This window comes from Sorghum bicolor, chromosome 8 (assembly GCF_000003195.3).
Source record: "Sorghum bicolor cultivar BTx623 chromosome 8, Sorghum_bicolor_NCBIv3, whole genome shotgun sequence".
Classification (NCBI taxonomy): Eukaryota; Viridiplantae; Streptophyta; class Magnoliopsida; order Poales; family Poaceae; genus Sorghum; species Sorghum bicolor.
Window position 1 is genome coordinate 11858684 of NC_012877.2, and position 67312 is coordinate 11925995.

Here is a 67312-nt window from a genome sequence, read left to right on the forward strand (position 1 = left end):
TTGCCATTTTATGATTTTCAACATTTTAATGTTTGAGTTTATAAAGTCTAATTCATCTGAAAAAAGAAAAGTTAAAACTGAATCAAAATTATAAACTTCAAAATGTCCTCATCATTACTCTTTTGTATAGATCTACTCACAAGAATTCTAAAAAGTATTTATTTTCTATTTTTTTAATTTCTACAATTTACTATGAATTTACATAAAAATTTAGCTAAAACTCTCTCTCTTGCCCTATGAACCCTAACCCTAAGCAAGAATGTTTCATGAACTCTAGATCTAGAGCACCTCTAATACAAGAATTGAACCATAGAATCACTAAAAAAATAGCATCAAGGGCTCCAACTAACCTTTTGGAAGTTTCTCACCAAAGAAATGAGGATCAAAACCTCCCCCCTTGGAAACTGGAATCGTCTGGTCCGCCTGGTCCGTGAGCTCACGGGAGTAACTGTTCTTGTCTGGAGGTGGACGAAGGGTATTTATAGCAGACTTAGCACAGGCGGCTCATAAAGAGGGCCGCCTGTGTAAATACATTAGCACAGGCGGTCCTCTATACAAACCGCCTGTGTAAACAGACACATTTACACAGGCGGTTGTCTTAAATCGGCCGCCTGTATTAATGGTATTTACACAGGCGGTTCGTATTGTAAGCCGCCTGTGTAAATGTGAAGTTTACACAGGCGGTGTAGTTAAGAAGACCGCCTGTGTAAACGTCTTTACACAGGCGGTTTTCTTGTTGGGGCCTCTGAAATTTTTCTACTAGCGCCATGATATTGTGAACCGCCAGTGAAAAAAAAACAACGTGCCAGCAAAAACGATTTTTGTACTAGTGATCCCAAGCCATTGATGGAGCAATTACACGTAGCCGAGTCAAGAAGCTACAACAAGAGGTGAACGCGCTACATTGTGAGAGTTCTATTAATGTTAATGAGAATATTATACTACCTAAGTGTTCTACTTTGGTTGTGATTAGGTATACACATGAGGAGGGAGGTGACCTGGACCGCAAGGATTGGAACAACACGGTGCAGAACGGACCAGTTGAAAGAAGGGCAGATCGGACCAGTACGGTGCAGAACAGACCAGTTGAAAGAAAAGATCATAACTTTCACTTCCGAGATGCTATGAAGGCCCATGAGCACTTGTTGGAAAGCTCCTCGAGTCTACTTTCTAACACCACCGGTGCCGACCAGTTTGGCAATACCAGTAAAGCTGCCGACCTGTTTTAGTCAACACTGGTCATCGAGTCATCAGTCTGCATGTAGTTCATGTTGCCGTGCAAAACTGTACCAATCTACCAGGTTTCGGGGTACATGCTGCACATTGAGTGAAAGCTTATCAAGTTAACTTTCCGTTGCAACAAACCGCACGTTATTTGGAGTTACCAAGAAGGAGTTATGGCTAAAACATTGAAGACTGCACAGAAGACAAAACGCCCACGCAGAAACTCTCTAGGAAGGCATCTCGAGGAGGCCCGTTCACACAGTTCGTATTAACTATTTTGTTTCGACTTTCCACCTATCTAGCAGGCATGTTGCTAGTATAAATACCCCCTAGACTCATTGTTATCTAAGACTTATGATATTGAGAATACAAACCACTTTGTTCAGCTGTGTGCTAACAAATTCAGAGAGAGATCTCTACCACATTGCTCTTGTGTTTTCCTTCGCGGAGATTACAGAAGCGGACGCGTCATCGGCACCCAATCCGTGCTCCTGATCCTCGAGTTCAGGTTGCGTAGGTTGGTTCTTCAAGAGTGTGGTTGGGCGAATCCTTGTTTCAGGCTGCCGTATAGAGACGGTGGTTGGCTCCTTGTGCGTGTCGTCAGGTTGCACTAGTTATCCTCGCTGCTTGCAGCAAGTTATCGGCTGATCTTCAGGTAGTTATCCTACGTCGTGAAGATCGGGACAACAACCTCATCAGAACGTGAGTGTACTAATTAAGATTCAAGATCGTCCAAGGATAACTATATAATTATTTTTGGTGGGAAGAGAGGAAGTTTCCTGAGAGTTCTCTAGTTGATCTAAGAATCAAGAATTACTTCAAAGATTATTTATTTCGGGACATCAGAACACTAACCACAGAAAGAGTTGAGAAGGGGGCTAGGAAGGTCTGACTACTGTCCTACAAACACCGATCCGAACGAGGTGGAATACGTCGACCGTTAGGGCTGTCACTACCCTAGGGCTACCACAACAATCCGCAGGATTGAGTGCAATTCCAGGTAATTGCAAGACTAAACACCATGTCTAATCTATTAATTACTACTCTAGCGTTATAAAGACTAGAGCACTTGATGCAAGCGGGAATCCAATAAATAACTTGAATGTAAATAAAAGTAATTAAAGAACTCAGGAATTATGAATTGAAGAACTTGGAGAACGATGAAGAACGAACCAGTTGCTGTAAAAGTATAATGTTGAGGAAGATCCGACAGATCCAGCTCCTCCTCCTCCGCTCTCCTCTTCTCTCTCCCTATTTTCTAGATTACAACTAGAACTAACTAGAACTAGAACTAGAGGAACTTGAACTAGCTGAACTAGAACTAGATGAACTAGAACTAGAACTAGATGAACTAGAGGGATCCTCTCTACTTGGATGAAGAATTGAAACCCTAACTTTAATTCTGTAGAAGAGGTATGCTCTCTAGAGGCCAGGGGGCATTGCTTATATAGTCTTTTCAGATGAATCTAGGCCGTCGGATCAAACCGACATTAACTGCACGGTTTTCCTTGATCCTTTAGGTCGGTGGAGCGTAATCCGCGAAACGGGTCCTGTTTGGACTCTGTAGCTGGGCGGGCGCCCTGCCCCCGGGCCCGATCGGCCTCCCGTTCGTTCCCGTGGCTTCTGGAGTCTTTTAGATGATAGAAAATTGCGCGGCACGTAAGTGTCTCTATGTAAACCCGACGTGTGGGCCTTTCCTCTGTATTTCTTGATAACCCCCTGCAGAAATAGACAAACACCAAAACTCGTGAAATTCTGTCAGATAAAACCCTAAGTCTGGGTGTTAGTTGCATTTGGATCATTTTCCATGATTAGTTGATGGTTAAATGTGAGCATTAAGGACCGTCAACAAGCTCCCCCAAGCTTAACCTTTGCTTGTCCCTGAGCAAAGATGAACTCAAAAGTTTCTGCAGTGGTTTCATGCCTTAAAGATATACATGCGTTCAAACAAGATCTCATCTTTGGGTTAGGGTAAACTGTTAAGATTTAAACTTACTTATTTTTCCTTCCACCATGTGGCTTGCAACCGTCACTTGTGTCTTGAGCAGTTAAAAGATAGAACAGTCTAGTCAAGCGCCATGTCTCTTGTTCTTCGATTAACTATAGCTCTAGAGTTTTTACAGATTTTCAAATAAAACTCAGAGATTCCTTGTATGACTCTCTCTAGTCTCTCTTTTGTGGTATTTATAGATCTTTACCAAGGCAGTAATGGTGTATGCCTTCTCTCAAAGTATGTGGTATTTTTTGTATGAGGCATAGTGGCATTGCCTTCTCTCTCACCCTACTCTAATAAGGTTTTGATATCTGGAGCTCATAGGTGGGAGATAGCTAATACATACTTACAAGACATTTATTGCATAGTCAAACCATGGATCCAGAAGAACAAGTCAATAAGTCAAATCAAGATGTGCATGTGTGGCGAATGAATGGTGTATGGTGATGATGGTGATAACAATGGTGAAAGTCTAATTCTACTTTTGCTCCTTTGAGGGGATACATACCTTTCTTGCTCCTTTGAAACTTTTTGAGGAGAATGAGATACTCTATCTTTTCTTTTTCTTTTCTCTCAGGTGGGTATCTTGTACCCCTAATTCTACTGTCGGACACTTGTCCATTTTTACCTCTCGTCTCACTTTTTCTTTCGAGGTTCCGGGCACTTGCCCCTTTTTATTTCCTCGTATATTCTCTTTTTTTAGAGTACTCACCTCTTTAAATAATGTAGCAAGTGGTAGTAATTGAAATATCTTGAGCATTTATTTCACAGGGGAAAACATAAATAGGAGAATGTTTTTGGCTATTCTCTCTCGGATTAGGAGTAGAATAATTTTGGGTGAATTTGGAGATGGAAATGAGTGGATGTATGTGGATGCGTACTTCCGGAGTAGAAGCAGCATGTATGAGTGAACGTGCAAGTGAATCTTGATTTAACCACATGACAAGCTCCTAAGGGTCTACACAGCTTGACCACACTCAATGCTCATAAGCAGTAAAAAAGTAAATGTGTGGTTCATAGTCTAATAAGCATGTATATATGGTTGTGGTAGGAATTTAAACTCTCATCATACAGGAACTCATCATGTGATATTTTAAAGATTTTGAAAGATAAAATTCTTCAGAATTCTAGCATCTCTAGGAACAGATAAACAGCAGCTCAACCTTCCCATATCATATCCGTTAACAACTTAGACTTTAGATCAAGTACTCTTCCCACAAGTTCAGGTTTAGAGCAAATCTTAATTAATAACATTCATGCCTAAACTTGAGAGAGATTTCAATTTTGAGAACTAGTCATGGCAGAGCAACTATTTATCATTTCCATATGAGAGCTTATCACGAGGGTTCATAGCAAACTTTACATATTTATTTATTTGGCAAACTAAGCAAAGATATATATATATAAGCACAAATTCTTTATTTGGATTTTTATGATTATGCATCTTTTTATTATTTGAGTAAAGTATAAACATGAGTAGAACACTCAGCTGGATTTTGACGTAATTTCTTCTAATGTAGCTAGCAGGTGGCAGAGGTGTATTTGAATGTCGGCAGCGATTAGGATGTCCTCCGTCTGCTAGTCTTCTCTGATCCTTGAATTCTATGGAGCTCAAATAGACAACAAAGCTTTGCGGAACTAGTTAAGTGTTAGCATAAATATCTAGCCTTTATCATGTTGAGCCTTCTCAACAAATGTTACACTCTTTGGTAGGATCATAAATTTATTTTTATATTTTCATTTTTATAGCACATAAATATATTTATTTTATTTTTATGTGACCACAGTGAATGTACTTATGGGTTTTATGCCATGAGCATACTCACACGGGGCTTACTATTTTAAATATTTTTATTTTCTTTTCAAGATGATATGAACCTGATTAACTAAGCAAACTATTTTAAATAATTGAAAGGAAAAAGATAACTACCAAGTTTACCTCTTGGCAAGGCGTTCGGTGTTTCTAAGTCCTCCGAACGGGACTCTCCGCTTCCTCAGTCGTCCTGGGATTCGCTGGATGGCGTAGTCGGTGGTTCCGGTGGCGCCTGCTCTTCATGTATAACTATCTTCTCTCTACACACCTGACTCGGTGCTACGGTCTCCTTAGGACAGTTTTGTTTAAGCCGTATGTCTTCAGACCTTACTACTTCTCCTTCGTAGTCTGCCCATCCGTCCTTGATGATTTGCCTCCTCTGGTTGCAGTTGTGTCGTCTTCTTCTTGTCCTCACCTGCTTAGAGTCTTCAACTATATAGTTAGGGTTAGTAAAATAGTGGTGTACCTTCTCAGAGGGGAAGTGTATGTGGACTTCTCCGGTTCCAATGTAGATGATTGCTTTAATGGTGCTGAGGAACAGTCTCCCAAGGATGATGAGTGGATCATACTCATCTTCAACCTTTCGAAATATCTGATCTGCCATCTGGAGCTGAATGTATGTCAATTTTAGGGGCATAGTTCCAAATAGGAGCTGATAGGTGACTGCAGCCATTATGTTGACGCCTGACTCGGTGTCGCAAAGCGTCTTCTTGAAGTTGTATCCATTAATGGAGCACTGGATGCTTGGGATACCTGAGTCGTCCTTTTTGGTCAGGAACAGTGATTTAAGTCGACGATCTTGACCTCCTTGAACTGCAGTGACCATCTTAGCTGACTCGGTCCACATTTCCCTATTCCTGTTCCTCTTGTTGGTCCTCTTCCTTGGTTCATCTCGGGATTGCTCTGAGATTTGTGTAATCTTGTTCTCAAAGGAAAACATCTCCTACTTCCCCTTGATGTAGAAACTGATCGTGGCAGCACTAGCGTAGATGACAGCTCCTGAGGTGTTCAGGAATGGCCTCCATAGGATGATGGGTGCCGTCTCATCAGTACCAGTCTCTATCACCACAAAGTCTGCTGGGGCATACAAGGTACCAACTCGGACGTAGAGGTTCTTCAATATTCCCTTTGGGAAACTTAGTGTCTGATTCTGGGCATAATGTTGACGCTGGAGCCAAAGTCGCAGAGTGCTTCTGGGAAGTCCACCATGCCGATGGAGATCGGGATGACGGGGCGTCCTGGATCACCTCTCTTGATTTTGTTGAGGACGGTTGTAGTTGTTGTTGTTGGTGTTGGTGTTGGTGTAGTTTACATCCTCAAGCATCTCAGGGCAGTGATTGCCTGAGTGTCCAGTATCTTCAGTGTGTTTATGCTCGTAGATCTAGGTTTTTCACTTGGTGGAGTCTAGGAGTTATAAAAGTCCTTCATATTTTGCTCGAAGTGTACCTGCTCATTGAGACAAGGCAGAGATCAAGTGCATGGGCCCTGTTGGTGGAAAACACCAACAGAACCAAAAGTGTATTTGTTTTTCTCTAACCTTAAGCATAGTGAGCAAGACAAAGTTGATGGATAATAAGATCATGAGTGTAGCATTTAAAACATTTGTCAGATCAGATCGCTCAACCTAATGGAAAGATAATCTATCTATACTTATGTTGTTTTTAATATATCTTCTAAAGATTACGTGTGTAGCATTTTAGCTTATATGATTAGAAGTGTGGGATCACAACGGTGGAAGGACTAAACATATTGAATCGATTAGGTTGGTTAATCTAGAGTTGTAAATCATACATGTTTGTCTCTTTTATCCATGTGAATGCTAGAACCAAGGAGAAGCTTATAAAAGTGATAGTCAAGTACCTTAGGATGTTACCTTACTTGAAGAGTGATGGTACAGTATCACCTTGTGGAAGCTTTCCTTTCTTAGCGGTTGTGCATCGTGTTTGTAGCACTATCCATGGATCATCTCTTGTGAGCTATGCCTTCTTTGTTTAAATTGTTAACCTTCATGCATCTCTATCTTTGTCTCCAATGTGAGTTTACCTCAGGAATTCCCAGGTCGATATTGAAAGTTTTCCTGCAGGGGTTGGTCCAACAAAATATCTAATATCTACTATCTCATACTATCGGCTCAAAGATCAACCTAGACACCATGTCTAATTTGATTTAGGAGGGCATTTTAACCTAAGCATCATGCTTAATTTAAACTCTCTTGGAAGTAAGATCAACATTCCTAACTAAGCACCATGCTTAATTAAGAGATAAATGAAACTACTCCAAACCTACACATAAACTAAAGCAAATAAAGGTAGCATGAGAGCATTTATAGAGATCTACTCAAGTGGAGATGAAATAGTGTGATTAGTATTTAACAAATTGAGCATGTCTCAAAGGTGGGGACAACCAACATAGCAACATGGCAAAGGATGTTTTTATGTAAAGTACTCCCCCAAGCTCGAATTTTGCAAAATTCAAGTTTGGATGATTTTAACGCAATGTTGTGTGATGATTGGTTGGACATACCTTGTGCTTGTCATTCATCCGATCTTCTTGCTCCAATCTTGGAAAGGTTAGTGACAAGAATACCCGAAGGAATTTTTTTACAATTATCCTTATATGCTCAATACACAAGGTAATGTTGCAAATAATTAAAAGCTAATGTTATGATCTGATCAGTGCTTATTTTAGGACACTAAGCTTGTCCTTGGGAAACCATCAATTTATGTCTGCGAAGTGGTTTCCCCTCCAACGCTGACCTATATCGAGATCAACTCAACGAGATCTGCGATATTTATTATAAACATATGCATCGACAATCGCCCTTTTAAAGTTTTTATAAATAGAAAGGAAGAGGGGGTTGGAGATCTCGAATGTGGTGATGTTGGAGAGACCAATGGATTGTGAAGATATTACATATGAGCATGGAGTAAATGAAGTGGCTATGAAATAAATTCTATGCTCTTTAATGTTTGGAGTGAAATCCATGTGGTATGGTGAAAATGGTAAGGTGAGTGTGGTAAAAAAGGAAAAGAAAAAGGATACACGGACGACTTGGTTCGAAACTAGCACAGCTACCGTTCCCCGACAACGGCGCCAGAAAGCTTGTTGGGTATTTTAAACGCAAACAGAAAAATCCGCAAGCGCACGGATACCGATGTAGCTTTCACCCGGGAGTATTCCAGAGTATCGATTTTCCACAGGGAACGTGAGTGTACTAATTAAGATTCAAGATCGCCCAAGGATAACTATATAATTATTTTTGGTGAGAAGAGAGGAAGTTTCCTAAAAGTTCTCAAGTTGATCTAAGAATCAAGAATTACTTCAAAGATTATTTATTTCGGGACATCAGAACACTAACCACAGAAAGAGATGAGAAGGGGGCTTGGAAGGTCTGACTACGGTCCTACAAACACCGATCCGAACGAGGTGGAATACATCGACCGTTAGGGCTGTCACTACCCTAGGGCTACCACAACTAATTGCAAGACTAAACACCACGTCTAATCTATTAATTACTACTCTAGCGTTATAAAGACTAGAGCACTTGATGCAAGCGGGAATCCAATAAATAACTTGAATGTAAATAAAAGTAATTAAAGAACTCGGGAATTATGAATTGAAGAACTTGGAGAACGATGAAGAACGAACCAGTTGCTACAAAAGTACAATGTTGAGGAAGATCCGACAGATCCAGCTCCTCCTCCTCCGCTCTCCTCTTCTCTCTCCCTGTTTTCTAGATTACAACTACAACTAACTAGAACTAGAACTAGAGGAATGTTGACGGTGGATATACCATAGAAATCCACATACAAAACACCGTCAACATGCCTCGGTTGCAAGGGGAAACGACATGACATGAACATATTTTATCCATAACTAGTTCCACTTGTACTCTTAGCTTGTTTATGCAGGAACAACAAATTAAAGACATTATTTGACAAAGCCAACATCAGAATCATCAAGAGGAGATCGAGGGGACAACAGGTGACACCCTGGGCCCACAGGGAGGGGGTCGCCCGACCCCTCTTTGGTGGGACCCAGGTGTGCCACCTAGTCCACCGACATAAGGGACCCCTGTGGACACTGCTGGTGGGCCCAGAGGCCCAGAAGTGGGGTCGCCCGACCCCACATCAAAGGCGGTTCCAGGGTCGGTGGCCTCCCACCGACCTTCCCCACATGTCCCACATGTTGATTTGCCCCTGCCGTTGATCAAATGGCGGTTGTGAGGTCGGTTTGATCCAAGGGTGGAGAGAAGATGTCACGTGGATCGATGACGTGGCGATGGAGTAACCCCTACTCCATCTCCCTCTATAAAAGGCAGCCTCCATCCTTCATTTCAAGTGTGCAATTCCAAGGCCAAGTGCATTACAAATTCCAAGCATACAAGTAGAGTAGTAGTTAGTCTAGAGTGGGAGTTAGAGTCGAGTCGAGCGAAGCTCGGGGTCTCCGGAGTCGTCTTCTGGAGAGTCTGGTATAGCTCTTGTACCTTTCTACTTTTGTAAGACTTTCCTTTTATTAATATATTATTCTTACTTTACTTTACTGAGTTCTTACTTAGTGCAAGTCTTTTAGTCTTGTTGTGCATTTACTTTAGAAATATAGTTGTCTTAGTGAAGTTAGTGACCTGTAACCACTCCTGTGTGTGCATCATCGTCCTATCTTGTATAGGAGCTCTAGCTAGCTGCAACTAGTTAGAGTTGTAGGATTAAGTGTGAGCGTGGTGCTCATACTTAAGATTACCTTTGATTACCGCTGGCTTGAACGGAAAGTAGGAGCGCACTCCCTAGTAGGTGACAGATCGTGGGCGGCATTAGGTTCTCCTCACGTACAAGCTAGTTCTTAAAAGGTAAGGCGTCCATAAGCCCAATAGTCGCTTTCGGTAAGGGGTTAGGTGAAAAACCTTCTAAGCGTCTTACCAGCTCGGCTATCCCTCGCACACAGTTAGTAAGGCTCTAGCGTAGTTAAGGCAATTATCTATTAAAGTAAGTCACAGAAGTCAAGTTAGATACATAGGAGTCCTTTACTCACTCGTTGTCCTCCCACCTAGCTAACTCTACCATTTACCTTTAGCATAGGACCTTGGATTCACCACTACCCTTCCTATTCGTTATTTACCACCCTTATTCACTAGCTGATACTAGACAACTCAAGGAATCTCATTCCCCTTTTTGTTAAACACACTTAGCCGCTTTCCCTTGGGAAAATATAAATTACGATACCTTGGAATACTCCTTGGTGAAGTGCTACAGCGGTACATTCTGTGCGCTTGCGGAATTATCCAATAGTAAATAGAGTTACCCTATCAGGGCACTTCTGGCGCCGTCGCCGATATCCGGTGGTTGCGTTAAGAAGTGTCAACAAGCATTTCTGGCGCCGTTGCCGGGGAGAGCGTCTGTCTAAGAGTTTTAACAAAAAGAATCCAGAGTTTGCTAGTTATCAAGTAGTGATAGGGATAACCCATCACTTGTCTTGTCTTCCTTTATTGTGAAGCCTGACAGTGTATGAGCGGTTTCCAATTGCCGTCAAACTTCGTTGAAGATCCTGAGCAACTGTTGAGGAGAACTAGACGTCGTCAAGTTCCACCTCAAAGGTTCATCTCGAACCTGAATCCGTTAGAGGAAGGAGTATCTGCACCGGTTATCAAAGAAGCTATGGCGCAGAAGACCATCTCTGAGTACTCTGCGCCGTCGGCTGACAATGTCGCCACGGGTCCGCAGCTTAACTTGGGGGATGCGACTTTTGAGTTGAAGCCTGCGCTTATCAATATCGTGCAAGACAATCCCTTCTGTGGAAAGCCACACGAGGATGCCAATGCCCATCTCCAACACTTCTTGGAGGTGTGCGGCACCTTCACCATCAAGAATGTCGCCGCAGACGCCATCCGTCTTCGCCTCTTCCCATTCTCGTTATTGGGGAAGGCGAAGCAATGGTTCTACGCCAACAAGGGTGAAGTGACCACGTGGGAGAGGTGCGCCAATGCATTTCTCAAGAAGTTCTTTCCGATGGGCAAGACCAGCGCCCTTCGTGGAAAGATTTCCAGCTTCCAACAGCAAGCGGATGAGACGATTCCCGAAGCATGGGAACGTCTGCAGGAGTACATTCGCGCCTGTCCTCATCATGGGATAGAGGAGTGGCTCCTAATCCAAGGTTTCTACCATGGCCTGACCGGTTTGGCCCGTAGTCACCTTGATGCTGCCGCTGGAGGAGCATTCTTGCAACACAATGTCAAGGATGCCAAGGACCTCATTGAAAAGATGGTTATAAACCAAGGATGGAATGAGGAACGCCTCCAACCCAAGAGAAGAGGTGTCCATGCCTTGAATGAGGTGGACATGCTCTCTGCTAAGATGGACCTCTTAATGAAGAAGATGGAAGAAAGTTCCAAGCAAGAGACCATTCAACCTTACGCCACTGCACGGGCCATTGAATCTGATTCATGGTGCGAAGTGTGCGGAGGAGATGATCATTCGGGAAACAATTGTCCCGAAACAAAGGAGGAAGTGAGCTTCATCAACAACAACAACAATGGGTACCGGCCCCAACAACAGCAATGGAACTCGCGCCCCTTCTACCAAGGTAATCAAGGTAATGGTTACAATCAAAATTTCAATAATTCTTTTGGTAACCAACCTTCTCTTAGAGATCTTGTCTTAGGCCAATCTAAAATCAATGATAGCATTAACAAGAAAATGATGGCTAATGATAAGATCCTTGAAAACTTAAGTGAAAAGTTGGATAGCTTTAACTCTGCTATGAAAAATCAGTTGAGCTTTAACAAAATGCTAGAAACATAATTAGCTCAATTAGCAGCAGCTGTCCCATCCTTCGAGCAAGGTAAGATCCCAGGGAAACCTGAGGACCCAATTGAAGGAGTTAAACTAGTTACTACGAGGTTCGGTAAGCCTCCGGTACAATCCAACTGGAGCTATCTTCTGGATTCGCCCTTCATCACCAAGAAAGACGACCCAGGCCTGCCGACCATCACCTGTGAGATCAGACCGCAAATCTTCCACAACGCCTTCTGCGACCTTGGATCGGGTGTCAACATCATGGCCAAGGTAACTTATGATAATTTGCTAGGGGGGCCTTTGCACCCCACATTTGTTCGTTTGCAGATGGCAGATCAGACGATCAGGTTCCCTGAGGGGTTGGCAAGGGACATACTGGTAAAGGTCCAAGACGACTACGTCCCTGCCGACTTCATCATTTTGGATATGGGATCCAATAATGATGTCTCGATCATCTTGGGAAGGCCATTCCTCAACACGGTCAATGCAGTCATCTATGTGGGGTCCGGCCAGATTCACCTCCAATTCCCAGGATGGAAGGTAAAATGTCCATTCAATGGTTATAAAGCTAACATGCAGGTGAAGGACAAAGAACCTCCGACTAAGCCTCGCCACATCCGACGCCGAAGGGACAAGAGAGGTAAGTCGGCCAAAAGGGCCGAAAAGAAAGAAGAGGAACCCGCTGAACCAAAAATCAATACCAAGCAAGTATGGCGGGAGAAAGAGGTGCAATCAAGGTCCACGTCTCCGGGACCATCTGATGCACCCGAAGAATGAACAAGATGGAGAGGTCCTGCTCTACGGACCTAAAACATGGAGCCCTTGCTGATAAGGTAAATCAGTAGTTATCCCATATTTATTTTCTGCATTTCAATTTCTACTATTCACTTTTCAATTGCATTCTTACTTTGAATTTTGCATATCTTATTTCGACAAAATGTTTAGCCATAATAAATAAAATCTTGAGAATAACTTGTCATAAAAATTTGAGCTGCTGGAGCTCCCAAAGGGGGGTCGCCCGACCCCACCTTGGGGCCCACTTCACCACATTTCAACCTTGCTAGTCATAGAGGTTCCAACCCAGCACTTGGATGCTCTGGGAGCTCCAATGTGGGGGTCGGCCGACCCCCATATTGGCCCCACTTGCCTCCTACTGGCCACCATTTGAATCACAATGGAGTCCTATGCTTGTAACACTAGCTAAAGTTTGAAAAAGAGTGGTCCCTTGATCCTTTACTTTAGTCATAAGATGCTCCTTTCATCTTTGATTCTTTTGGGACCACTCCACTAGCTTAAATTCTGCAAAGTGGTCACCTAGGCATGCTTGAGTGCTCCCATAGTCCATAGGAATCACTTTAGACATGTCTCCACTTTTGCCATTCATCTTTTACCTTTCACAAAGCACTAAAACAGGGAATCTCAGAAACAATTTGAAAATTTTTGGTCCACACCTAGCCTTTACTTTTCCGGACAATCAATGACACAATGTTTAAAGTGGAGGAGGGGCTAGGATGGGGGTCGGCCGACCCCCATTTTGGACCATCTCTGCAAAATCTTGAAAGCATGCAGAATGGTTCCCTGTATAAAGCTAAGTTCAAATTCAAAGTGCTTCTAGGGGGGGTCGGCCGACCCCTATATTGTGGGTCCACTACTTGCCCTTCTCCCCCTATAAATACCACAGCATTGTGAGCTCAACTCCACACCCAAAACCACCAGAACCATTTCGAGCTCACAATCCTTTCTCTTCTCTCTTTGTTACAAGCCATTTCTCAAGTTTAGTTTAGAAATAGTCATCAAAACAAAAACCCAAAAAGATTCCCCTTGCATAGTAGTAGTAGTAGGAGCTTGGTTTGCCTCACTTGTGTAGGAGGATGAAGAAGCATATCTTCGGCAAGTTCAAGAAAGCAAAGGGTGAGAGCTCTTCTCAAGGCTCTCACCATGCTCATGGAAGGGAGGAAGAAGAAGGTTACCATGGGATGGTACCCTACGAGCCTCCATCAAGGATGAGAGAGCCCGAGAGCGGCCTCATGTTAAGCCAAGAAGAGTTGCAAAAGTACTACATCATCCGAGAGGGTCTCTTCCTACACACTAGCATCATCGATCCGGACCTTTTGGCCCGCACAGGTATGGATGTTGAATTCGATAAGGTGTTTAGAGCAATTGGTGGAGTAGTTTTTGGCAAGTGCCTGAATTTGGAAAAGAATTGCTTGCTAAGGAATTTCTATGCACCCTAAAACTCACAAATAATGGAATATCTTTTCGCATGTGTGAGCAAGAACATCAATTAAATTGGAGTTTGCTAAACACTGCTTTAGGGTGTGAACATGAATGTGAACTTGATCTAGACCATGCCACTAGAATGTTCGATAAATTTAGATTCTGGAAAGCAATTTCTGGCTCTAATGATTGTTCAAATCCTACTCCCATTGAAATCCATAATCCAACCTTGCGCTTTCTTCACTTCTGGATCAGGTGCACTCTATATCCTGGCATGGGAACTGATACTTTAATTGATGATGAACTTAAAATTCTCTATGCCATGGTTAGTAAAATCAAGGTCTCCCCTGTGAAACTGCTAGTGAACTATTGGCTTAACTCTATTGAGTATGGGAAGCCCATCTATTTCACATCCTTTATTACTCGAATAGCCGATACTTTTGGATTACTTGAATCACATTATTTTGAAGACATTGGCTATGTTAGAGGAGTGGTAGATGAGAACTTCTTTATCAATGCTAACATGCTCATAAGAAATCCAAATGGTGAACTTAAAATGATTTATCCGGGCTATACAACCGAAATTCCTCTCCCATGTGCGAGGCGCCGGTTGTATGGGGTCCGCACACTTACCATTAGACTAGCCCAAGTGGCAAGTCCAGATATTGCAGGGACACGCAGGGTGACAAGAAGGATGATGCAAGCCGCCCAGATGGAGCAAGGAGGATCCTCGCACCATGACGTTGAAGAGGGCGATGAAGCGATGTCAGTGGATGCTTCAGACTCCATGGGTCTACCTCCACAACGCACTCCGCGCCCAAGGGACAGGGCTAGGCGTCACCAGCCCACAGGTATGGACAGTCTCATTAATGACATGGGCGAATTGCAGATTGGGCAAGAAGCAACATTGCAACTGGCGTTACAAAACGGCCAACATATCCGACGTGTGCGAGAGGAAGACGCACAACGCTGGGCTGGATGGTACCAGAATTTCCCGCCACCACAGTGAGCGAAGATCTAGCTTGGGGGAGATCCTCTCCCCCACTAAGGTAAGTATTCTATCCTATTTATTTTCATGCATTTTATCATTCTTACTTAAAAAAAATATTTATTAGCATTTCCCTTTAGCATATATGCTTCATGTATGTTTATATCCCTCATGGAAATGATGACTAGTTGCTTGTTAATGTTTCTCTAGTACCTAGTATACAACTTAGTATTTCTCTAAGTATGGATCACTTAGCTCACTTAAACTGCCATGAACCTAAAAACTTTGTGGGTTGCAAGTGCTAGAACTAAGTCTAAGTTGTTGTGGGACATGAGATAGTAAGACAAGAGCTACTATAATATTTTTCTAAGCATGCATGATTATCAGAGATTTATTCTTAAAATGATCAAAACCTTAATTGTTCCTCAATGGTGATGAATTCCTACCACAGCCATATCTACTTTACATAATTGAAATCTTTCCACATAAGCTATTTGCTTTGTGTTGAGTGTCGTCAAGTCGTGTTGACCCTTGTTAAGAGACTTTTCATGCTCCTAAGATCAAGATCACGTACACACCACATATATATATGCTGCTTCTACACTGGAAGTACGCAACCACATGTATTTCGCATCCACTAAATAGGTTGCTCCATACTCTAAATGTTAGAACATCTCTCTAAGCATTATTTGGTAAATGAGACATCAAAAGGCTAGGCAAAATGAAATAAAAAGATGGACATATGCAAGTCCACAGAAAAAGAAAATTGAGCACATGAAAGCTCATATATATATATAAAAAAGCTAGCCATGTCTCAATACATAGAGAGTCTATCAAATAAAGGAGCAACCTAGTCCACCATATATCACACTTGCACATCTTGATCTGGGAGTATGACACTTCTCTTCAAGGATCCGAGCTTTGACTTCGCAATACATGCAAAGTAAGTATGCTATCTCCTTTCATCCCTACCTTGAACTCCACATAAGCCTTTTAGAAATAGGATGAAATAGAGAAGGCAACGCTTACCATATGCCTTGGTGAGGAATCATACACCATTTGAGTGACATGAGAGAACCATAAGAGGAACATTTAAGCTTTCTTTTGAAAATATCACAAAACCTCTGATATGAAACTTGCTAAGAATGAGAAAGTTAGTGCTCAAGTCAAACTGTTCTGTCTCTCAACCACCTAAGACAAAGGAAAAGCCATAAGCCCCATAAGGGACTAAGGTAATAGGGGTAAGTTTACATAGCTAAATTTTTCATGCAAAGAGAAGAACTTTGTTGTACACATGGTACTCTTGAAATGTGAACATAGTAACAATACCTGATCCACCGAGGCTAAGTTTGATTGTTTGCTCGGGACGAGCAAAGGTTAAGCTTGGGGGATCTTGTTGACGGTGGATATACAATAGAAATCCACATACAAAACACCGTCAACATGCCTCGGTTGCAAGGGGAAACGACATGACATGAACATATTTTATCCATAACTAGTTCCACTTGTACTCTTAGCTTGTTTATGCAGGAACAACAAATTAAAGACATTATTTGACAAAGCCAACATCAGAATCATCAAGAGGAGATCGAGGGGACAACAGGTGACACCCTGGGCCCACAGGGAGGGGGTCGCCCGACCCCTCTTTGGTGGGACCCAGGTGTGCCACCTAGTCCACCGACATAAGGGACCCCTGTGGACACTGCTGGTGGGCCCAGAGGCCCAGAAGTGGGGTCGCCCGACCCCACATCAAAGGCGGTTCCAGGGTCGGTGGCCTCCCACCGACCTTCCCCACATGTCCCACATGTTGATTTGCCCCTGCCGTTGATCAAATGGCGGTTGTGAGGTCGGTTTGATCCAAGGGTGGAGAGAAGATGTCACGTGGATCGATGACGTGGCGATGGAGTAACCCCTACTCCATCTCCCTCTATAAAAGGCAGCCTCCATCCTTCATTTCAAGTGTGCAATTCCAAGGCCAAGTGCATTACAAGTTCCAAGCATACAAGTAGAGTAGTAGTTAGTCTAGAGTGGGAGTTAGAGTCGAGTCGAGCGAAGCTCGGGGTCTCCGGAGTCGTCTTCTGGAGAGTCTGGTATAGCTCTTGTACCTTTCTACTTTTGTAAGACTTTCCTTTTATTAATATATTATTCTTACTTTACTTTACTGAGTTCTTACTTAGTGCAAGTCTTTTAGTCTTGTTGTGCATTTACTTTAGTAATATAGTTGTCTTAGTGAAGTTAGTGACCTGTAACCACTCCTGTGTGTGCATCATCGTCCTATCTTGTATAGGAGCTCTAGCTAGCTGCAACTAGTTAGAGTTGTAGGATTAAGTGTGAGCGTGGTGCTCATACTTAAGATTACCTTTGATTACCGCTGGCTTGAACGGAAAGTAGGAGCGCACTCCCTAGTAGGTGACAGATCGTGGGCGGCATTAGGTTCTCCTCACGTACAAGCTAGTTCTTAAAAGGTAAGGCGTCCATAAGCCCAATAGTCGCTTTCGGTAAGGGGTTAGGTGAAAAACCTTCTAAGCGTCTTACCAGCTCGGCTATCCCTCGCACACAGTTAGTAAGGCTCTAGCGTAGTTAAGGCAATTATCTATTAAAGTAAGTCACAGAAGTCAAGTTAGATACATAGGAGTCCTTTACTCACTCGTTGTCCTCCCACCTAGCTAACTCTACCATTTACCTTTAGCATAGGACCTTGGATTCACCACTACCCTTCCTATTCGTTATTTACCACCCTTATTCACTAGCTGATACTAGACAACTCAAGGAATCTCATTCCCCTTTTTGTTAAACACACTTAGCCGCTTTCCCTTGGGAAAATATAAATTACGATACCTTGGAATACTCCTTGGTGAAGTGCTACAGCGGTACATTCTGTGCGCTTGCGGAATTATCCAATAGTAAATAGAGTTACCCTATCAGGGCACTTCTGGCGCCGTCGCCGATATCCGGTGGTTGCGTTAAGAAGTGTCAACAAGGAACTAGAACTAGATGAACTAGAACTAGATGAACTAGAACTAGATGAACTAGAGGGATCCTCTCTACTTGGATGAAGAATTGAAACCCTAACTTTGTTATTAGATGAACCATAAGCAGCCAATTCTCCATTCCATGATAAGAACACTCGAGTATATAATCTTGAAAGCGCTCCTAGGCTTCTGGGACTGTCTCATCATGTTGTTGTTAAAAATTTGATATCTTCCCACGAAGAGCATTGGTCTTGCCCGTAGGAAAGAACTTCACCACGAAATTGGTGGAACATAATGCCCATGTAGTATTCTTCTCCTTATTGGCGTAGAACCACTGCTTTGTTTTCCCCAAGTGTGAGAATTGGGAAAAGGCCTTTGTCTTCCTGATCAATGTTTCTAGATTATCAACAACATTATCTGGGAGATCAAACAGGACTGTAATAATGGTGCTCTACAATCCTTATAATCGGGAGGAGGACTACAAAGGACTCAACATGACTGTCACTCCTGCGATCTACCTCACAATTCGGACTATAAGGTGTAATCGTAGATAAATACGGTCTAGGCACCTCACCTACACAATATCTACCACTTACCCATCGGCCCAATGAACAAGCGCTATATGATCCTATGCATAAACATAATTCTAATCTAACTACGCTAAGCATATAATCAAAGTAGACTAATAACAATATAATTGAGAACATAAGCAAATAGAATAAAGTCAATTCTGATATAATCAAATAAATCAAAGTCATATTCATTGTAGCAAGTATGAATATCACAAAGAAAAATAAGAAATTACCAAGAACGAAGATAGATCCGGACTCCAAGCTAGGCTTGACTCCTAGATCTATTCCTATGTAGCTATGTTATAAAGTTATGGAGCTCTAATTGAGATGGTGGCTCTAAGCTTCTCTAAATTCTCTCTACCTAAATTCTTTAGAGAATAATGAATTGAATTCCTCCTCTCCAGGGGTCAGGGTTGTATTTATAGCCCCTTAGAAAGCACCACAGCCCTCGGATCAAACTGACCTTGATGGATGGCCAAGATTACTCCTCAAAAACGGTGGAGGCAGGATCCACGAGGTTGCACCTGATTGGTGCAGGTGGCCGGACGGCGCCCCTGACAAGTGGGCGCCCGCCCCTGGCTGGCTACCAGGTGGGCCCCACTTTGCAGGGTTGCCTACTCGAGTCTTCTAGAGTATTTCTGAGTTACCGACGGGTCTTCTCTCTATGTAAATCTAACATGTGGACCTCCTTTTATTTTTATTCTGATAACTCTCTGCAGAAATAGACAATCACCAAAAACTTATGGAATTCTGTTAGTGATAACCTCTATAGCTATATGATATTCTGATTTTAGTCATTTCTCATGCTATATTAACGGTTAAAAAGAGTACTTATCCGCCGTCAACATCGCCCAAAGCCAATCCATGGTGCGCCGCTCAAGTCTAAGTTCTGGGTTCGAGATGACTCTGAGTCAGAGGATGACGAACTGGCCATCTCCATGCCGGAGACTCCTTCCACGCCGGTCTTCATCAATGAAGCCTTGCAAGCAGGCTTCACGCTAGAGCAGCTTTCCAGAGCGGAACAGGCTCTGGACTCAGGTAAGAAACCATCGACCGGTGATCTTCTTCTCACGAAATCCATCGTTTCCGTGTTGGTTCAAAAGAAGACTAGTCGTGCAACATAGACCCTGTTTAGTTCCCACTTAAAACTTTTTTGCCCCATCACAACGAATGTTTAGACACATATATAGAGAATTAAATATAGATTAAAAATAATTAATTGTACCATTTGTATGTATTTTGTAAGACGAATCTTTTAAGTCTAGTTAGTCTATGATTAGACATTAATTGCTATAGTTATAAATATGCTACAGTATCCAAAACATTTTCTTTTCGTAAACAAGACCCATAGTAGAATAATAAGTAGCGGTATTATAGACATTCACCATCTTTTACCCATTCCATAAAAATAGAAGCTATTTTGCTAAACACTTTCTAGAACGGCTTCGGCTCCTTTAGGGCTACTTTTTCAGAAGGGACAAAGCCAGAGCTATTTTTGGAGGAGTCAAAACCCTACCAATCAGACCCTTAGATCTCTTTGAGTACAACTATTTTTTGTTTTTTGTCCGAGTTTAATTGAAAAAAAATCTTAAAAATATAAGTTTAAAATAATAAATTTCTTGGCACTTTATAATAGTAGTTCAATGAAATAATTGTTTTTTTTAAGGTTTACAATAACACTCAAGGAAAATTGCACATTCCGTGAAAACCTGGCTAGTGGAAAGATACATTATTTTGGCGGTTTACTACAACCCTAAGGAAATGAATATTCCTTGGCGTCTGAATTTTGGCACTAAAGGAAATTATGCACCCAAAGAATTTTTGTTTTATGTAGTGTTAGATGCACAGAATGATGATTAAGGGTCTCATTTGGGACCATCTAGACCAGCTTTTCTTTATAAAGGTTCCTAAATAAGTAAGGACATGAACTTGCGGTACAAGGTAGGATGTAGTTCCTCCCTTGCGAGTTGCGACTCTCTAGCGGATAAATGGTATGTGGGATTCTCTCTATGGGAACTTTAGCTTTGCTTTACAGATTTCTTCAAGCAAAATGAAACGACGATCAGTGTATGAATAAAGCAAAAGATAGAGTAAAGCCAATATCATTATTTTGTGTGTGGAGACCAGCGAGATCATTAGAGCATAGATGGTTATGTTGGCATTCACTGAACGGAATTTTTTTTTTTGAAGTGGATGATGATAGATAAGTTGTATTGTAAGTCTTTTATTCTTTTTATGCCTGTGTTTAAACCATGAGTACGACATTTGAACTATTTATATTGTATTTTATAGAAGTTTTGTTGTCGCATAAGTCTTTTATTCATTTTATGCCTGTGTTTATACTATGAGTATGACGTTTGAACTATTTATATCATATTTTATAGAAGTTTCCAATACTATATTGAAATTCAGAACTTTACAAAAGTAGAGAAACGACTTTCGGTTCACACCTTTACTCTCGGTCGTGTTGAAGTTCGGGACTAAAGGCTCTTTTAACCTGGGTCAGGCACCCCGGTTGGTAACACCTGCGGAGATTAAAAACCACTCTTTAGTCCTGGCTGGTGTTAATCTTTATTCGGATGGTCTTTTAGTCCTGGTTGATGTGACCAAACTAGACTAAAGGTCTCTTACCCAGAACTAAAGGTCTTCCGTGGACCGCAATCCCATTTGGAAAACCAGGATTGAAGGTTAAAATCCACATGTCTACTAGTGTTATTAGCGTATGCATAATGAATTACATTGTAAATTTTATAATCATTTATTGAATTGGTAAATCACTAAATTGCATATAGAAATTTTTACTTGACATGTTGTCAGATAAAATTCTAGATATGCAGTCCGGCGTGCAGGGCAGGCGGCAGGTCACACTACAGAACAACGGCTATGGAATTGTGGAAAATATTAGGCCTTGTTTAGGCGAGTCTCCATGCATAGTTTCATGATACAGTTATCAAGACTATAAACTAGATAACCGAGTCACAAGAGTTTCATGCGGATGAAACTCCTCTCTCATCTGATGAAACCCCTTCATTTAATGACCATGTCAAGTCAGCAATTTTGCTTATGTGACATCCTATTTAATGTGCATGACACTCTCATGAAACTTGCATTGAGACTGGCCTTAGTTCAGCATGAAAACCAAAAAGTTTTCAAGATTTTCTGTCACATCGAATTTTGCGGCACATGCATGAAGCATTAAATATAGACAAAAACAAAAACTAATCACACAGTTTGTCCATAAATCGCGAGACGAATCTTTTAACCGTAAACAGAGAAACTACCCAATTGCTAGCAAATTCGTACAAACAATTGTAAACCACAAAGAAAAACAGAAAAGTGACATAAATCATTGAGACTTTGAACTCCTGGAGGTGATAAGTAGCTTCATTCTTCTCGATCTGAATAATTTGAAGCTATTTAAGTCCATCCATGCAACGGATATTCTTGGAATTGCAATGAGCAATATAATATGATACCATTAGAATCTAATAAGATCTCACAAAAACTCAAGGCGTCTCTTTGCTTTTGTAGCTTCCTGTTTTGCCTTTACAGCTGCTTCATCATATCCTGGTACTAATCGAAGCATACCAAGGATTTCTTCGATGTTTGTGTTCCCTGGGCCAAGCTCAAGCTCAGCCATGCCTTCGTTGCTATGAAGCAATCCACAGTGACCTTCTTCTCGTCTTCATCCTCATCGTCACCTTCTTCTTCGTCTTCCTCCTCATCTTCCTCAGTGAAGAGATATATGAGGATTAAAACAACAGCAGCAAAGACGCAAATAACAAAGCACTCCCATTCATTTTTTATCACGAAACCATGTTTCTTATTTGGGTAAGAACATGCTTGTGTAGACTTTCTTTTGTTGTCCCAGCTACCCTTTGCACCATCTTCATCAGTGCGTGAGCATGCATCCGAAGGTTCATCATCTTCCATGACTACAAATGAATCAAAAAAGACAAATGAAGATTGGGATATTCCAATCAGTTCCCCTCACGAAGATCACAGCGCATTCAGTAACAAGCAAGAATTGAAATTTGTACTCCCACCATCCCAATTTATAAGTCGTTTCAAAAATCTTGGAAAGTCAAAGCATCTCAAGTTTGACCAAATTTATATGATAGCATAATAACATTTATGGTACCAACTAAGTATCATTAGGTATATATTCCAACAGTTCATTAGTTATATTTTCATGCTATGTAGCTATACATGCTATGTACTAGGGAGTACCTAGCTATACATGCTATGTATCTGGATTCTGGACTATAGAGCACCAGCAGTTCCACAAAACAATTCTCAGATGCAAAACATTGCCTCTTTAGATGCAAGATTTTTCATCTACAGTAAATCGCAGAATTCCCCACGACAACCCCCAAGAGCCTACTCTACTCGGAAAGGGAGCTTGCCCTAGATGTTTCAAAAATCATTGCATGGACTGTTCAGATATGTGCCAAAAAAAATCACACATACTTGAATTTTGAGCACATCCACATCCTCATAAGGCTTCATTTGATTTCTATAGCCCTAGCGCAATGTGATGGGGAGCAGTTGAACGGATTCCACCCGAACTGATTGCATCACGGAAAAATGCAGTACCGGACACTATTATATACATAGGCAAGAAACACAGCGATGGAGAAACGCGTACCAGGTCAGCTTTCGGCGGCGCACTCCGGTTGGGCAGGCGGCAGGTCACCGGCGGGAACGGCGGCGATGTGACGGGGAAAAGATTCAGGAGGCAAAGCGGCGCCAAAGATTTCCCCCTTTGAGGCCAGCGGCGGCAACTGACGACGACGCAGTGTGGGTCAAGTGGGCTGCGTTTTGTACACGATGGCCCAGGCCCAGATCGAAATGAAGCCCATTTCTGGTTGTGACGGGTGGGGGCGCCTCGTCTTCTCCGACGAGCGAGCCCCAGAGCCACAGAGCCACTAGCGACCAACCCGTGGCCAACCAGAACAGGAGCGGCTCTCTTGGCGTGCTCACCTCACCTCACCTTTGCTAGCTCCAAGTTTTTACCCCTTCCTCGGTGCCTTGATATCTCTCTCCTTCGCATCCGCCTGTAAAGACGAGGCAGTCAAGCAAGGGAGTTTGACCAAGAGCCAAGATCGTGTCCGTCGGCTGCCATCCATGGCGGGGGAGGCCAAGAAGCTCTTCGCCGCGTCCGAGGTCGCGCTCCACGCCTCCAGGAAGGACTGCTGGGTCATCATCGGCGGCAAGGCGAGTGAGAAGGAGATCTTCCTTGCTGTGCTTCTCTTGGCTCTGTAGGGGGAAAGAGATCTGACCGCGGATTCCGTTTGGTCAGCTTCTGATTATTTTTGCTGGCTTGTTGGTTTCAGGTGTATGATGTGACCAAGTTCTTGGAGGACCACCCTGGGGGAGAGGATGTGCTCCTCCATGCATCAGGTAGTAAGCTCAGCTTAAGCTCCCTGCGTTTGCTTTGATTTCATCTCGTCTGCTTCATTTTTGTCGCATGTTTAACTGTTCCAAGGACCGTAATCCATGTGACCAAACCATTCATTGGTCCAAATTCCTCATTTGTAATTATGGTTTCAGAGTTCAGACTTACTGAAACAGCATCGCGGTGCCTCTGGCTTCTGCCACAGCTGTTTTCACCTGATAGACTTTGCGGGGCGAACTGAATGCAGAATTTTATCTCACAGTTCCATAACCGCTAAAAAAATGAAAGATACTGTCGAATTCCTAATTCACGTCCTGGTTGAGATGGTACCAAACCTTGAAAGATACTGTCGAATTCCTAATTCACGTCCTGGCTAGTCTAAATGGATTTAACCTGTTTGGTCATTTCATCACCTCCTTTTACTAATAGAAATCTCTCCAAGCTGTCCATAATAGAATATATGTTGAACTCTTGAGTCGTAAAATGTTTTTCGTTCTTCCTAATACACTAATATTATCTTTCTACTGCCTTGTTAGAAAGACTGAATAGTTGGTTGAATTCAATAGTCTAATTATGCAAAAACTGTTTGCCAAAATTCTGGAACTCTGGATGGTGATGCTAAAAATATGTTGTGCTCAAGAGAGACCAACACATGGAAGTTAACATATTCTTTACTTCAAATGTTGCTTTCATATAGGCTGATAAGCCATGGCAGAGAGTACTGTTGGCTGATGTATTATGAGAGGAAAACATTGCTGAATGGCTGGCAGATTCGACTATAATGTTTACTGTATTACATCTATTCAAACCAGATACTTCTATAAATAGAATTTGCTAAGTTTGGTTTTCTCTGGCTGTAAATAAATGCTTGAAGCCTCTGGGGATGCCACGGAAGCATTTGAAGAGGTGGGACACAGCACTTCAGCTGTCAGCATGATGGACAGCTATTTGATCGGAAGCATCAAGGGCTATGTTCGTCCGGCTGCATCAAAGGCTACAGATCCTTGGAGCACTGATGTGCCACCAAATTCCAGGACAATGCAAGGGAACAAAGGCCCTCCTAATCCAAATACCTTCCTGGACTTTCTACTCCCATTGTTTGTGCTTGGCCTGGCATTTGCAGCTTGGTATTACCTAACCTTCGTCTCCAAGAACCATTAAATTCAGTGAGGCCAGGAATTATTTCTCATTATTATATAGCTAGAGTTATATTAGAGAAAACATTAAAAGATGGCAAACCTTGTATTACGGTATTATGTACTTGAAGGTCGCTAGCTAAGGTTTCATTGGAAGTCCTTTCTTGTATGTAACATGCATGTTAGCATGCAGATGTATGAATGAGACAATTTATCCTTATTTTTGGTTCAGATTCCTTTACTTGTAAAAAAAACTTGCTTTTGTGGTAAACATCCCAGTGACTTAGTACAATTTCATTGTGGTAAAATTACCCCCCATCTATTGAATTTATTAAATTTGACTAAATTTGAACAAATTTGCACTGATAGCCCAAAAATCACATTTCTGGCTCCACCACTGCATATCAGCTCATCAGCATCACAAAGATGCACTAAGGATGTCTCTAGACAATCATGATATCATGTTTAGTATCTGCTAAACATGGCAGATTCTGTTATTCTTCTGATAACCATTGTTGATGAATATTACTCCCTCGGTTCCAAATTATAAGACATTTTGGCTTTTCTAGAGATGTAGCTTTTACTATGCACTTAGGTATACACTATGTCTAGATACATGGTAAAAGCAATGTATCTAAAAAAGACAAAACATCTTATAATTTTGAACGGATGTAGTAATGTGGTAGCTCTTACTGGTCTGTATATGAAGTCAGAAAACCATGATATTTGCATGTGAACAGATAACATTCTTCATAATTGATACCATCTGTAATGGTACATGCTGATCATTATGTTATTATCTAGGATGGAGAATCAGATTATTCAGGGTAATTTTACATTACCATCTAATCCCTCCCATCTGTGAAAGACCTCAAAATAAATCAAATGATGGACCTGTGATGTTCTGTTTTACTATACAAGAGAAATGGTGTACCGAGCAAACAGAAACTTATTGCTGGCCATTTTTAGCCATGCAAGGTAAAATGTTATTAGCCATGCAAGGTAAAATGTTTATGCTGGGATATTGGTTTAACACATAGTACAGATTGAGCTAAATATTAGTTCAGAAATTCTCCTTTTCTCTATGGATAAAGCTTATGCACAGAACTTTTTAATACCCATTTAAAGTTGATTATGTAAGATCTACTTGGCTTTGTGTTTTATAAAAAAAAAATTGTCACTTCAAAATTCTTACAATTAGCCACAGATAGTTCAGACATGGGATTGTTCCCCAGGCACCATTGATCCAGATCAATTCGTTGTACAATGTCCAGAATTCAGGTGATAATTGGATAAGAATTCTTAGGTTAACCGTGAAAATAAACCACCTAGCTAGTATATGTGTATATTCGCTTTTGTGTTATTACTTATGTATGTTTTTTTTGTCAACTTCAAAGATTAATGTGTCCCACTGAGATGCTTATGTGAAGGTCAATCTATAGAGTAAAGACTTTTGATCCCACGTAGTTGGTCCATAATCCTTGATTCAATGTAGTCTAGACTAACAAGCCTGTCAGACACTTTGACAAAATTGCAAATGGATCAATATGTGTCATTGTACTGTTGCAAGTTGACCTTGACATAGTCATCTAAGCTTTCTTAGCTTATTTACTTGATAAATTGTTGGAGTTAACAATAATATGAGGTCACTGGCTATTTACATTGAGCTATTCACCTGTTCAGCTGGATCCCCCCAAAACAAAAGATATTTCAAGGAATTCTCGCTCCCAAAATTTTCTAGTGCCTTGTGTGTGTATTATCAATAAGTTCCACCAGTCTGTTCATGATTCATGACACATCAATTTTTGAACACCTCAAGGTAAACATGACCATGTGTCCAGGTGCATGATTTGAGGTAGTAAAAAATTCACCCTTGTCAACTCTCTAGTGTCATAATGCTATCCAGCTTATTAAGAAGCTATTAGAAAACGGAGATGAAATTTGTCAAAGGTTTCAACCAATATATAAATGTTTGGCTATGATGTACAATTTCCATTACAGCTATACCATTACATCACCAAAAGTTGTCAGAAATATTGTTGTTTGAACAAGATGGATTGTACGTATGACATCAGTATATAAGCCAATTGGACTGTCTCTTCAAGATGACAAGGTCCCCAAGTTAAAATACATTCTATTCCCTTCGTCATTTGCCGACCATTTCATACACATCTTCTCAAGAACTTCAACTCTCCCTGGCTGCTTCCTCCTCCCTTCCCTTGCAATTGCATTGCATGAGAGCAAAAATGGATGGCCTCATCCCCTTCGTCCTCAAGGCTCTGAGGAAGAAGAAGACCACCATGAGGCACTACGGCTCCCTGTCCTCCTCCAGCCACCTGCTGGCAGATGTCGATGTCACGGAGCCCTCGCCCCAGGGTTCCTCCTTCTTCATGACGCCTCAGCATCCCAGGGCTTCTTCCAGATGGCATGGCGGCGACCGGAACATCTTCATGAGGCCACCTCAGCACCACAGGGCAGCAACAAGGCGGCTTGATGAAGGCGATGGCAACGGTGAGCCTCCAACTCCTCCTGCTGCTGCTGCTGCAGTTCCCGTGGCCATGGTGCCGACTGTGGTGCGGGCAAAGAGCGGCAACATGCGGGGGCGGCTGCCCATCATGGAGACACCGCCACCGCCACTCATCAGGCACTAAGCATAGCGATGCCATGGGTGCATGCCATGGCGGTAAGTAGTGAAGAGTTTTGCACATGTTCAATGTTGATGGAGATTGTTGTACAGTTTGCTGGTAAAGCAAGGTGATTATAATTATTTACACAAGGCATCATCTAACGTTACCCGTTGTCATATATTGCTGTCAGAGATTAATTTTTGTGAAGTCTTTTTTCCATAGTTAAATTTTAGTTTTCCCCATTCCCCATGGGGAAGCATAAGCTCCCACGAGAGCATGTATGTAGAACATTGGAGGGGAGGGGGCACAGGGCAGTGTATGTAGAACATTGCAGGGATCAACAATAAACTCGTTTATTTGCAAGAGATATGCAAGAGATGTATTCCACCAAAAAATCATTGTTGAACTACAATCTTCTACACCTAAAAAATACGCACAGATATCGGTGTATCGCCCCACCCGCGTCATTACATCCGGATTGATTAAATTACAAATTAGTAGAGGAAGTGATCCAAGCAAGCACCACCTTGTGCCCTGGAATCTTCTCTAACATCTGGTGCCAGTGTGCCACTCACGGTTCGCTGATAATGACATTCTTGCCTTAGTTGTATATATCGGCTTGCTTTGGATGAATCAAAACAATGGGTTCTCTAAAAAAAATCAAAGGCATGACAAATTGGGGTTGTTGCTTAACACCCAATTCATTACAATCGGTTGTCTTGTCTTCTATCCTATCCATACGAGCATTAAGTAAACTAGCAAGATGCTAAAGATTATTTATATATAAATTTCTCTCATCTAGTAACATCTTAGCATTATTTGCATGGGTAGGATAAGGATCATCATTTACCACTTCATTGACCTTAGCCTTTTTAGTGGCCTTTTATCTCGGACTTGGAAGATATAGAAGGAGTAGGCTCTCCAAAGGCAGGTTCACAAAATTGAGTAATCGTATCATGTCGATTCTTGGTGCAACTCTCTGAGAAAGCCTTGATATAGGCATCGAGCTTGGCTTGAAGCTTCTGGCACAACTTATTGTGAAGTTCATCCATGGACCGTGGGAAGATGGTCTTGACTTCATTGAAGTGATAGGTTGTGTTGCCCTTCTCACCACTATTGCCTTTGTTTGCCATCTCACTAGTAAATTGGTCTTTGATTCTCTTCTTTCCCAGCGGAGTCATCAATAAGTGTGTTCACGTGGAAGGGTGTCCAAATCACACACCAGCAGGGCTACCATGCCTAATGGGGTTCCAAATCAACTCACAACCAGCAAATCAATCCCCAACCAAAGAAATAGATCTAGAGACTAGTTAGGTCGATGTTGAGCCTGATTGACTCTTGAACTTCGCCTAGGAAGACCCATCGAGGAGGAGCACGTGGAGAGTGTCCTAGGTCCAGCAAGGCCGCCTAGAACACTGTCGAATCTCGCAGGGAGACATGGTGAATAGCATGAGGGGATGAAAAGGGGGTAAAGGATGTAGTAGATTGATTTTTTTATGATTGGATAGTTAGGAAGTCAATTGGTCGTGATCTTCTTGTACACATAGAGGGGTGATCTTATCCTAGTAGGAAGTCCAAAACGCATTCTCCAAGATCCCCACATTAAAACATGCCAAAAATCAATCTAGAAATGAATTGGTTCCAACTTTACAGGGGGAGTCGGCTAAGCCGACTTTTGCGAGGTCAGCCAAACCCCTTCAGTAGGCCACGGAGGGGAGTCGACTTAGCCGACTTGGCCAGAGGGGATCGGCCAGGCTGGGTACCCAGACGGCTAAGTTGACTAGCTTTGGCTCGTCTTCTTCTCCCTGTGATTCCTTTGATGTTTTGATACGCCACTTGACCTCCAACACATATATGATGTGTATAACTTGTTGGGGATGCCAATAATCCACCTCAGGACAATGTCAATAGTTTCAAGAATAGTAACCTTTTTTGTGATGATCAAGGAGAGTAACCTTATAAGAGACTATAATCACCATGAATTTCCTCGTTCCAAGCAGCTGATGATGAGCAATGTATAGTGAAAGGATCAAGATGCCCAAGAGGGGGGGTGAATTGGGCTTTTCTAAAAATTTAAGCAACCTATAAGCTCCAATTCAACCCCTTGTGCCTAGAGTGTCCTAGAGAGCTACCGGATAAAAGTTTTGCAACCTAGTTCCAATCCTATTCTAGCATGGCAATTCTAAGAATGTAAAAGCACAAAGTAAATGCTAGAATGTAAAGGAGCAGTGGAAGAAAGTGCTCGGCGATGTTTTGCCGAGGTATCGGAGAGTCGCCACTCTCCACTAGTCCTCGTTGGACCACCCGCGCAAGGGTCTTGCTCCCCCTTGGTCCGCGCAAGGACCAAGTGCTCTCTACGGGTTGATTCTTTAACACTCCGTCGCGGTGAATCGCTCAAAACCGCTCACAAGCTTGACACGAGCCACCCACAAGAACTCCGGGCGGTCTTCGTGCCTCCAATCACCACCGAACCGTCTAGGTGATGGCGATCACCAAGAGTAACAAGCAAAGAACTCTCACTTGACCCAAACAAGGCTCTAGAGAGTGGTGGATGCACACTTGACTCTTGGAACTCACTAGAGGAGGATTCTCTCAAGAAAACACTCAAAACTCAATCCTCTCTAGGCTCTTGCTACTCTCTTGCTCCACAACAAGTTTCTCTGATGTTCAAATGGGAAAGAGACCTCTCATGGACGAGGTGGAGAAGTATAAATACTATCCACGAAGTCCAAAGGTCGGCCAACCGTTTTCCACTGAAAACGGAGTCACCGGACGCACATTATGTTGCACCGGACGCACTGCACCGAGCGTCCGGTGCTACATAACGGCTAACTGTACTTCTCTCTGACAGGTCACCAGACGCTAACTTCCAGCATCCGGTGCACCGTCCGGTGCTCGAAGAAACATTACATGCTCCCTGCGCATGGGACCAAACGCTACCCGGTGCGTCCGGTGCTAGCGTCCGGTGCTCAGGGGAACTTTACAAGCTCCCTGGGTATGGGACCGGACGCTACCCGGTGCGTCCGGTGCTAGCGTCCGGTGCCTAACCCTAAGCACGGCACTGTCCCAACGGCTAAGGACCTCACCGGACGCACTCACAGAGCGTCCGGTGCCCCTTTGGGCACCCAAACTTCGTCGAAGCGCGATCGCTCCAAAACGAAGTTGGTTCCTCTCGATCTAAGGACTATCTCTGAGCTGCCTAGTGCTAGGTTTACCAAGTGTGCACCACACCTAAACCTAAAGCCTTGCCTAAGTCAAGCTACTAGATCCAAGCCCCTCTTAATAGTACGGTCAAAGGAAAACAAAGTCCTAAACTACTCTAAGTGCCCTTCTTCACCATATGGCACTTAGACCTAGTCTAGTCTTGACGATGTCCATCCATCCTTTGAAAACCGAAACGATTTCCACTATTACGTAGGTATGTACGTCCCTGTCCATCGAGTACCTATTTACCATGACCTTACCTATGACTTTGCCTCTGCAAAACACACGTTAGTCATAGTAATCAATAATGTCATTAATCACCGAAATCACTAGGGGCCTAGATGCTCTTTCAATCTCCCCCTTTTTGGTGATTGAAGACAATCCTCGAGTATGAAGAGAGTTGAGGTTTTTTAAAGTGACTTGGTTTCAATAAGCATGATACAATAAGAACAACGGGATAAGTCATGCTTATATCAACCAAGTCCAATACCCTGCATCCAAATATGTGAGTGGAGTACAACAGGATATAAACATAAGGCTCATAAGTACATCGGAGTAAAACACGGAAGCAAAGGTAATATGAGCCAAAACACATGACATTAAGATATCACAATAAGCACAAGTCATGTCTCACAACCATAGTATCTCACACAAGTGCAATGCATGAAAGTAAACGTGATGCATGATAAAGTAGCACACATAAAAAAGGTATCTCAAAAGAATAAACTCCTAAACACCCTCTCTAGCTCCCCCTAACTCCTAACTCTCATACGCACTCTCTCGCCCTTTAGCATCAAGCGCCAAAAACCTAAGAAGTCGGTGGAGGAGGCGGAGCAGTGGAGTCCCTCGGCACGACCACGAAGCGAGCTACATCATCTGAACTATCGGCCGTCGAGGCAGAGGAGGTGGAGTGACCCTCTGAAGCTGCAGGTGCTGGCGAAGCTGTCCGGGTCTGCTCTGCGGGTACTGGAGCTGTCACTGGCTGTGCTGACGGAGCGGGCACGGACTCGGTCGCTGTAGCTGTCGTCTCTGGCACGGTGGAAGACGGTGCAAGCTGCTCGGACGACGCTACGGACGACGACAGAAGCTCTGTAGTGGAGACTGGCACCGTAAAGACTGCAGGAGCCTACAGAGGAGGAGGCGTAGGGTCATGAGTCAGAGCACTATAGGTGAAACTGAGGTGCGGATCTGTCTGCGAGTCCCACACGAGCTGTGACGCTGACGCTGACTGAGGAGTGAAGCCTGAGCGGAGAGGAGTAAACTGAGATACCTGCTCAAAGCCTAAAGAGATAGCACCCTGAGAGACCAGGTGCTGTGGCGTCGAAAACGGCTGACTCTGAGCTGGTAGCGGGAGAGGCTGCTGAGACGGGCTCTGAGTCTGGGGCGCTGGAGTCGGCGGCCTAACAGTCGATGTGCCTGAGAGCTGAATCTGCGGTAGCTGAATCCCAGAGGCAGCCATGAGAGCGGTCATCATCGCTGTCTACTGGGCCTGGAAAGCAAGCTGCTACTCCTGAAAGGTGAGAAGCTGACGCTGGAGCTCATCCTGCCTGGCCTGCATGGCTGCATTGATGGCAGCCTGATCCCTGTCTCGCCTCGCCTGCTCCTCAGCTACACGGCGCTGATCTGCCCTCATCCCCTCTAAGATAGCAAGCAGGGCGGGGTCTGAAGCACTCGAAGAACCGCTTGCCTCGTGGTCGTGTGCTCTGGGAGGGAGATCTGTCACTGGCGGCTGATAGTCATCATCTGAACTGTCTGAGGCGAAATCAAACTCTCCCTCTGCCTCTGCATCGGCGAAAGCTCCAATCGCGATGTCCTGCTGCTCCTCTGTCTCTGGTACTGCTGCTGTACTACGAGTGCCCCTAGGAGAAGGTGGGGGCACCGGTCCATGTGGAGCACGAGGAGGAGGTGCAGCGCGAAGGTCGTGGTGCTCTCTCAACATCTGCCTGGGGTCGTAGTGGGGGAAGACGGTGTCTGACAATGTCAACTCCCTCTGCAAGTGAGCTGGCAGGGGCAGTGGCCTAGCACGAAGTATAAGCAAGGTGATCCAATGTGCGTAGGGCAACTGACGCCGGCCCCTGAAGCTCTCTGAGATGGTGTCCTCTATCTCTGAGACAATGAGATCCCATAGGTCAAACTGTGTCTGAGTGATGAGGTGAGCAACGAGCCACTGCTGAATACGAGTGAATCCGTCTCTGTAGCCTGTCCTAGGGAGAAGAGTCTTCCTCAACACAAAGTCGAGGATCCTAGCTGGGCGTGTCAAATCTCCCACTGTCCTGCTGGAACCCTCCCCAAAAGGTGGACGGAAACAGGGAGCCACGAAGTCAACCGGTGGTATCTCACCACCGTGAGGACGACGAGGGGGCTCGACGTTCCCGTAGCACAACCGGTGAATCCTGGTGGGAGAGGCTCCCAACCCAAGCACCTCTCTGGCCCTCTGAGCTGTCACTCTGTAGTCGGTGTCTGCCAGTGCGTAGTGGATGTAACTGTGATCTGGAGAAACCCACACTGACGCATAGAACTCTCTGACCCACTGCTCACAGTAAGTGCCGGGGAGTGCTAGTAACTCTGGAAGTCCGTGGAGGTAGGTGAAATACTGACGAATGTCTGCTCCAACCACGTTCCCCAGTATCTCTAGGTCTATCACTCTGTGCTCCCTGAACTGTGCCTGAGAGCGAACCAGTGCCTCATGGATGTCCTCCGGGACGACTGTGTAGAACCTGGCACCGGCTCTGGGATCCCTGGCAGCTGGAAACCAGGTGGGAAACAGAACGAACCTCAGCTGCTGGATCTCTCTGGCTGACACAAGAGTGAGATCCCTGTGGATCCTGACTGGCCTCGGTCGAGAAACTGGAGTGCCTCTAGCTGGTGTAGCACGAGCAGTAGAGGTGGACTGACCCTGCGTACCAGTCCAAGGAGTGGCCTGGGTACGAGCGCGAGTCGACCTCCGGAGGGGCTGCTCCTGCTCCTGCTCCTGTGCTGGACCCTCTACCTGGGTCTCTGTCTCAGTGTCTGGATCCTCCTGAGCCGGATCCCTAACCACGAGCCCAATCCTCTGTCCTCCAATCATCACGGTGCCTGGAGGGGATCCATGGAATGCCTCTGTCTCAAGAACTGCACGCCACTGCCGTGGCGTGAGGTCATCCCCAATCCTCAGGGCACTTGAGCGACCACCTCTCTCAGCGGCCTCTGCTGCTGCTGCCACTGCCTCTGCAACCTCTGCCTCTCTGTCGCTGGCCTTGCGCTTCTTGGTAGCCAACTTCTTTCCCTTGCCTTTCTCTGCCGCTGACAGGCGACGGGGAGGATCACCTCCACCATCACCACCTGGGGAACCTCTTGAGCCAGCTGCCGGACCACTGACGTTCTTGCATCGAGCCATTGCAAGAATCACTGACTGATCGAAGGGCCGACAAGCAACCAACTGACAAAAGAGTTTAATGCGCTGCAGAGAATAGACAAGATAGGATATATATAAGAAATTAGAACAACTAAAGGTGAGAGAGCCCTATAGATCGTAAGATTAGATAAAGAAAGGGCGCGAACGGCTTACGGTCCAAGGACGAGATGTGTTTCGGATGAGATGTCGCGATCGAAGACTGCCGGAGACACGAGAATCGTCTCCTCAAGGTGCTACAAGGGTAGAACAGATCGAATCGTTGTCAAAAACAACAATTTGAGCTATTCAGACATTGAACCGAACACCTTGAGGGCAAAGCATTTAGAACTCACCCAAACCCTAACTACCTCGCAGGAGAGAAGACACTCCACGAGAAGAGGGAAGAGAGGAGTTCGTGGAGAGGATCTGGCGCGAGGAAGGAGCTCCGAGGTCGCGGGGGATTGGCGATCTGACGGCGGTGGCGGATCGGCGGGCTAGGGCACGGGCTAAAACGGCAGCGCGCAGTGAGAAGGAAGAAAACTGACCCGAAGCCAGCCTCTGGGCGCGGGCTATATGCGCCCGCTGCGGGGTCACCGGACGCTCTTTATGTGGCACCGGACGCGTCCGGTGACCACTGGACTCATGCGCAGAGAAGGATGCAAATCTGTATCGCACAGGACGATGGGCACCGGACGCTGGCTTTAGCGTCCGGTGCTTCAGGTCATCCCAGGTGAGCACCGGACGCACCGCACCGGACGCTGCAAGGACACTGTTCCTGCGTCCGGTGAGTGCAGTCTGGCACACTCACCGCACCGGACGCACGGAGGCAGCGTCCGGTGCATCGTCCGGTGCTCCTCTGAGCACTTTTTCAACGAAGCACTACGCCCGACTATGACCCAACCAAGTTCCATTTCCAAAAGCACACAAATAAACACCAAATGGAACTGGTATGAGTGACTTCTCTCAAACCCTCAAATTTTCACAAATATTTAGCCATAGGCTTAGTAGTTTTTATGAAAATACTTCGAGAAAATCACCAAGGAGCATCATATGGCCATAAAGCTAGGGGTTTTAAACATAATGAGCTTTGAATGCTCCCCCTATCTATGGACGAACACAGCGGATGCTCAACGAATAACCGAAAAGAAACGGTCAACTAACAAGCATGCACATGATATGGGTTGTAATGCAATACTTGAAAGTAAACTAATGCTTGTCAAGTTTGATCCAAGGTTAAGCTTTTTCACACACACAAGGGGGTTATCTTAACCATGTTAGACAAGCCCTACATGCAAGTTGTATTTTAAATTTGGTATGCATGATATGCAAAGCAAAAGTTATTTACAAGATTCAACACAAAACTTTTATCTTTTAGTGAAGTTAGAGAGATCAAGCACATTTAGTTCATTTCTTAACATACAAAACCTAGCTTTATCTAGGGGTTTTGTGAAGATATCCGCCAATTGATTTTCCGTTCCCACATTCTCTAGAGATATGTCACCTTTAGCAACGTGATCCCTAAGGAAGTGGTGGCGGATGTCAATATGTTTTGTGCGGGTGTGTTGAACCGGGTTGTTTGCAAGTTTTACGACACTTTCGTTGTCACACAACAAAGGTACTTTGTCTAGTACTACTTCATAGTCTAGCAAAGTTTGTTTCATGTAGAGTATTTGTGCACAACAAGCACCAGCGGCAATGTATTCCGCCTCGGCCGTTGACAAGGCAACACTATTTTGTTTCTTTGACATCCAAGAGACAAGTGATCTACCTAGGAAATGGCACCCTCTGGATGTGCTTTTTCTATCAATCCGACACCCGGCATAATCCGAATCGGAATAGCCTACAAGTTGGAATCTTGCACCTTTGGGATACCACAAGCCTAGGCAAGGTGTGTATTTTAGATACCTAAGAATTCTCTTGACCGCAATCAAGTGAGATTCCATAGGCATTGCTTGATATCTTGCACACATACACACACTAAACATGATATCGGGCCAAGATGCGGTGAGGTAGAGTAGACTTCCTATCATGGAGCGATAGAGAGTCTTGTCAATAGGGTTACCTCCCTCATCCAAGTTGAGATGCCCGTTTGATGCCATGGGAGTCTTGATTGGCTTGCAATCCATCATCTTGAACCTCTTGAGAAGATCTTGAGTGTACTTCTCTTGAGAGATGAAGACCCCTTCTTTCATTTGCTTGACTTGAAATCCTAGGAAGAAGGATAGCTCGCCAATCATGGACATCTCAAACTCCTTGGACATCAAATCACCAAATTCCTTGCAAAAATCTTCATTAGTAGAGCCAAAAATAATATCATCAACATAAACTTGGCAAATGAAGATTTCCCCATTCATTTTCTTGGTGAAGAGTGTTGTGTCAACTTTCCCAATCTTGAAGCCCTTCTCAATGAGGAAGTCCCTAAGCCTCTCATACCAAGCTCTAGGAGCTTGCTTGAGACCATAGAGAGCCTTGGACAACCGGTAGACAAGCTTAGGGTACCTAGGGTCTTCAAAACCGGGGGGTTGCTCAACATAGACAAGCTCATTAATATAACCATTTAAAAAGGCACTTTTCACATCCATTTGAAATAACTTGATATCATGACTAGATGCATATGCAAGTAGGATACGGATTGCTTCAAGTCTTGCCACCGGTGCAAAGGTTTCACCGAAGTCAAGACCTTCCACTTGTGAAAAGCCTTTTGCCACAAGTCTTGCCTTGTTGCGCACCACTTTGCCTTGATCATCCTTCTTGTTCTGGAAGACCCATTTTGTTCCAATCACTCTTGCATCTTTGGGTCGCTCTTCAAGTGTCCACACTTGGTTGCGAGAGAAGTTGTTCAACTCCTCTTGCATGGCCATGATCCAATCCGCATCACGAAGAGCTTCCTCTATAGTCTTTGGTTCATCTTCAAGAGACACAAAAGCGTGATGTTCAATGAATAAAGCATGTCTAGAACGAGTAGTTACACCACGTGATGGACTCCCGATGATGAGATCTTGAGAGTGATCTTCGAGGAGATGTGATGTTCTTCTTGGCGCCACTTGAGGGGTTGATTGGGGAGCATCAACATCTTGTGCTTGAGCCACCGCTTGCTCATGAGTGACTTGGGTGTCTTCATGAGCATCTCTCACATCCTTGTCTTCATCTTGTGGTACATGTGAGGTGGATGGTGGCTCAATCACTTGCACATCATCATCGTCTTCTTTGGGCTTGATGTCTCCCACGGGCATGTTCTTCATGGCATCCCTCAATGGTTCACCACCTACATCATCAAGATTATCACTTGCTCCTTGGGAGCCATTAGTTTCATCAAATTCAACATCAAATGTTTCTTCAACCATGTTTGTGGCATGGTTAAAGACCCTATATGCCTTGGACTTTGATGAATAGCCAACCAAGTAGCCAATGTCACATCTTCTTTGGAACTTTCCTAAGTGTTGGCGCTTCTTGTAGATGTAGCATTTGCATCCAAACACTCTAAAGAATGAGACATCGGGCTTCTTCCCATTGAGCAACTCATATGGTGTCTTCTCTAGGAACTTATGGGGAAAGAGCCGGTTTGAAGCATAGCATGCCGTGTTGATTGCCTCGGCCCACATCTTCTCCGAAGTGTTATACTCATCTAGCATTGTTCTTGCCAAGGTGATCAATGTTCGGTTCTTTCTTTCTACAACCCCATTTTGTTGTGGTGTGTATGTTGAGGAGAACTCATGCTTGATTCCCACTTCATCACAATACTCTTCAATGTTGGTGTTGTCAAACTCTTTGCCATTTTCACTTCTAATTTTCTTGATCTTCACATCAAATTGATTTTGGGCATTCTTTGCAAACTTCTTGAATATTGATGCAACTTCGGCATTGTCTTGCAAGAAGAATGTCCAAGTGTACCGGGAGAAATCATCAACTATGACCAAGCAATATTTGTTGCCTCCAAGACTAGCATATGTGGTTGGTCCAAATAGATCCATGTGAAGTAGCTCAAGCACTCTTGAAGTAGAGAGATAGGCCTTGGTTGGATGAGTGTTTGCAACTTGTTTGCCCGCTTGACATGCACTACAATGTTTGTCCTTTTCAAATGTCACATCCTTCAAGCCTCTAATCAATTCTTTCTTCATCAACTTCTTGAGTGTGCCCATTCCAACATGTGCTAACCTTCTATGCCACAACCACCCAAGTGAAGTCTTGGTGAATAAGCAAGTGACATCAACTTCATCGGATGAGAAATCAACATATAAGTTGTTGTGCCGGAAGCCTTTGAATATCACTTCATTGTCATCTTCCTTGGTCACAATTACTTCCTTCTTGAATAGGCATTCAAATCCAAGATCACAAAGTTGTCCAACTGAGAGCAAGTTGAAACTCAATGATTGCACATAGAGCACATTGGTGATGGAGTTGTCATTTGATATAGCAACCTTTCCTAATCCCTTGACCTTGCCTTTTGAATTGTCACCAAATGTGATCTTCTCTTGGTTGTCAACATCTTCATCAAGAGAGGTGAACATCCGGGGATCTCCGGTCATATGTGGAGTGCAACAACTATCAATTACCCAATGTGATCCACCGGTCTTGTAGTTCACCTACACACAAGAGATCAAGCTTGAGATTTAGGGACCCACATTTGCTTAGGGCCCTTGACCTTCTCTACTAGTTGCTTTGGCACCCAAATCTTCTTTGGCCTTTGCTTGTTGGGCGGCCCCATGAAGCTAACCTTGACCTTGCCACTCTTGTCTTTCCTTACAATGTAGTGAGCATTGAAGGCAAATGGTCTTGCATGCTTGGGCAAGGGTGGTGGTAGTGGTGCCTTACACTCATGAGCAAAGTATCCTTCTTGACCACACTCAAAGCATCTCTTAGGCTTTAGCTTGCTTGGTTGATCATGATTAACTAGTGACTTGATGAGCTTTGTTTGATGAGCCTTGTAGCCAATTCCACTCTTGTCCATCTTCATGACGGTGTTCATGAAAAGCTCACTTTGAAGGTCCTTCCCCTTTGTGAACTTTGCTAACCCCATGGTTAGGTGTTCCTTCTCTTTCTTGAGCTTGTTGTTCTCTTGAGTTAGCTTCTTGATGATTGGGTCATTGTTGCTAGCTAACTCATCCAAGATGAATGTCTCATCCTCTTCTTGCTTGTCATACATCAAACCAAGCTTGAGATATTGATTTTCTTCTTTGAGTAACTTGTTCTCATATGCAAGCTTCTTGTCTTGATCAAATGTCTCAATCACAATGGTCTTGTGCTTGGCTTGGTCTTGCAACTCTTTCTTGAGCATGACTATTTCATCCTTGAGCTTGATAGTGTCCTCATAACTCTCGGCCACTACCACCTTCACCCTTGCAATCAACACATTTGCTTGTGCTCTCCACAAGTAAGTCATCACAAGATGTGGCTACATCAAGCTTAGCAACATTGTTAGTAGCAACATGTGTTTCAATTGCAAGTTCATAAGCAATCTCAAGATTGTCATAGTTTGCTTTTAGAGTTGTTAGCTCTTCTTTCATTGCTCTATATCTAGTGATAAGCTCATCATGAACACTCTCAAGTTTATCATGTTTTTCTTTGAGCTCTTTTAGAGAGAGTTTGAGCTCCTTGAGCTTAGTGGTCATGATCTCATTTTGGTCTCTAAGCTCATCACTAGACTTAAGCTTTGCTAGAAGTGTTTCATTTTCAAGTTCAAGCTTTTCGTTCTCACTTCTAGTCTTTCTTATGACTTTTGTGTATTTGTTAAGCAATTTTACAAGTTCATCATAAGAGGGTGATTCATATTCACTATCACTTTCACTACTCTCATCCTCACTTTGTACCTTCCGGTCACCCTTAGCCATGAGGCATAGGTGTGTAGAGGATGTAGGTGGTGGTGAAGATGATGGTGATGGAGCATCGATGGCAATTGCGGCAACCTTCTCATCATCACTCTCATTGCCGGAGGATTCACCACTTGAGCTCTCAATGTCGGTGAGCCAATCACCAACAATGTAAGCCTTGCCATTCTTCTTCTTGTAGTGCTCCTTCTTCTTTCCACCTTTCTTCTTGTATTGTTCTTGTCATTTTTCTCATCATCACTTGAATCATCTTGCTCTTTGTTCTTCTTTTTGTACTTGTCCTTCTTGGGCTTTGGACATTGATGAGCAAGATGACCAAGCTCACCACAATTGTAGCAATCCATCTCGGAGATGGGCTTCCTCTTGCTACTTGTGAAGAACTTCTTCTTCTTGGAATCAAAGTTGACTCCATTCTTGTTGAGCTTCTTCAACATCTTTGTGGTTCTTCTCACCATGAGAGCTATAGATGCATCATCATCACTTGAAGTTGATGACTCAACTTCAATCTTCTTAGCTTTGCCCTTGTGAGAAGCTTTGAGGGCCAAATCCTTCTTTTCCATCTTGGCCGATGAGGAGCCATCTTGGGGGTTCATGTGCATGTACATCTCATGAGCATTGATCTTCCCCAATATGGCGGTTGGTGTAGCGGTGGAAAGATCGCCTTGATGAAGCACCGTCACTATGTGCCCATATTTCTCAATGGGAAGCACACATAGTATCTTCCTTGCTACATCCGCCGCACTCATTTGAGTAAGCCCAAGTCCATTAAGCTCCTCTACAATGACATTCAAGCGAGAATACATTTCATTAGCATTTTCTTTTGGAAGCATCTCAAATGTATTAAGCTTGTTCATCACTAGATGATAGCGTTCCTCACGTTCACTCTTTGATCCCTCATGGAGCGCACAAAGTTCCTTCCAAAGTTCATTGGCGGTTTTGTGGCTCCGAACGCGGTTGAACACCTCTTTGCAAAGGCCTCTAAAGATGTGGTTTTTGGCCTTCGCATTCCACTTCTCGTTTTCTTGCTCTTGTGGAGTAAGAGCGGTGGCTCTTTCCGGAGGGGCAAACCCTTCGGTCGCGGCTTTTAGGCACTTTACATCGCATGCCTCAAGGTATGACTCCATCCGTATTTTCCAATACGGGAAGTCATCCCCATCGAACATGGGTGGCGGTCCATCCCCGTTAGACATCTTTCTCTAGGCGGTGAAGCCTAAATAATGAGCACTAGGCTCCGATACCAATTGAAAGGATCAAGATGCCCAAGAGGGGGGTGAATTGGGCTTTTCTAAAAATTTAAGCAACCTATAAGCTCCAATTCAACCCCTTGTGCCTAGAGTGTCCTAGAGAGCTACCGGATAAAAGTTTTGCAACCTAGTTCCAATCCTATTCTAGCATGGCAATTCTAAGAATGTAAAAGCACAAAGTAAATGCTAGAATGTAAAGGAGTAGTGGAAGAAAGTGCTCGGTGATGTTTTGCCGAGGTATCGGAGAGTCGCCACTCTCCACTAGTCCTCGTTGGAGCACCCGCGCAAGGGTCTTGCTCCCCCTTGGTCCGCGCAAGGACCAAGTGCTCTCTACGGGCTGATTCTTTGACACTCCGTCGCGGTGAATCGCCCAAAACCGCTCACAAGCTTGACACGAGCTGTAACAGAACCGACCAAATTATAAGAGATTAAGCCTAATAGTGACCATATGTGTAACACCCTAGGTGTTAAGCATGCACTTAGTCTCACCAAAGCCCTGCATAAGCATTCCATCAAGCATAAGCATCATGAGCATGACACTCTTGTCAAATTATGATTTTATGTGCTTCATTTCATATGTTTTAAATATGTTAAAAATATGATACTTGCTTCTAAAATTGTGAAAAATTCAAATTAGGTTGATTTATGTGTGAGAAGAATTTAGAATATTTTTGTGCAATTTTTGGAGCTATGGAATTTGAGAAATGGAATTTATACAAAAATATCCAAAAAGAATTTATTTGAAAACCTAGAACTAGTTTTGTTTTGCAATTCAAATTCTATTGGGAATTTGATTTGGCTTATTAAAGCAAAGTTGTAGAGTTTTTATTTTGGAACAATTTTATTTTTGGGAGCAAGAGGTGAAAATGCTTTTTGGCTGGTCCAAATAATTTTAGAAAGGAATTTGGAAAAAGAATTTCAAAAAAAAAAGAAAGGGGGAGCTGTTCACTGGTGGGCCGGCGCCAACCAACCGGCCCAGCCAGCGAAGCCAGCCCAGGCCGACCGCGCCGCGTCCACCCCCCTCCCCGCGCGCGCTCGGACACGGCCGCGCCGCGCGCGCCCGACCGCGTCAGGCCGACGGCGCCGCGTGGACGTCATGCGCTGCTCGCCGGCGCCACGACCCCCCCCCTCCGCTGCGGACAGCGCCACCTCCCTCGCCATTCTCTCCTCCACCCGGTGCGCGCCCCCTCGCTCTCTCTCGCGCTCTCCTGCCTCCTCTCCGCGCGCACAGTGCCGCTGCTCGCCATTGGAGCTCCCCGAGCTCCGCTCGCCGTGTTTCCGGCACTCCGTCGCCTCTCAGCGCCTCCTTCCACCTCTCCGAGCTCCGCATTCGTCTCCGCGTGCTCGGACGTAGTTTCTTCGCGCAGGTAAGCGGTTCTAGCGAGCCGAATCGCTCGCCGTAGAGTCCGCGGCCTCGCCGGAGCTCTCCGCGGCGTCGGCATCGCTGGTTTTCCCCCTCCCGAACCTCTCTTGCCTCGCTAGCGCGCGCATTATGGTCGTCGTGGCTCCCTGAGTCGCGAGAAGCCGCACTCGAGCGCTCTACCGGAGCGTGGTGGCCGGCACCGCTGCGGCAGCGCCGCCGGTCCGCCATTGCCGGTGGCCAACTCGCTGTGCGGGGTTTCAGGGCGAGTAAAGGGGTGGGATCGAGTCGCAAGAGGGAGGCGAACGTGTTGGTGCCGTTGGTTCCGGCCGAGAGGCATCACCGGCGGCGAGCCGTCGTCGGGGATCCTCTCCCCTCTCGGTGTCCTGGCCAGCGGGCCCGGCTGGCAGGCGGGTCCGCTCGTCAGCGGCCGCGGGTGCACTGCACCGGGTGCACCTAGCAGGTCTCGGGGTGGATTTGATTTGTTTTCAGAAAAATAATTTCCAGGAAATGATTTAAATGTTCAAAAATCCATATCTTGATGAATATAGCTCCAAAAATGGTGAAATAAATTTTGGTGTGTTCCTTATTTCCAGATCTATATCCTAGTATGATTGCATGTCATGTTTGAATAACTTTTCTGTGTAAGTATAATTAATCCATGTTTTTGTTAAACTTGAAAAATGCATAGTAAATGAAATATGGCTCAGAAAAATGTGAAACTTGTTTTGCTGGCTCTGCATGTGTGTTTACTCACTGAGAAAATATTGTTACATATTATTTGGTGTATAAATGAATTTATGGTAATTTAAATGCTTGCATGGCAGTACTTTATGATTTTTAATAATTAATTGGGTCATGCAATAAATCTGGAAAATTTTGTGGGTGTTTCTTATGATATTAGACAAATTGTAAAAATATGAAATCTGTTGTTTGACACTTATATCATAGTAGGGTGATTATACTTACTTTATTACTTAATCTTGTGATTTTTGTGGCTCAAAATAAGTAACCAAAAATTATGAAAAATTTTCAGTAAACTTTATGCTTAGCTGGAAGTCTCCTGTAATTTTTGTGGAATTTATTGATGAACAGAATTGTATGTCATTTTTAATGGGCTTAGAAATGAATAAAGAAAACTATGAATGGTTGTATATATAGGTTGAATGGAATAAGTTGGGTTTGGTGTATCTTTGAAGCATCATGGAGGTTGCTGGTTGCATTTGAAAAATAATTATAGAAGAGAATGTAATAGATGTTTGATTCAATTGTTTATTCTTGGATGATGTTGACTACCTTGTAATAAGCATGACCAAGTGCATTACCTATGCATCATAACATGACTCCTTTGGTACTCTCTCATATAAGCATCCACTCGGGCATCTCGCACTCCACTCATAAGCATATATGCATCATACAGGCTCGCAGGAGAACGAGGTGGGAACCGAGGAACCCGAGGAGCTTCAGGAGCAGGAACCTCCGGAAGCACAAGAGCCCGGAGAGGAACTGCAGGAGTGTCCGGATCACCGACCCAGCACGTTTGAGAAAGGCAAGCCCCGGAGCATTCTAAGTCTCCCTATTCTCGCTAACTTATATAAAGTGCTATACTTATTCTACTGTATTGCATATTAAGTGATAGGAGTTGCCTGATACCGTTGCTGCATATGTACTCCTTGTTATCCCTACTCGTTATCTACCTTGTCCTATGTAGATAGGCGCGGAGTCTATGCTTAGCTTGCTTAGTCCGGTAGAAGTCGGGTGATGTCCTGTCACCTGCGAGATATAGGTGGATACCTGCTTGATTAAGCAGTGGTTGCTGGGGAAAGAAATAACCAAGTGTGGAATGCAATTGGAGACCGGGCAGGGTCTTATGGTGGGTTGACCATGGTGCCCCTGCCTGTGTCGATTAAGGACCGATCGTTGACGGCCCTCTTGTCATGTTGAACGCATGCCCCACACTTAGCTGGAAGGATAAGTCGTTCCGACCGCGAAGCCTGAACACTATCCGGGCCGGGAATCGAGCCGCCATGCGCTGTATTGGTGGTGGTTGAGGAGAACGACGAGGGCGCGGCGCGCAACCTTGGTATACCTTGGATACCTCGGTCGCCGGAACGGTCCTCGGGTACTGGCGGTGCCTGCCGAACCCGCGAATTGGTCCTGGATAGTGTAATACGGTGATCTGTAGCTCACTTGATCAGTGAGTGTGGTTTGTGTGGGGAATACCTCGCCAGCTGGTTAGAAATCGATTCGAATCGCCATCGCTCCTGGATAGTGAGCACTTGACATGAGCCCTGTCCTCGTAGTAAGGACTATGGAACACTTGGGTTATAATGAAACGGGTTTATGACTGCTGTGACGAGGTACTATCGTAGTCTCATACTTGCTTGTAATAGCACAGGAGCAAACCTAGATAATAGATAATGATACTTCCAACTTGAGCAGATTAAAAGAAGAAAAGATTTATGTAGGTTCGGGTAATAAAATCTTGCGGTCTTTGCAAAATGGTTGTCAGCTACCCCACTAAATAGCCTTCATGATCCTTGATGAGTCTTTATTTTAAGTTTATGACGGGTAAGTCTAGCTGAGTACCTTCTTGTACTCAGGGTTCTATTCCCATGTTGTTTTGCAGATGGTCAAATGTATTATGGTTATTGCATCCTCTGTCTGTACCCAGCTATGGGGGATGACTAGACCAAGGGCAATGGTCACTCCGCCTCTTCCTTTGCTTTTGTGGGAATGACCGAACTATGGCACTGTATCAGACTTATCGTGTGTGTTGTAATTTCAAACTATGAAACTTTCGCTACTTGAAGAACTTGGTTTGTAATAACTTTAATCACTCCGATGTATTTTATGAATGTTGTAATCTGGATGTGCTTGTGGATGGCGACCGCTAAACTTATTACGATCTTGGCTGTCTATGAGAGGTGTGGTTTGAAATCCTTCGAGATTTCACGGACTACCGGGATTATATGGGCTTAAGCGTGATAGTTCGACTATGCAAATGGTCACTATTAGGCTTAATCTCTTATAATTTGGTCGGTTCTGTTACAGCTGGTATCGGAGCAAGGTTTAGCGAGTTACTGTTCATAAGTACGTTGTAAACAAAAGTCTAAACCGGTTTAGTAAAAGATTTTAGTAATTAATAAAGATCAAGGTGTTAAACTAAATTTTGGAAAACTATCTAGTGTGCCATGGTCATATCCTTTATGCCCAGTTAAGGACTCTAAGGTGGCTAGCTAAGTACTGACTTGGGGGTTAGTGCATCATATTTTTATTTCGTCGCTCATACGGCGTGCAATAGTATGAGTGCCATTCATTTGAGTGGTAATGTATGGATCAATTCTTCCTCTACGCCATGGTAAGTGGGAGTTGTGAGAGCATGATCGGATACACTGCCGGTCTAGGGAAGCGTTGTCAGGTGCTGTGTCATGCACACATGTTGGTGTGTCTTGGGAACAGTACCGCATGCTGGGAATTCCGTCCTGAGAGGCGATGCCGTCAATAGGGCGATGATGTGGGTAGTGGCACGTCACATGCATGGACGGGTGTCTGTGTATGTGAAGTGCATGGTTTTAAATTCTTGCTCTGCATGATCATATTGTGGGTGGGCTGAAATAAGTTTTCTGCAGGTACACTAACCACGTTCTCGCTTAGAACGCTAGTTACGTTATGAGAGAACGTTGTGTGCCACCGCATATACCGCTTAGTGTTAACCTTTGTTTCTAAGTTGTGAGATCGTAAGTTCGTGCATGCATCATGTTCATTTCATATCATTGCTTACTTTCCCCCTTAATTTAATCTGTCCCAATTCTAAATAAAATAATTAAAGGTAATCCTCGCTCTTACCCACGGTATTCCATTTGCAGCAGATGGCACGCACTAGGCTCACAACTCGCAAGTCCACTGGTGGGCGGGCCCCTCGCCGTCCGTTGGCAGCTAGGAGCTCGCGACATAAGAGCAAGTTCCTAGAGGAGTTTGGGATGCCCACTTTGCTTTGGAGGGTACTCAGTTCGATGGGGTATCCCGAAGGAAGGGAGCCTCGCTACTATTGGGATAAGGAGCCGCTTGGTGACGAGACCCTGGTGGGGATTGAGGCAGTTGTCCCTACCAGTGGAGGAGACCCTGCTTGGGGCGGCTGGGTGTACGAGTCCCGAGGTGTCACGCCTTTCCACGGTGCCAGCAGGGCAGCTTTCGCAGTTTTGAGGGACCTCATGGAGAGGTTTCCACAGGAGCTGGCCCACGCCTTCGCTGGGGTGTTTCCCCGGGGTGACCCTTACACTTCGGTGTGGGATCAGTCCGAGGTGAATGCTCTAGAGAGGAGTGCGGATGAGGACCAGCACAGTGACAGTGCAGCTATGAGTGCCATGTACGCGTTGATGAAGACCTATGGAGGCCTGGAGCGTTGTTTGGGTCGCTTGTCCGGGTCTCTTCTCACCGTCCAGGATGAGAAGCGTCAGTTGCAGCGTGAGTTTGACTCTGAGGTTGAGAGGCTACAGGCAGTGTTGGCTCGTGTGACCAGAGAGAGGGACCAGGCAGTCCAGAAGAACAGTGAGCTGAGTCAGGACCTGCTTGCAGTACGGGAGCAGAAGGACAGGGTGACTACTGCTCACAGGAACTGCGAGCGCATGCTAGTCCATGTGCTTGGACAGAGGAATGAAGCCTGGCACGAGGAGGACACTTTGAGGGCCCGACAGCTAGAGCTAGAGCAGCAGCTAGCTAATGCCGAGGAGTACAATGAGAACTTGCATGAGGAGATCCACCAGCTGCATAACCAGCTCCACCCTCACCACCTACCTGGAGCAGCGGAGCTAGACTCTGAGGACGAGATGGACGCGGATCCCGAGATAGGAGCAGCTGCTAGTGGTGACGAGGATGAGGATGGCTCTGGCATGGACAGTGACCACAGCGAGTAGATGCTAGGGCTCTAGAGCTAGTCTTCCCTCTTTTGTGATGTATGTTGCGTGGCATGTCATGTACTTTTGGATCTGGGCTGTGTAAGACTTTATGAGTTGATACTGATAGTCCAGTGTATGTATGCTGGCAAGTTGGATGTACGCGAACCTTGTTGCGTGAATGTTAAGTAATCTGTTAGTGATGTTGTGCGTGGATAATGAGTTGTTGTGCCTTTGTTTATTGTGTGAATTTATTCCTTCAGTAAATTCAGTATGGCACGATTTTGCACATTTTCTACCGATTGATGGCAACTCCTAACGATTGCTTATCATTGGCGTATGCAGATGGTACAAACACGTGGCGGGGGTAGCAGCAATCCGGGCCTTGGAACAGGTACATCCGGAGGTGGGGCTCAACGGATTGAGGACAGAGCACCAACACCGCCACCACCACCACCGCCTCCCCCGTACACTGCGGATGTGTTTTTCGCGCAGTTTCTGGGAAGCCAACGCAACATGGAACAGATGCAGCGCAACATGGAAGAAGCTTTGCGCAACATAGCTGACAACACCCGTCGTGGAGATAATCAGGGTGGGCGGGAGGTCAACCAGTACAGTTTGTTCAAGGACTTCATGGATACCAAGCCACCAATCTTTAAGGAGGCCTTGGAACCGCTCGAGGCAGATGAATGGATCAATACCATGGAGCAGAAGTTTCGTCTTCTTCGGATGACAGAAGAACTCAAGGCTGAATATGCGGCACATCAGTTGCAAGGACCCGCTGGGATTTGGTGGTCCCATCACCGTACCACCTACCCAGAGGGTACACCAATCACGTGGAACCGCTTCACCACCGCTTTCCGGGGAAATTACATTCCTCCTGGTGTGGTTGAAATGAAGGTTGGGGAGTTCATGAGGCTGTCCCAGGGGACGAAATCTGTGAAAGAGTATCTACATGCCTTCAATAATCTCGCTCGATATGCCCCTGAGTTTGTAAACACGGAGGTCAAGAAGATTGCCAGTTTCCAGAGAGGCTTGAATCCAAAGATGCTGAAGACCATGGGTGCAGGGGCCAGGGCTACTTTCAATGCCTATATCAGTGACTGCCTGACCCAAGAGAACAATAACAACAACTACAGTGCATCCAAGTCACGTAAAAGGGCTTTTGAAGCTGGATCATCCCAGTCCAGGGCACCAGTGACAGGGCGACAGCAGTATCGTCCCCCTGCCCCAGGTGCTAGGTTCCGACCGCCGCAGAGAAGGAACACCGGACATCCAACACAGCAGAAGCCGTACAAGGTGGCGATAGCTCCTGCCAAGCCAAAGGCAATTCAAGCCGCAGCACCTGCCGTCAACAATGCGCCCAAGGGTCCATGCTATAACTGCCACAAGATGGGGCACTTTGCTAAGGAATGTCCCTACCCCAAGAGGCAGCAGCCAACATATCCAGCTCGTGTGCATCATACCTCGATTGAGGAAATCCCGGAAGGAGAACCGGTAACAGCTGGTATGTTTTCTGTCAACCAACATCTTGCAGTTGTTTTGTTTGATTCTGGATCGTCGCATTCATTCATGAGCCAAGCATTTGCACAAAAGCATAGTCAACCAGTTACAGATCTGGGCTATGGCTACCGCATCAGCTCAGCAGGGGCAGATGTGTTGACCAATAAAGTGGTCCGAGGGGCAACCCTAGATGTAAGTGGCCGAGTTTTTCGGGTAAATCTAGTGGTCATGCCTGGGTTAGTTTTGGATGTTATCATGGGCATGAACTGGATGAGAGAATGGGATGCGGTCATAGATACTGGAAAGAGGATGTTGTCTCTCAGAGAACCACAGGGCAGTAACTCTTTTCAAGTACCTCTGCCCCGTCGTCTTGACTTTGCTAGCATCTCCTGTGCTACGCACGTGGTTCCTTTACCACAGATCCCAGTAGTCTGTGAGTTTCCCGATGTGTTTCCCGAAGAGTTACCAGGACTTCCCCCAGATAGGGAGGTAGAGTTTGTAATCGAGTTGATACCAGGTACAGCACCAATATCTAGAAGGCCGTACCGGATGCCACCAAACGAACTCGCAGAATTGAAGAAACAACTGAAGGAGTTACTAGAAAAAGGGTTCATCCGGCCTAGCTCGTCGGAATGGGGTTGTCCAGCGTTGTTTGTGAAAAAGAAGGATCAGTCGTTGCGCATGTGCGTGGACTATCGTCCACTCAATGCAGTGACAATCAAAAATAAGTATCCCTTGCCAAGGATTGACATCCTGTTTGATCAATTATCCAAGGCAAGAGTGTTCTCTAAGATAGATTTGAGATCCGGGTATCACCAAATCAAGATTCGTCCGCAAGATATCCCGAAGACTGCTTTTTCCACCAGATATGGGTTGTACGAGTATCTTGTCATGTCCTTTGGGTTGACAAATGCTCCTGCATACTTTATGTATCTGATGAATTCAGTCTTTATGCCAGAATTGGATAAGTTTGTTGTGGTGTTTATCGATGATATCCTGGTGTATTCAGAAAATGAGCAAGATCACGCCGAACATCTGAGAATCGTGTTGACACGATTACGAGAGCATCAGTTATATGCCAAGTTCAGCAAGTGTGAGTTCTGGTTGAAGAAAGTTCCGTTCCTAGGGCACATTTTGTCTGAAGAAGGGATTGCCGTGGATCCATCAAAAGTGCAGGAAGTCATGGACTGGAAGGCACCAACTTCTGTCTCGGAAGTTAGAAGTTTTCTTGGTCTGGCCGGGTATTATCGTCGTTTTATACCTGACTTCTCCAAGATTGCTAAGCCAATGACAAGTTTGCTACAAAAGGATCATAAGTTCGTCTGGACAGAGGGGTGTGAGTTAGCCTTCCGCACCTTGCGAAAGTTGCTAACCACTGCTCCCGTTCTGGCACAACCTAATATAGAGAAGCCTTTTGATGTGTTTTGTGACGCATCAAAGAGTGGCCTGGGGTGTGTGTTGATGCAAGATGGCAGGGTGATAGCTTATGCTTCCCGACAGTTGAGAAAGCATGAAGTCAACTATCCAACGCACGACCTTGAGTTAGCAGCAGTAGTACATGCTTTGAAGATCTGGAGACATTATCTGCTAGGAAATAAGTGTCACATTTACACCGATCACAAGAGTTTGAAGTACATCTTCACTCAGTCCGAGCTGAATATGAGGCAACGACGGTGGTTAGAACTAATCAAGGATTATGACCTGGAGGTTCACTATCATCCAGGCAAAGCTAATGTGGTCGCAGATGCTTTGAGTCGCAAACCGCACTATCAAATGGTTCGACCGTTGTTTGAAGATGGGTTCAATCTTATGCATCCTGAGGTCTTATGTCATATACAACTCAGTTGTTCACTTGAGAGTCAAATCATTGAAGGTCAGAAAACAGACAAGGGTATTTTCCACATCAAAGAGAAGATCAAAGATGACCCAAAGACTCAGTTTCGGGTTGATGAGAAGGGGGTACTGTGGTTTCAACAGCGGTTAGTGGTCCCGAAAGATCGGGAGTTGAAGAACCGCATCATGGATGAAGCCCATCTCTCTAAGCTTTCTATTCATCCTGGCAGCAGCAAAATGTATCAAGATCTAAGGCCCCACTTTTGGTGGACCAAGATGAAGAAAGAAATAGCAGCTTATGTAGCCCGTTGTGACACGTGTTGCAGAGTTAAGGCCATTCATATGAAACCTGCAGGTCTGTTGCAACCGTTATCAGTTCCGGAGTGGAAATGGGAAGAGGTCAGTATGGACTTTATCACAGGTTTACCAACCACAAGGAAGGGGAATGACTCGATTTGGGTAATCATAGATCGATTGACCAAATCGGCCCATTTCATCCCTGTGAAGACTCGTTACCGACCTCCTGAGTATGCCGATATATATATGGCTGAGATTGTCAAGTTGCATGGTATTCCCAAAACTATCATATCGGATAGAGGACCGCAGTTCACTGCTCACTTCTGGGAGCGCATGCATAAGAGCTTGGGGACCAGTCTGATAAGAAGCACGGCGTATCATCCCCAGACTTCAGGACAAACCGAGAGGCTAAATCAAGTGTTAGAAGATATGCTGAGAGCCTGTGTGCTATCATCCAAGGGATCATGGGAATCGTGGTTACCTTTGGCTGAATTCTCCTACAATAATAGTTATCAAGAGAGCATCAAGATGGCCCCGTTTGAAGCTTTGTATGGTCGAAGATGTCGAACTCCGTTAAACTGGGTTGAACCTGGTGAAAGAAGATACTATGGTATCGACTTCGTGAATGATGCCGAGAAAAAGGTGCAGATTATACAGCAACATATGCAAGCAGCGCAATCACGACAGAAGAGTTATGCTGATAAGAGAAGAAGGCCACTTGAATTCAACATAGGTGACTATGTGTACCTCAAGGTTACGCCAATGAAGAAAGTTCAACGTTTCCGAGTTCGAAGCAAGCTCGCACCCAGATATGTGGGACCGTACCAAGTGCTAGAGAGGAAAGGCCCAGTGGCCTATAAGATTCAGTTACCTGAAGAGATGAGCTCGATCTTTCCGGTCTTCCATGTGTCGCAACTACGGAAATGTTTGAAAGTGCCTGAGCAAAGAGTTGAACCTCGAGGGATCAAGATAAAAGCAGACCTAGAGTATAAGGAGCAGCCAGTGGGGATTGTGGATACCAAGGAGCGAGTAACCCGAAACAAAGTTGTCAGAACTTATAAAGTGGTGTGGAGTCATCATGACGATAGGGATGCCACTTGGGAAATAGAGGATTACTTAAAAACAGTTTATCCAAAATTTCACAAGAAATGGTTAGTAACCCAAAATCTCGGGACGAGATTTCCCTAAGGGGGGAAGGGCTGTAACACCCTAGGTGTTAAGCATGCACTTAGTCTCACCAAAGCCCTGCATAAGCATTCCATCAAGCATAAGCATCATGAGCATGACACTCTTGTCAAATTATGATTTTATGTGCTTCATTTCATGTGTTTTAAATATGTTAAAAATATGATACTTGCTTCTAAAATTGTGAAAAATTCAAATTAGGTTGATTTATGTGTGAGAAGAATTTAGAATATTTTTGTGCAATTTTTGGAGCTATGGAATTTGAGAAATGGAATTTATACAAAAATATCCAAAAAGAATTTATTTGAAAACCTAGAACTAGTTTTGTTTTGCAATTCAAATTCTATTGGGAATTTGATTTGGCTTATTAAAGCAAAGTTGTAGAGTTTTTATTTTGGAACAATTTTATTTTTGGGAGCAAGAGGTGAAAATGCTTTTTGGCTGGTCCAAATAATTTTAGAAAGGAATTTGGAAAAAGAATTCCAAAAAAGAAAAGAAAGGGGGAGCTGTTCACTGGTGGGCCGGCGCCAACCAACCGGCCCAGCCAGCGAAGCCAGCCCAGGCCGACCGCGCCGCGTCCACCCCCCTCCCCGCGCGCGCTCGGACACGGCCGCGCCGCGCGCGCCCGACCGCGTCAGGCCGACGGCGCCGCGTGGACGTCATGCGCTGCTCGCCGGCGCCACGACCCCCCCCCTCCGCTGCGGACAGCGCCACCTCCCTCGCCATTCTCTCCTCCACCCGGTGCGCGCCCCCTCGCTCTCTCTCGCGCTCTCCTGCCTCCTCTCCGCGCGCACAGTGCCGCCGCTCGCCATTGGAGCTCCCCGAGCTCCGCTCGCCGTGTTTCCGGCACTCCGTCGCCTCTCAGCGCCTCCTTCCACCTCTCCGAGCTCCGCATTCGTCTCCGCGTGCTCGGACGTAGTTTCTTCGCGCAGGTAAGCGGTTCTAGCGAGCCGAATCGCTCGCCGGAGAGTCCGCGGCCTCGCCGGAGCTCTCCGCGGCGTCGGCATCGCTGGTTTTCCCCCTCCCGAACCTCTCTTGCCTCGCTAGCGCGCGCATTATGGTCGTCGTGGCTCCCTGAGTCGCGAGAAGCCGCACTCGAGCGCTCTACCGGAGCGTGGTGGCCGGCACCGCTGCGGCAGCGCCGCCGGTCCGCCATTGCCGGTGGCCAACTCGCTGTGCGGGGTTTCAGGGCGAGTAAAGGGGTGGGATCGAGTCGCAAGAGGGAGGCGAACGTGTTGGTGCCGTTGGTTCCGGCCGAGAGGCATCACCGGCGGCGAGCCGTCGTCGGGGATCCTCTCCCCTCTCGGTGTCCTGGCCAGCGGGCCCGGCTGGCAGGCGGGTCCGCTCGTCAGCGGCCGCGGGTGCACTGCACCGGGTGCAACTAGCAGGTCTCGGGGTGGATTTGATTTGTTTTCAGAAAAATAATTTCCAGGAAATGATTTAAATGTTCAAAAATCCATATCTTGATGAATATAGCTCCAAAAATGGTGAAATAAATTTTGGTGTGTTCCTTATTTCCAGATCTATATCCTAGTATGATTGCATGTCATGTTTGAATAACTTTTCTGTGTAAGTATAATTAATCCATGTTTTTGTTAAACTTGAAAAATGCATAGTAAATGAAATATGGCTCAGAAAAATGTGAAACTTGTTTTGCTGGCTCTGCATGTGTGTTTACTCACTGATAAAATATTGTTACATATTATTTGGTGTATAAATGAATTTATGGTAATTTAAATGCTTGCATGGCAGTACTTTATGATTTTTAATAATTAATTGGGTCATGCAATAAATCTGGAAAATTTTGTGGGTGTTTCTTATGATATTAGACAAATTGTAAAAATATGAAATCTGTTGTTTGACACTTATATCACAGTAGGGTGATTATACTTACTTTATTACTTAATCTTGTGATTTTTGTGGCTCAAAATAAGTAACCAAAAATTATGAAAAATTTTCAGTAAACTTTATGCTTAGCTGGAAGTCTCCTGTAATTTTTGTGGAATTTATTGATGAACAGAATTGTATGTCATTTTTAATGGGCTTAGAAATGAATAAAGAAAACTATGAATGGTTGTATATATAGGTTGAATGGAATAAGTTGGGTTTGGTGTATCTTTGAAGCATCATGGAGGTTGCTGGTTGCATTTGAAAAATAATTATAGAAGAGAATGTAATAGATGTTTGATTCAATTGTTTATTCTTGGATGATGTTGACTACCTTGTAATAAGCATGACCAAGTGCATTACCTATGCATCATAACATGACTCCTTTGGTACTCTCTCATATAAGCATCCACTCGGGCATCTCGCACTCCACTCATAAGCATATATGCATCATACAGGCTCGCAGGAGAACGAGGTGGGAACCGAGGAACCCGAGGAGCTTCAGGAGCAGGAACCTCCGGAAGCACAAGAGCCCGGAGAGGAACTGCAGGAGTGTCCGGATCACCGACCCAGCACGTTTGAGAAAGGCAAGCCCCGGAGCATTCTAAGTCTCCCTATTCTCGCTAACTTATATAAAGTGCTATACTTATTCTACTGTATTGCATATTAAGTGATAGGAGTTGCCTGATACCGTTGCTGCATATGTACTCCTTGTTATCCCTACTCGTTATCTACCTTGTCCTATGTAGATAGGCGCGGAGTCTATGCTTAGCTTGCTTAGTCCGGTAGAAGTCGGGTGATGTCCTGTCACCTGCGAGATATAGGTGGATACCTGCTTGATTAAGCAGTGGTTGCTGGGGAAAGAAATAACCAAGTGTGGAATGCAATTGGAGACCGGGCAGGGTCTTATGGTGGGTTGACCATGGTGCCCCTGCCTGTGTCGATTAAGGACCGATCGTTGACGGCCCTCTTGTCATGTTGAACGCATGCCCCACACTTAGCTGGAAGGATAAGTCGTTCCGACCGCGAAGCCTGAACACTATCCGGGCCGGGAATCGAGCCGCCATGCGCTGTATTGGTGGTGGTTGAGGAGAACGACGAGGGCGCGGCGCGCAACCTTGGTATACCTTGGATACCTCGGTCGCCGGAACGGTCCTCGGGTACTGGCGGTGCCTGCCGAACCCGCGAATTGGTCCTGGATAGTGTAATACGGTGATCTGTAGCTCACTTGATCAGTGAGTGTGGTTTGTGTGGGGAATACCTCGCCAGCTGGTTAGAAATCGATTCGAATCGCCATCGCTCCTGGATAGTGAGCACTTGACATGAGCCCTGTCCTCGTAGTAAGGACTATGGAACACTTGGGTTATAATGAAACGGGTTTATGACTGCTGTGACGAGGTACTATCGTAGTCTCATACTTGCTTGTAATAGCACAGGAGCAAACCTAGATAATAGATAATGATACTTCCAACTTGAGCAGATTAAAAGAAGAAAAGATTTATGTAGGTTCGGGTAATAAAATCTTGCGGTCTTTGCAAAATGGTTGTCAGCTACCCCACTAAATAGCCTTCATGATCCTTGATGAGTCTTTATTTTAAGTTTATGACGGGTAAGTCTAGCTGAGTACCTTCTTGTACTCAGGGTTCTATTCCCATGTTGTTTTGCAGATGGTCAAATGTATTATGGTTATTGCATCCTCTGTCTGTACCCAGCTATGGGGGATGACTAGACCAAGGGCAATGGTCACTCCGCCTCTTCCTTTGCTTTTGTGGGAATGACCGAACTATGGCACTGTATCAGACTTATCGTGTGTGTTGTAATTTCAAACTATGAAACTTCCGCTACTTGAAGAACTTGGTTTGTAATAACTTTAATCACTCCGATGTATTTTATGAATGTTGTAATCTGGATGTGCTTGTGGATGGCGACCGCTAAACTTATTACGATCTTGGCTGTCTATGAGAGGTGTGGTTTGAAATCCTTCGAGATTTCACGGACTACCGGGATTATATGGGCTTAAGCGTGATAGTTCGACTATGCAAATGGTCACTATTAGGCTTAATCTCTTATAATTTGGTCGGTTCTGTTACAATTTGCATAGTCGAACTATCACGCTTAAGCCCATATAATCCCGGTAGTCCGTGAAATCTCGAAGGACTTCAAACCACACATCACATATTCAGCCAAGATCGTAATAAGTTTAGCGGTCGCCATCCACAAGCACATTCAGGTTACAACATTCATAAAATACGTCGGAGTGCTTAAAGTTATTACAAACCAAAGTTTGAAATTACAACACACACGACAAGTCTGATACAGTGCCATAGTTCGGTCATTCCCACAAAAGCAAAAGAAGAGACGGAGTGACCATCGCCCTTGGTCTAGTCATCACCCATAGCTGGGTACAGACAGAGGATGAAATAATCATAGTACATTTGACCATCTACAAAACAACATGGGAATAGAACCCTGAGTACAAGAAGGTACTCAGCTAGACTTACCCGTCATAAACTTAAAATAAAGACCCATCAAGGATCATGAAGGCTATTTAGTGGGGTAGCTGACAACCATTTTGCAAGGACCGCAAGGTTTTATTACCCAACCTACATAGATCTTTTCTTCTTTAAATCTGCTCAAGTTGAAAGTATCGTTATCTATTACCTAGGTTTGCTCCTGTGCTATTACATGCAAGTATGAGACTATGATAGTACCTCATCACAGCAGTCATAAACCCGTTTCATTATAACCCAAGTGTTCCATAGTCCTTACTACGAGGACGAAGCTCATGTCAAGTGCTCACTATCCAGGAGCGATGGCGATTCGAATCGATTTCTAACCAGCTGGCGAGGTATTCCCCACACAAACCACACTCACTGATCAAGTGAGCTACAGATCACCGTATTACACTATCCAGGACCAATTCGCGGGTTCGGCAGGCACCGCCAGTACCCGAGGACCGTTCCGGCGACCGAGGTATCCAAGGTATACCAAGGTTGCGCGCCGCGCCCTCGTCGTTCTCCTCAACCACCACCAATACAGCGCATGGCGGCTCGATTCCCGGCCCGGATAGTGTTCAGGCTTCGCGGTCGGAACGACTTATCCTTCCAGCTAAGTGTGGGGCATGCGTTCAACATGACAAGAGGGCCGTCAACGATCGGTCCTTAATCGACACAGGCAGGGGCACCATGGTCAACCCACCATAAGACCCTGCCCGGTCTCCAATTACATTCCACACTTGGTTATTTCTTTCCCCAAGCAACCACTGCTTAAACAAGCAGGTATCCACCTATATCTCGCAGGTGACAGGACATCACCCGACTTCTACCGGACTAAGCAAGCTAAGCATAGACTCCGCGCCTGTCTACATAGGACAAGGTAGATGAACGAGTAGGGATAACAAGGAGTACATATGCAGCAACGGTATCAGGCAACTCCTATCACTTAATATGCAATACAGTAGAACAGGTATAACACTTTATATAAGTTAGCGAGAATAGGGAGACTTAGAATGCTCCGGGGCTTGCCTTTCTCAAACGTGCTGGGTCGGTGATCCGGACACTCCTGCAAATCCTCTCCAGGTTCCTGTGCTTCCGGAGGTTCCTGCTCCTGAAGCTCCGCGGGTTCCTCGGTTCCCACCTCGTTCTCCTGCGAGCCTGTATGATGCATACATGCTCATGAGGGGAGTGCGAGATGCCCGAGTGGATGCTTACATGAGGGAGTACCAAAGGAGTCATGTTATGATGCATAGGTAATGCACTTGGTCATGCTTATTACAAGGTAGTCAACATCATCCAAGAATAAACAATTGAATCAAACATTTATTACAATCTCTTCTATAATTATTTTTCAAATAAAATCAGCAACCTACATGATGCTTCAAAGATACACCAAACCCAACTTAATCCATTCAACCCACATACACAACCATTCATAATTTTCTTTATTCATTTCTAAGCCCATTAAAAATCACATGCAATTCTGTTCATCAATAAATTCCAGAAAAATTACAGGAGACTACTAGTTAATCATAAAGTCTACTGTAAATTTTTCATAATTTTTGGTTACTTATTTTGAGCCACAAAAATCACAAGATTAATGGATAAGGCAAGTATAATCACCCTACTGTGATATAAGTGTCAAACAACAGATTTCATATTTTTACAATTTATCTAATATCATAAGAAATACCCACAAAATTTTCCAGATTTATTGCATGACCCATTTAATTATTAAAAATCATAAAGCACTGCCATGCAAGCATTTAAATTGCCATAAATTCATTTATACACCAAATAATATGTAACAATATTTTCTCAGTGAGTAAACACACATGCAGAGCCAGCAAAACAAGTTTCACATTTTTCTGAGCCATATTTCATTTACTATGCATTTTCCAAGTTTAACAAAATCATGGATAAAATATATTCACACAGAAAAGTTGCTCCAACATGACATGCAATTACATCAAACTGTAGATCTGGAAATATAGAGCACACCAAAATTTATTTCATTCAATTTGGAGCTGTAGAACTCAAGATATAGATTTTACAAACTTTAAATCAATTTCTGGAAAACACTTTTTCAAGAAAACCGACGAAAAACGCTACGCTCACCCAGATCTACACCCACCGGGGTACCCCTGCGACTGACAGTGGGTCCCCGACCCCACCAGTCAGCGAGACCGACAGGGGGCTCACCTCCGACGAGCGGATCTCGCCGGCGGTGAGGTCTCCGGCCACGGGGTGAGCACCAACGTGCTCCCCGCAGCAAGACGCACCCAGCGGTACCCTTGGATCGACCAGAGGACGGCCGGAACACCTCCGGCGAGCATGCATGGCGGCACGGCGGCGCTGCTCGCCGTGGCCAGGCCGCTCCGGCGCGGTAGAGCGTGCGCAAACGCCTCTCCGAGCTTCCTCACCTTCCTACCGACCTAGCGCAACAGAGAACGAGCGAAAAGACGCAGGGAAACGCTAGATCCGCCGCGGCGGAGTACTCCGGCGAGCTCGGGGTAACTCCGGCGAGCGATTCATGGCGCTCGACGGACTCTCACCTCGGTAGAACGTTCGCACGAGCTTACCCTAGCGACGGCGAGTGCCCTAGTGCTCTCGGCGTCGAGCTTGAGGCTCTGGTGTGGCCGGCGACGAGCGGCGGAGCTCTCTCCGGCAATGGCGCACGGAGGAGCGGCTGCTGCGGCGTGGTTCGAGCGGAGGAGGAAGGAGAAGGAGGGCGCGGGGGACAGAACGGGCGAAAAGGTCTGGGAGCCAGTGCCGGCGTCCCGACCAGGGGGGTTGGAGGCCGGCCGCGGCGCGTCCAACGCCGGCGTACGGCCGCCACGTGGCCGGCGCCGGGTGGAGCAAGGCGGGCGCCGCGCGCGTGGGAGAGAGGGGAGGGGGAGCGGGCCGCGCTGCCCAGCTGGGCCAGAAGGGAGGCGGGTCGGCCCAGCAGCGCCTGCCCCCTTTTCCCTTTTTTTTTTAAATTTCTTTTCTCCAAATTCTTTCTAAATTCATTTGGACCAATTTAAAAATCATTTTCACCTCTTGCTCCCAAAAACAAAGTTGTTCCAAAACAAAAACTCTACCACTTTGCTTTAACAAGCAAGACCAAATTCCAAACAGAATTTGAATTACAAGTTAAAACTCAGTTTTAGGTTTTAAATAAATTCTTTTTGGATATTTTTGTATAAATTCCATTTCTCAATTTCCATAGCTCCAAAAATTGCACAAAAATGTTCTTAATTCTTCTTACACCTAAAGCAACCTAATTTGAATATTTCACTATTTTAAAAACAAGTATCATATTTTTAACATATTTAAACTCATGAAGTGAAGCACATCAAATCATAATTTGAAAAGAGTGTCATGCTCATGATGCTTATGCTTGATGGAATGCTTATGCATGGCTTTGGTGAGACTAAGTGCATGCTTAACACCTAGGGTGTTACAGCCCTTCCCCCCTTAGGGAAATCTCGTCCCGAGATTTTGGGTTACTAACCATTTCTTATGAAACTTTGGGTAAACTGTTTTTAAGTAATCCTCTGTTTCCCAGGTGGCATCCCTATCGTCATGATGACTCCACACCACCTTATATGTTCTGACAATTCTGTTTCGGGTTACTCGCTCCTTGGTATCCACGATTCCCACTGGCTGCTCTTTATACTCTAAGTCTGCTTTTATTTTGATCCCTCGGGGTTCAATTCTTTGCTCAGGCACTTTCAAACATTTCCGTAGTTGCGACACATGGAAGACCGGAAAGATCGAGCTCATCTCCTCAAGTAGTTGAATCTTATAGGCCACCGGGCCTTTCCTCTCTAGCACTTGGTACGGTCCCACATATCTGGGTGCAAGCTTGCTTCGAACTCGGAAACGTTGAACTTTCTTCATCGGCGTAACCTTGAGGTACACATAGTCACCTATGTTGAATTCAAGTGGCCTTCTTCTCTTATCAGCATAACTCTTCTGTCGTGACTGTGCTGCTTGCATATGTTGCTGTATAATCTGCACCTTTTTCTCGGCATCGTTCACAAAGTCGATACCATAGTATCTTCTTTCACCAGGTTCAACCCAGTTTAACGGAGTTCGACATCTTCGACCATACAAAGCTTCAAACGGGGCCATCTTGATGCTCTCTTGATAACTATTATTGTAGGAGAATTCAGCCAAAGGTAACCACGATTCCCATGATCCCTTGGATGATAGCACACAGGCTCTCAGCATATCTAATAACACTTGATTTAGCCTCTCAGTTTGACCTGAAGTCTGGGGATGATACGCCGTGCTTCTTATCAGACTGGTCCCCAAGCTCTTATGCATGCGCTCCCAGAAGTGAGCAGTGAACTGCGGTCCTCTATCCGATATGATAGTTTTGGGAATACCATGCAATTTGACGATCTCAGCCATATATATATCAGCATACTCGGGAGGTCTGTATGTGTTCTTGACTGGAATGAAATGAGCCGACTTGGTTAATCGATCTATGATTACCCAAATCGAGTCATTCCCCTTCCTGGTTGTCGGTAAGCCGGTGATAAAGTCCATACTGACCTCTTCCCATTTCCACTCCGGAACTGATAACGGTTGTAACAGACCTGCAGGTTTCATATGGATGGCCTTAACTCTGCAACACGTGTCACAACGGGCCACATAAGCGGCTATTTCTTTCTTCATCTTGGTCCACCAAAAGTGGGGCCTTAGATCTTGATACATTTTGCTGCTGCCAGGATGAATAGAAAGCTTAGAGAGATGGGCTTCATCCATGATGCGATTCTTCAACTCCCGATCTTTCGGGACCACTAACCGCTGTTGGAACCACAGTACCCCCTTCTCATCAACCCGAAACTGAGTCTTTGGGTCATCTTCGATCTTCTCTTTGATGTGGAAAATACCCTTGTCTGTTTTCTGACCTTCAATGACTTGACTCTCGAGTGAACAACTGAGTTGTATATGACATAAGACCTCAGGATGCATAAGATTGAACCCATCTTCAAACAACGGTTGAGCCATTTGATAGTGCGGTTTGCGACTCAAAGCATCTGCGACCACATTAGCTTTGCCTGGATGATAGTGAACTTCCAGGTCATAATCCTTGATTAGCTCTAACCACCGTCGTTGCCTCATATTCAGCTCGGACTGAGTGAAGATGTACTTCAAACTCTTGTGATCGGTGTAAATGTGACACTTATTTCCTAGCAGATAATGTCTCCAGATCTTCAAAGCATGTACCACCGCTGCTAACTCAAGGTCGTGCGTTGGATAGTTGACTTCATGCTTTCTCAACTGTCGGGAAGCATAAGCTATCACCCTGCCCTCTTGCATCAACACACACCCCAGGCCACTCTTCGATGCGTCACAAAACACATCAAAAGGCTTCTCTATATTAGGTTGTGCCAGAACGGGGGCAGTGGTTAGCAACTTTCGCAAGGTGCGGAAGGCTAACTCACACCCTTCCGTCCAGACGAACTTATGATCCTTTTGTAGCAAACTTGTCATTGGCTTAGCAATCTTGGAGAAGTCAGGTATGAAACGACGATAATACCCGGCCAGACCAAGAAAACTTCTAACTTCCGAGACAGAAGTTGGTGCCTTCCAGTCCATGACTTCCTGCACTTTTGATGGATCTACGGCAATCCCTTTTTCAGACAAAATGTGCCCTAGGAACGGAACTTCCTTCAACCAGAACTCACACTTGCTGAACTTGGCATATAACTGATGCTCTCGTAATCGTGTCAGCACGATTCTCATATGTTCGGCGTGATCTTGCTCATTTTCTGAATATACCAGAATATCATCGATAAACACCACAACAAACTTGTCCAATTCTGGCATAAAGACTGAATTCATCAGAAACATAAAGTATGCAGGAGCATTTGTCAACCCAAAGGACATGACAAGATACTCGTACAACCCATATCTGGTGGAAAAAGCAGTCTTCGGGATATCTTGCGGACGAATCTTGATTTGGTGATACCCAGATCTCAAATCTATCTTAGAGAACACTCTGGCCTTGGATAACTGATCAAACAGGATGTCAATCCTTGGCAAGGGATACTTATTTTTGATTGTCACTGCATTGAGTGGACGATAGTCCACGCACATGCGCAACGACTGATCCTTCTTTTTCACAAACAACGCTGGACAACCCCATTCCAACGAGCTGGGCCGGATGAACCCTTTTTCTAGTAACTCCTTCAGTTGTTTCTTCAACTCTGCGAGTTCGTTTGGTGGCATCCGGTACGGCCTTCTAGATATTGGTGCTGTACCTGGTATCAATTCGATTACAAACTCCACCTCCCTATCTGGGGGAAGTCCTGGTAATTCCTCGGGAAACACATCGGGGAACTCACTGACCACTGGGATCTGTGGTAAAGGGACCACGTGCGTAGCACAGGAGATGCTAGCAAAGTCAAGACGACGGGGCAGAGGTACTTGAAAAGAGTTACTGCCCTGTGGTTCTCTGAGAGATAACATCCTCCTTCCAGTATCTATGACCGCATCCCACTCTCTCATCCACTTCATGCCCATGATAACATCCAAAACTAACCCAGGCATGACCACTAGATTTATCCGAAAGACTCGGCCACTTATCTCCAGGGTTGCCCCTCGGACCACTCTATTGGTCAACACATCTGCCCCTGCTGAGCTGATGCGGTAGCCATAGCCCAGATCTGTAACTGGTTGATTATGCTTTTGTGCAAATGCTTGACTCATGAAAGAATGCGACGATCCAGAATCAAACAAAACAACTGCAAGATGTTGGTTGACAGAAAACATACCAGCTGTTACCGGTTCTCCTTCCGGGATTTCCTCAATCGAGGTATGATGCACACGAGCTGGATATGTTGGCTGCTGCCTCTTGGGGTAGGGACATTCCTTAGCAAAGTGCCCCATCTTGTGGCAGTTATAGCATGGACCCTTGGGCGCATTGTTGACGGCAGGTGCTGCAGCTTGAATTGCCTTTGGCTTGGCAGGAGCTATCGCCACCTTGTACGGCTTCTGCTGTGTTGAATGCCCGGTGTTCCTTCTCTGCGGTGGTCGGAACCTAGCACCCGGGGCAGGAGGACGATACTGCTGTCGCCCTCCCACTGGTGCCCTGGACTGGGATGATCCTCCTTCAAAAGCCCTTTTACGTGACTTGGATGCACTGTAGTTGTTGTTATTGTTCTCTTGGGTCAGGCAGTCACTGATATAGGCATTGAAAGTAGCCCTGGCCCCTGTACCCATGGTCTTCAGCATCTTTGGATTCAAGTCCCTCTGGAAACTAGCAATCTTCTTGGCCTCCGTGTTCACAAACTCAGGGGCATAGCGAGCGAGATTATTGAAGGCATGTAGATACTCTTTCACAGATTTCGTCCCTTGGGACAGCCTCATGAACTCCCCAACCTTCATTTCAACCACACCAGGAGGAATGTAATTTCCCCGGAAAGCGGTGGTGAAGCGGTTCCAGGTGATTGGTGTCCCCTCTGGGTAGGTGGTACGGTGATGGGACCACCAAATCCCAGCGGGTCCTTGCAACTGATGTGCCGCATACTCAGCCTTGAGTTCTTCTGTCATTCGGAGAAGACGAAATTTCTGCTCCATAGTGTTGATCCACTCATCTGCTTCGAGCGGTTCCAAGGCCTCCTTAAAGATTGGTGGCTTGGTATCCATGAAGTCCTTGAACGAACTGTACTGGTTGACCTCTCGACCACCCTGATTATCTCCACGACGGGTGTTGTCAGCTATGTTGTGCAAAGCTTCTTCCATGTTGCGCTGCATCTGTTCCATGTTGCGTTGGCTTCCCAGAAACTGCGCGAAAAACACATCCGCAGTGTACGGGGGAGGCGGTGGTGGTGGCGGTGTTGGTGCTCTGTCCTCAATCCGTTGAGACCCACCTCCGGATGTACCTGCTCCAAGGCCCGGATTGCTGCCACCCCCGCCACGTGTTTGTACCATCTGCATACGCCAATGATAAGCAATCGTTAGGAGTTGCCATCAATCGGTAGAAAATGTGTAAAATCGTGCCATACTGAATTTACTGAGGGAATAAATTCACACAATAAACAAAGGCACAACAACTCATCATCCACGCACAACATCACTAACAGATTACTTAACATTCATGCAACAAGGTTCGCGTACATCCAACTTGCCAGCATACATACACTGGACTTTCAGCATCAACTCATAAAGTCTACACAGCCCAGATCAAAAAGTACATGACATGCCACACAACATACATCACAAAAGAGGAAAGACTAGCTCTAGAGCCCTAGCATCTACTCGCTGTGGTCACTGTCCATGCCGGAGCCATCCTCATCCTCGTCACCACTAGCAGCTGCTCCTATCTCGGGATCCGCGTCCATCTCGTCCTCAGAGTCTAGCTCCGCTGCTCCAGGCAGGTGGTGAGGGTGGAGCTGGTTATGCAGCTGGTGGATCTCCTCATGCAAGTTCTCATTGTACTCCTCGGCATTAGCTAGCTGCTGCTCTAGCTCTAGCTGTCGGGCCCTCAAAGTGTCCTCCTCGTGCCAGGCTTCATTCCTCTGTCCAAGCACATGGACTAGCATGCGCTCGCAGTTCCTGTGAGCAGTAGTCACCCTGTCCTTCTGCTCCCATACTGCAAGCAGGTCCTGACTCAGCTCACTGTTCTTCTGGACTGCCTGGTCTCTCTCTCTGGTCACACGAGCCAACTCTGCCTGTAGCCTCTCAACCTCAGAGTCAAACTCACGCTGCAACTGACGCTTCTCATCCTGGACGGTGAGAAGAGACCCGGACAAGCGACCCAAACAACGCTCCAGGCCTCCATAGGTCTTCATCAACGCGTACATGGCACTCATAGCTGCACTGTCACTGTGCTGGTCCTCATCCGCACTCCTCTCTAGAGCATTCACCTCGGACTGATCCCACACCGAAGTGTAAGGGTCACCCCGGGGAAACACCCCAGCGAAGGCGTGGGCCAGCTCCGGTGGAAACCTCTCCATGAGGTCCCTCAAAACTGCGAAAGCTGCCCTGCTGGCACCGTGGAAAGGCGTGACACCTCGGGACTCGTACACCCAGCCGCCCCAAGCAGGGTCTCCTCCACTGGTAGGGACAACTGCCTCAATCCCCACCAGGGTCTCGTCACCAAGCGGCTCCTTATCCCAATAGTAGCGAGGCTCCCTTCCTTCGGGATACCCCATCGAACTGAGCACCCTCCAAAGCAAAGTGGGCATCCCAAACTCCTCTAGGAACTTGCTCTTATGTCGCGAGCTCCTAGCTGCCAACGGACGGCGAGGGGCCCGCCCACCAGTGGACTTGCGAGCTGTGAGCCTAGTGCGTGCCATCTGCTGCAAATGGAATACCGTGGGTAAGAGCGAGGATTACCTTTAATTATTTTATTTAGAATTGGGACAGATTAAATTAAGGGGGAAAGTAAGCAATGATATGAAATGAACATGATGCATGCACGAACTTACGATCTCACAAACTTAGAAAACAAAGGTTAACACTAAGCGGTATACGCGGTGGCACACAACGTTCTCCCATAACGTAACTAGCGTTCTAAGCGAGAACGTGGTTAGGGTACCTGCAGAAAACTCATTTCAGCCCACCCACAGTATGGTCGTGCATAACAAAATTTAAAACTATACACTTCACATACACAGACACCCGTCCATGCGCGTGACGTGTCACTACCCACATCATCGCCCTAACGACGGCATCGCCTCTCAGGACGGAATTCCCAGCATGCGGTACTGTTCCCAAGACACACCAACATGTGTGCATGACACAGCACCTGACAACACTTCCCTAGACCGGCAGTGTATCCGATCATGCTCTCACAACTCCCACTTACCATGGCGTAGAGGAAGAATTGATCCATACATTACCACTCAAATGAATGGCACTCATACTATTTGCACGCCGTATGAGCGACGAAATGAAAATATGATGCATTAACCCCCAAGTCAGTACTTAACTAGCCACCTTAGAGTCCTTAACTGGGCATAAAGGATATGACCATGGCACACTAGATAATTTTCCCAAAACTTAGTTTAACACCTTGATCCTTATTAATTACCAAAATCCTTCATCAGACCGGTTTAGATTTTGTTTAGAACGTGCTTATGAACAGTAACTCGCCCAACCTACATAGATCTTTTCTTCTTTAAATCTGCTCAAGTTGAAAGTATCATTATCTATTACCTAGGTTTGCTCCTGTGCTATTACAAGCAAGTATGAGACTATGATAGTACCTCATCACAGCAGTCATAAACCCGTTTCATTATAACCCAAGTGTTCCATAGTCCTTACTACGAGGACGAAGCTCATGTCAAGTGCTCACTATCCAGGAGCGATGGCGATTCGAATCGATTTCTAACCAGCTGGCGAGGTATTCCCCACACAAACCACACTCACTGATCAAGTGAGCTACAGATCACCGTATTACACTATCCAGGACCAATTCGCGGGTTCGGCAGGCACCGCCAGTACCCGAGGACCGTTCCGGCGACCGAGGTATCCAAGG

General features: G+C 45.2%; 1 protein-coding gene and 1 long non-coding RNA gene across 2 annotated transcripts; one reads left to right on the plus strand and one right to left on the minus strand.

Annotated features, from left to right (window-relative positions):
- Positions 21917-23385, minus strand: LOC110437649. The gene is made up of 2 exons (XR_002455554.1): positions 23216-23385; positions 21917-22502 (listed from the first exon to the last, which is right to left on the minus strand). It is a non-coding gene; the product is annotated as an uncharacterized LOC110437649 (long non-coding RNA).
- Positions 23477-25398, plus strand: LOC8058150 (cytochrome b5). Its single transcript, XM_002441965.2, has 3 exons — positions 23477-23784; positions 23904-23970; positions 24840-25398. Exons 1-3 carry the CDS (start codon positions 23695-23697, stop codon positions 25124-25126), a joined length of 444 nt encoding a protein of 147 aa, XP_002442010.1. The 5' UTR covers positions 23477-23694; the 3' UTR covers positions 25127-25398.

Excerpts from the sequence above, each read along its gene's own strand:
- LOC8058150 (XM_002441965.2), top strand. The coding sequence starts at position 23,695 with ATGGCGGGGGAGGCCAAGAAGCTCTTCGCCGCGTCCGAGGTCGCGCTC. Across the intron at positions 23,785-23,903 it reads GGGTCATCATCGGCGGCAAG|GTGTATGATGTGACCAAGTT; the intron begins GCGAGTGAGAAG and ends TGTTGGTTTCAG. Across the intron at positions 23,971-24,839 it reads TGTGCTCCTCCATGCATCAG|CCTCTGGGGATGCCACGGAA; the intron begins GTAGTAAGCTCA and ends AAATGCTTGAAG.